Here is a 70,903-nt window from a genome sequence, read left to right as displayed (position 1 = left end):
AAACATCTTAATATGAAACCCCTTTTTCTGAGATAAAAAAAGAGACAAGCAACTAGTTTTGTCATATGCAAGCATAATTAAAAATGCACATGAAACTATGTAAATGCAAACATGAAATATTATATATGATAAGGATATGAAAATGTACTGCAAAGTAGGAACAATCAATCATCAGTTTTATTTAAGGGGATTGTTTACCCAAACATGGTTTGCTGAAAATTTACTCGCCTTCAGGCCATCTAAGATGTAGATGTGTTTGGAGAAATTTGCTCACCAATAGATCCTCTGCAGTGAATGGGTGCCGTCAGAATGAGAGTCCAAACAGCTGATAAAAACATCACAATAATCCACACCACTCCAGTCCATCAATTAGCATCTTGTGAATCGAAAAGCTGCATGTTTGTAAGAAACAAATCCGTCACTAAGATGCTTTTAACTTCAAACTGCCGCTTCCTGCTAAAATATCCATAATCCTGTGAAGAAGTCGTCTCGTCTGAATCAGGAGAGAAATCTGCACAGATCAAGCAGCGTTTACAAGCCAAACAGCTCTAAACAAATATATGGGTGGATTTAGATGTGAAACAGCAACAAAGGATGGACTTTTTCACTGTAGGAAGCGTTATTATCGATGATGGCCAGAAGCGGTGTGGGTTACTTGTGATGTTTTTATCAGCTGTTTGGACTCTCATTCTGACGGCACCCATTCACTGCATTTGTGAGCAAGTGATGGAATGCTACATTTCTCCAAATCTGATGAAGAAACAAACTCATCAACATTTTGAATGCTCTGAGGGTGAGCACATTTTCAGCAAATCTTCATTTTTAGGCGATCTGTTCCTTTAAAGGACTAAAGCAATGTGAAAGCTTTTTTTAAACCAACTGCATCCTGTAGATTAGTCAGACATCTGTGGCTTGACTATGTGACGTTCATAATACCCTGATGGCTATTCTTGTCTTTGGCTCTTAGGTGTGCTTCTGTTGTTTGTGAAGCAGGTGCCAGTTTATCTTGTGATCTTCCAGGCTTCTGTGTTCCCGTGGAGTGTGTGAGGATTAGGGCGTGTGTTGTGTCGTTCCTCTCTGTCGGATTCGGCTCCATCTCCGCAGGCCCTCCCTCCTCACGTCTTTCTGCCGGGAAAGGTTGGGATAATCAGACTCTGGATGGCTCCTGAGGAAACACCTGCTGCTCTCTCTTTAATTGAGTAGCCCTAATGAGCAGTGGGAATCGCCATGGCGACTACGGAAGACGTGGGTGGGGTTTAACACGATTGACAGACTCCCTGCCCTGGAGGTCACGGTGTTTGGTATCAGCCTCGGGGGATCATTTTGTGATGTCTGTTTAAATTAACATTTATGACATTGTTTTTTCACTTTATATTTACAATGCTGATCACATTAACTTGATTTTGAAATGTTCTAAGGAATATGTCAGTTGTGTTTGCCCATGCAAATGTTTTTGGTGCTTTGCTGATATTTTAAAGGATTTTGTGCCTATTATTAATTCAAGCAAAGCATTAGCACATCTCTCAGCAACAAACTGTACGATTTGAGCCATCATTCACATCTGCAGCACAAATTCTGTAAAATGAATTATGCATCAAAGTGTACACTGCAAAAATTGATTTTCTTCCTCAGTATTTTGTCTTGTTTTTCAGTAAACTATCTAAATATTCTTGAGTCGAGATACATTTACTTAAAGCAAAATTACATAAGATATTAAGTCTTGTTTTCTAAAAAAATTTATCAAATTTAAGTGAGTTTTTGCTTAAAATTTGAAAAATATCTGGCAATAGGGTAAGAAAAATAATCTTTGAATTAAGTTTATTTTTCTTACTCTGTCTGCAGATATTTTTCATGTGTAAATGCAATGCAAATTTCAAGAAACTATTCAACTTGAAACTATTGCACTGCAAGAATGATTTTCTTATTTTTGTCTTGTTTTCAAGTACAAATACCTAAATGTCCTTAACTTAAGATACATTTACTTTAGATTACATGCATTTTTGCTTGAAACAAGAAAAAGTATCTGCTAATAGGGTAAGAAAAAAAATTGTTTTCCCAATTAATAAAGTTTATTTTTCGTACCCGACTGGCAGATTGATTTATTGTTTTAAGCATAAACTCACTAATTCTGATACATTTTTCAGAAAACAAGACTCATTATCCTAAGTCATTTTGCATCTTAAGTGACTGTATCTTGAATGTTTAGATATTTGTACACTGTAAAATAAATAAATAAATTAAGTTGTAAATAAAACTGATTATCAGAGTACATTTAAGAAAATACAATTTCTGCCTTTCTCCTTTAAAATTTCACATTTGATTCAGTGTGTTATTTGCTGTTTCATTGTACTGAAGTTACTCCCAATTTTTGAACGATGATTATTTCATTTTTAAATTATTTGTAGAATATAGAAAACAAGACAAAAATACTAATTAGGACAATTACTTTTTGCAGTGTAATAATTTCTAGTTTAATAGTTTCTTGCGATTTGCATTGCATTTATGCATTAGGCAGACATTCTTATCCAAAGCCACATAAATTAGTTTGTGCATTTCTGAGAATCAAACCCATGACATCAGTGTTGCGAGCACAGTCTACTGTTTGAGCTGCAGAAATGCTCAACTTGATGCTCGCCTTGGCAAACAACACTAATGCACCCTGATTGCATTAAAGAGCAAAATTTCCATTTGAAATAATTTGATGGCTTTGAATCAGACACATATTCAGTGCATTTTTCACACCGTGCTGCTAATTGCATCAGGCAGTCTAGAGTAATCATTCACCGCAATTACCCACCACTGACTACGATGGGCAGCCACTCTCATTCTCCATCGCTGCTGCAACACTAAATGCACGTTGCTGTTGTAATGGCACAAAACCTTTCTCATACCCGCCATCCAGAGCTGTAGCAGCCAAAGTTTGTTTCATCTGAATCTGAAGAACATTAATTCAAGCTCACAGCACACTGGCTCAAATCCAGACCTGATGCTCGGCCTTAATTCGGTAATCTGTAATACAGCTAGAAGGCTTGCTTTACACACGCGGCCGTGCCACATTAAGCTCCCAAACAATGAGATATTGATTGCTTTTGATAGCAAGCGCTAGACGTGGGGAGTTTATGGCCATCATCTATTGGCTAAGGCTCATCGGTGTGGTTTTGTGAGTAACGCAAGTATCGTAATCCTCCTCTTCAAATGACATGGATGTTTGCCAATTTCTCAGCCCACTGCGGCAGAAAATACCTCCAGATATGGGAGCTGATGGAAAACTAATGGCATTGTCACGGCGGTCCCGAAGCCTTTGGGGCAGCAACGGACACGGGAGTCGCTATCAGTGACGAAGGCGACTCCTCATCGCCCTGAGCCTGAGAAAGAGGAATGCGATGTGAAAACGCATCTCATCCAGTGGAGTAAATGACAGAGGGCCACCTTGACAGCTTGTTGCTTCGCATCACTGTGTGGTTTTAAAGACAGTCTATTTAAAGTTCCCACTCCCTGCAGACGCATCCCACCAGCCTGGGTCGACAGCCGCAGTTTGTTCAACCCGCAGTCCACACACACACTGATGTTTGGGGAGTAACTAACTAAAATTAGCAAGGCTACTAAATGCATTTTTCAACTGCATGACAGTAGTGCAGCTGTTTTAAAAATAGTGTCCCTTTTCCAGTATCAAGCTAATTTCTCTAACAAATAGCAGTGGATATTGCTGTTTTTATTTATTATTTTAAGCCAATAATCAGTAGGACGGCAACATTGGTGCCGTGACCCGGATGGGAGTGAGGTTTAGGGGGGTGAGTGTAGCAGAGGCCAGGGTAAGTGCTTTGCAGGTAAACCTCGCTCCCCTGATCTCAAGAGGTGCTCTAGTGACTGATGCTAGAGGTCATGGCCTTTAGCCTCCTTGTTAGAGCGCCCACCTCCCACACCAGAGACTGTGGTTCGAATCCTGCTCGGAGCGGGGCAAGTAGGACCGCAACACTAATAATAAATCAGTTCATCCAGATGGTTAAAAAAATATAGATTTACCAGTTCATATTCAATAATGTCAATAATCATCAGTCAGTAATGTACACGAAAGATCCTGTGCATGAGTTTATGAGTTCTTTACCAGAAGCTGAATAAATATTAATGTCACAATGTTTTCAATAATTTTAATGTGTAAATTTAGGTGGTTAAGTTTTATAAATATTTAAAATGATGTAATCTGGTAATTATCTCAAATACACTGTCCTTTTACATAGCTTCAATGATGTGAATTACTTTTTGTTGATATTGTAGTTTAAGGACTGTAAATTATGTGTAGCTTGTAGTTTTTCTTTTGGGTGGAATCACACAAAATATATCCGAATGTACTTTAATATGTACATAATATGTATGCCCCTTTAATTACCTGCCCCCTTACAGTATGTGCCTCTAATCATTTCCTGTGTTGACTCCACCTCTTCCTTTTTTCAAGGTAGGTTTTAATCTAGCTGCATTGTCTTTGCTTTTAAAGTCATTTTTGCTTTTCTACCTTTTAATATATAATAAATGAATATTTATTTATTACACATTATTTTATTTCATTAATCATGCTATAATTCAGTTTGACATGGTTACCTTTACTTGTATTTTGAATAAGGGTGACCATACAAACATTTAAAGGGGTTTACTGATATTTTCATCAGGTATGCTGATTTTTAATTATTTTTATTTTTATTTTTTAGTAACTGTATTGCTTCATATTCTGCTGTTTTGGAGTTGATCCCAATAACAGGCGTATGTATTTTATTTGATATGTCTCAATTATTGGACAATTTTAATATTTCACTTAGTAAAAAACTATATATTTTATATCTCTGTCTCATTAATGATAATGACTTTGACATATTCACCATTATTTGGATTTTACAGATGTATCAAGGGCGACCCCATACAAACTTTTAAAGAGGTTTACTTCATCAGGTACGTTGATTTTTATTCTTCTTAGAGCAACTTTTCACTTCACAAGACATTAATTGATCGACTGGAGTGGTGTTGATTACTTGTGGATTAATTGTGGATTATTGTGATGATTATTGTGGACTGCAGAGCATCCACTGGTGAACAAGTGATATAATGCTACATTTCTCCAAATCTGATGAAGAAACAAACTCATCAACATCGTGGATGACCTGAGGGTGAGTACATTTTTATTTTGCGGGTAAAATTATTCCTTTAAGGACAGACTTTTTTTCATAAAAAATAATGATAAAATCATATAAAGACAAGAACATCATACATTCTTGAGGTGGGCTCTTGTGGCTCGGGCCAAAGCATCCACCCACAGCACCACATAGCAGTCTGTTACAATGACTCAGAGCACCATAGATACGGCTCTGCATCGCCATGGCAACCACCCACAACTCAATAGCATCATGACAGCGAGTTTTGCACAAGCAAAAGCCACTCGCAAAAAATTACCAACATGTGAACTGTGCCTGACATGACATTGGATGCTACTTCGTTTGCTCGAAGTCGTTAAGATAAGTGGTTTCTAATCCATTAATCCTTCAGGATCACGACCTGAGCCTGTGTTCATTACTTAGAGCCTGTGAAAGTTGGTCCTGAGTGTTTCCAGAGCAGGATATTTTCAACACTGTCTGACAGTGTATTTCTGAACAGAAATGTCACAGAATGTCTCAGATTCTGGCAAATGTCAGCACAATGAACCGCTTTGGCCTGGAGTACAGTACGCCTGACATTTCTTGCACCAAAGAAACTGCTGCGCGGCTAAAAGTGCTAAAATTACACCCAAATTTTTCTTTGGCGGCGAAGTTATCTGTCTTATTCATGCAGCAGTTTCCAAGACAACCTTTGAAAGCGGAGGACGATATGTATTACTGGTTTATCAAGGATTCTAAATATAGTTCCTATTGTGTTTCACATCTCTTTTAAAATCAAGACTCTTAGTTTCGCAATCTTTCATGTTCTTTGTGATATCTGGTGATATAATGAACCCGTTGTGAGTGTGCACTCATTGTCTTGCAACGAGAAGCTCTTGAATAAGTTTCAGCTCAGCACCTGTATGTTTGCAATCTCCTGGGTCTCTTATCTACAGAAAGCCGCCCTCATTTTCACCCTCTTTTTGTTTTCTCCCTTCTCGTGGGTTATTCTAATCGTTGAGATTTCAGCATACCTGAGATTGAGATCAATTTGGTACTGTTTCAGATTCTAGTGCCGAGCTGGAGAAAAATCCTGCTGATCCATTTTTAATGAGGATTCTCCTCGTAGACGCTCTGACCCAGTATCTGTTGAGCAGAGCAGGAGAGAGTCAGTCTAGAGGAAAGCAGGTGGTAATGGAGACTCCATTTAAAGCCCCCTGTGATGAATTAGCCTGCTGACACTAACTCACAACACACACGTTCGCGCAAACACACTCCGACATGCACACACAGTCACACACACTTCCTCTACCACCCTCTCTAGCCCTAAGCCGCTTCCAAGAAAACCGCCCCAGGGGTGACATTGGTTTGATGCTGTAAACACATCTGTGTGAGAGTGTGTGTGTGTTCAGGTTAGAGGTTGGCTGTGAAAGACCATTAAGAAAATTTTTATCCATTTAAAAACCTGCAACATTATGTTGAGCTTTCTTTGAGATTGTTATAACATGCTCTGGTGTTAAAATGGATGAGTATTTTTAAATGAAACATTCAAGCGAATGGTTCAGTGACTCACTCAGAAAGACAGGCAGAATACTACCATACTATTTTTACTGTTTCTGCCACATTTTAAATGACACAAATAGTAAGAGTAAGAGAAGTTGCTCTTCTATATTCAAACAAATCAGTTGGGTTAATGATTCAATGACTCATTCATAAAGACAAACGCTTGTTGCTTTCCTTAAAGGTGCAATAGGTGATTGTCTTCAGAAACATTTTTTGTTATTCTGGTTGAAAGTCTCTTCACATCTCTATAGCAATCAATAAGTTCAGTGGTCTAAATGTATTTATCTGTATTTTTATATTCTGTAGAAGGTTTAGGACCAAGAAATGTGCGTCCAATCAAAACACTTGGTCCAAGTGTTTTAATTGTCTTTCCTACCTGCCTGTCAACATATGTATTTGCATACCTCTGTTCACGCATGCTGTGCAGACAGAGTGAGAATGGCAGACAAACATCAACAACCCGATCTTCCTTCCTGGTATTGTAGTCCTTTTAATAGCTGTACTATAAAGTTTTCTCACCGGTGAATGACACATAGCCAAGCGCTTCCCAATTCCAGTCCTCGCGCCCTCCGCTCTGCATATTTTGCATGTCTCTCTTAGTTAACACACCCGATTCAGATAACCAGCTCGTTAGAAGAGAGCTACGTGCATGAACTGTGTTCCGATTCCGATTGACATGATCCCTACACAGTGTTCATTGCTCCCTACTGCCTGAGCAGGGAAATCCTTTGAAACTTATTTCACTTCGGGAACATTCATTCATGGATTTGCACTGCGCAGCGTCTGAAGCTTACTAGAGAAGTGTGAAGTGTGACATAATATACCTCTGTAAATAAATGCAATTTAAATTCACGTCTCGCACACTTTAATGCCCTCTGTATGGAACATATACACTCGCTTCGAACTAGAATCATGGTGGAATATCTGGTGATGTCCACTTGGCAGGGCACTTATGACTTATGACGTGATAAGATATACATATGAAATGTGCAGAGGGGGGTGAGCGAGGACTGTAATTGGAAACCGTTGATGTAGCCTATTGTAGTATTTTAATGTTGTCTATGGTATTCTGTTCTTTGAGCGTATGTGCGTTCAGGGGGCGTGGCTTTGGACAGCGATTGCAGTGAGGGTGGGATGTTTGCTTTCACTGCTATCAGGCTAAAGTTAGCATTTTCCAAGATCTCCTATGCACCTATAATGAATCGGTATTTTCGAATGAATTTTTTGTAAATGCGCAATGACTCACTCAGAAACTTGTTTTGTTGACGGATGGGTTGAATGAATGATTCAATGACTCACTCATGAACAAAGGCACTTATTTTGTTCTCTAATGAATCAGTGCGTTTGAATAAATCATAAAGACAGGCTGGATAAGGAGTATCATGCTCCCATACTATTTTTACTATTTCTGCTGTATCTTTATATGGCACAAGCAGTACGAGTAGCATGCTAGTTTTCTATTCCTAACTCAGCCAGTCAACTGTTTTTGTTTATAAATCTGTTTTTGAATGAATCAGTTGAATGAATTATTCAGTGACTTGCTCATGAAGAGAAGCATTTTGTTCCTTAATGAATCAGTGTTTTTCTCACTCATACAGGCAATTACTTCTTTTGTTGATGAATCAATCAGTATTTTTGAACGACTTGTTTAAGCGATTCAAGGACTTAATTGATTCACTCATACTGACAAGCAAATGTTTCATTTCATAATGAATCAGTGTTTCAAATAAATCAGTTGTGAATGACAAATGATTCCCTCATAAAGACAGTTGCTTGTATTGTTGATGAATGAGTCAATACTTTTGAATAAATGAGTTAGAGTAATTCAATGACTCACTCATAAACATCAGCACTTGTTTAATTGCTTAACAAATCAGTCAATCTGAATGAATCTGTTGTGATTAAATCAATAATTTCAATAATTGATTCATTAATTCTTAAAAGAATTAGAGACTTGCAAAAAGTCATATCAAGACTATATAGTCTAACTATAAGTAAACTGTATAAACTATAAGTTTAAAATCACGTTTTTTTTTTATTGTAGGATAGAATGGGTTGGTTCTTCATTAATCTCCTGAGGGAAATTGAGGCGGTAGAGCAACAAACATAAATCACAGAATAGGAAATAGCAATGAATGCAGTTCAATACTGTGCCATAACAACAGATACACTAAAGATGAGAAAGAATATATATATATATAAATAATACTCTGTATAGATTGGTTAAACTGTTTTGATGAGATAAAGTAATGGAAAAACATATATTGCTGTAGACTTATTGATCATATTTTTTACAGAGTATTTTTAAAATGTATATGTGTTACATTACATGTAAACACGCAGCCCCCTGTGGGATTTTGTTAGTTTTGTTTTGTTAGTTCAGATCTAAATTGTGATTATGTGAAGCCGTTTCATTGCACTATTTTTGAATTATGTTTCTGGATGAAGCAGCACTCATCTCCTGCAAGGTCGATGTTGAACCAGCTCATCAGATCAGTCAGCCTTACACTTCTCTCTCAAATAACCGCTCCTGCTGGGTATCAGAGGCGATCAGAGGCCGCTCGCTTGGGTGATATCCAAGCTGTTCAGTCAAACAGAATTGAGAAGTCACATGCTTATCAAGCCTCAGATCGGAGGCCCTGGAGATCATCTGAGAGCCGGACCTCCTCCTCCTCCCAGAAGAGTAAAGCCTGCTGAGACGGGGAAACACAAGAGAGAGATGGAACACAATGCACCGGCCGAGAGCCCTCCACAGAGCGCTCATTGTTCCCACTGTATAAGCATTTGTGCAACAGAGACCCTTCTGAAGCTCTGGCCATGCCACGCCACTGCTTTGCGGGGGCGGTGTGTTCGTTTCTCTCTTTCTCTGTTGCTTTGTGATTTCTCCATCTCAGCTTTCACTAGATTTGACAGAGAATCTGGGCTGCAGGGATGTCAGCTGGTGTTCTGTGCACATATATCTCATACTCTGCAAAAATAAATTGTTTTTTATTGCCAATGGTGGCTCTCTGAAAAGAACCTTAAAAATCCATGGAATATTTCAAAGTTCTTTATAGTGGAAAAAGGTTATTTAGATTTTTAAATGTTTATAAAGTGGTTCTTTTTAGAACTGTTCACTGAAATGTTCTTTGAGGGACCAAAATGTTTTTTTTTAATGGCATTGTTGCAAAAACCCTTTGGTGGCATTTTCAGAGGCAATCTGCTCAATGGGTGGACAAACAGAGGTGGCAAACATGCGTCATTGTCGAAATCACATGCCAGGCGTGAAACAATACCCGCTCTGTGGCTCTTCGCACGAGTGGGATGTGCAAGACCACATCACCTCTTTCTCAAGACACGTGCCACTGCGGGACGGCCAGCTGCTGCACGGAGGTCAGATAAGGAGGAAATGATGGATACGTTTGGCAGCTGTATGAGCAAATACACAACAGCAGAAGAATGAGGAAGACCAGCATACAAACAACCAACTGGTTCTCAGTTGGTTTTGCTTAAAGGGGTCCTATTATGCTCTTTTACAAAGTCTTGATTTTGTTTTGGGGGAGTACTAAAACATGCTCTCATTCTTGGTGGTTCGAAAATCGCATTATTTTTCACATAATTTACATTATTACAATACCTTTCTCCCCAGCCTGGCACAAACGGCTCGATTAGTTCTGGATTTGATGAAGGCCCGCCTTCTGAAAAACAAAATGTGTTGTGATTGGTTAGCTGTCCCAGTGCATTGTGATTGGCGAACAGTTTAGACGGTGTTTCAGTACTGCCCCGCGCCTTGCCAAAACAGCAAGTTCAATATTGCCATATGAATTTGAGCCGGTGTTGTGCCCAATTCTGACCCCCGCCGGATAATTACACCCCTAGTATTGGTAGGTTCAGGGTTAGGTGTGGGGGAGGGGTTAGGATTAGGCAATCAGGTGGCGATTTCAACGAGAGGGGGTAATAATTTGGCAGGGGTCGAAAATGGGCACATCACTGGATTCAGACCCCGAGAATATTGAACAAGAGGATCGCGCAGAACCTTTGCACGCATGGATATTGTAAGACATATTAAAGTGGTAACGTTATCGTTGTTTTTTGGGGCTAAATCACGTTTTAGATGGGATGTCAACAACATCTTAAAAATAACTGCATTTACTATGCACAGATAAGTGCAACTGTAATACGTATTATGTTTATTGTTCTTTAATTCTAACATTATAACATGAATTGCAGTGAAACTGTTATACAGTTGAATTTATTCATACCAGTCCCACAGATTTACACTATTTGTGGCGGCATATATATGCAAATTAATTCTCTGCCAGCAGGAGGCGCTGTTGGAGTAGAGAGCGAGGTTTCCCCAGTAACGCTGTACACAAAGCAGAGCTCCGCTTTATCAGACATTTCATGTAAGATGAAATGAAAATGACATCCAAAATTTCCTTCAGAAATACAGTGATATAAAAACACCCGCACCGGGTTTCGATTTTGAAAGGTGCAGTGCTCAACCAAGCGTTCTCCCGTCAACCGTTCGAATTTCCATAGGCTGGATTTATTTGAATGATATTCTAATGGGCAGCTTTGTGATGTCACAAATACCGGAAAACAACTTTGTAGTCCAAACGTTCTTGAAAAGGTATTTAAAAAAAAAAAACCGAAATATCTCCCTTTGGAGCGGACTTTGAGATTTGTAACTTTGTAGATCTTTTTATGCCCAAACATACACACTACACACTGACTAAAATTCAAAAAGTGAAAAAGCATAATAGGACCCCTTTAAGGATCCAGGTTTCACAATGTATAACTATATAACATCTATATAACATCCATAACTATAACTATATTTATCTATTAATTTATTTATTACAGTGCTGGGTGGGTAGTATTACATGTAATCCAAATTATGTAATTATATTCCAAAAGTACTTGTATTTAGGTTATATTAGATTTTAAACTGTGCATAATCAGGTCATTGTTACTTTTTTGTGGATTACATGATTACATGGCAGTAAATTATTCATAATTTATTGATTCTCCCTAATTCTTATTTTTTCTCTACCCCAATCTGGGAAACAATGTTCTGTGGTATTTAATGCACTTCATGCACTCAGCGATGCCATAGAAGAACCAATTTTGGTTCCACAAAGAACTATTCAGTCAAAGGTTCTATAAAGAACCATCTCTTTCTTAGCTTTTTATAATCTGAAGAACCTTCTTTCACCACAAAGAACCTTTTGTGAAACAGAAAGGTTCTTCAGATGTTAAAGGTCTTTTATGGAACCATTTAGACAAAAAGGTTCTTCTATGGCATCGTGAAGCACCTTTATTTTTAAGAATGTGTTGTTGATAACAAAGAATGGAATATATTTTCTTTCTCTCTTTTTATAAATCAATACGATAAACGGTAATCCTATTCAAATCTATAGGATGAACGAGTTACCTAAAAGTAATCAAAAGAATACATTACCTAAAATCTAATAGATTAAGTTACTTACTACAGTTTGTATGTAGTTTGTAATCAGTAACTTACTAAAAATGTGTAAGTAATCTACCCAGCACTGTTTATTTGATTTGATTTGATTGTTTATTTAACATAAAGGAAAGCTGTATTAGAGATTGAAAAATTGTTGGCTTTTTTTCATGTATGATATGGTTTTGTGTAGTTGGGGGTGTGATGTCTTGTTCATTTATAATCAAATGCAACAATAAAAAAAAGAAATCCTTATGTCATGAATCAGATTATCGTAAACACAAAATTGTGCACTTTTAACAGGTAGAAGCAGTAGGTCTGCACATCAGAAGAAAACAGACTGACATTGGGATGGTATTGAAGCGTGATCGCACGACCCCCCAAACCTCCCATCAGCGGTGATTTTCTGCTCAATTTGAAATGAGGAAGGAGGTTTCCGCGTATACGTTAACGTGTTAAAGTGCTTTCTCCTGGAGAGAGGTTACAGGCCTCTCCTGGGCGTGTTCCAGCCATTGCCGTAATTGCTCTCGAATGGAAATTTCCTGCTCGCTTCGCTGTTCTTCAGAAGGAGACAATCCATTCATTTCCTGCCATTGCCATAGTAACCGAAATATCTCCCCTTGACTTTGCCATCCCAGAGTTCCTTTCAGGTTGAAATTAAAGCCCTGTGTGCGCTCATCACATCTCTATAAAAGGCTACTTAGGTAAAGCTGGGGTGCCGTGATGCTGAAGTCGTCTTAGTGGATAATAAGCTGAGTCGGGGAGCAGAGAAGCTTGTTGCCGGGTGAACCAGAGGGAATATGCAGTTGTCGTGGCGTGACAATATGACCACTTCAGACAAGGACAGAGAAAATGAGACAAAAGAAAAAAAAAATGGGAAGTACAGCTAGAATGAAGATAAATAAACACAGAAAACAAGGGCTGCTGCTGAGGGAGGATGGGCTTCTGGTCACCCACTGTGATGATTCATCAGGGCTTACAGAGAGTTGCTACTGGAAACACTGTGCGTGTGTGTGTGTGTGTGTGTGTGTGTGTGTGTGTGTGTGAGAGAGAGGGAGAGAGTCATTGTTTTTTTTGCAAGGCCATCAGACCCCAGTTTTATTGACTGTAAAATATAGTCATATTTCACCCTAAAGTCAAAAGATAGACTGAAATTATGTTTTTATTTGGGTAAATGAAGCCTGTAAAGATTTGGTTTTGTATTGTGACATTTTTGTGACTATTAAGCACATTTTTCCTGCAAAATCTCATTACTGTATAATGCAAAAAACAAAACAAAAAAAAATCTCATTACTGTAATGAAATCATTTAAACTGCAAAGTATTTACATATCATATCAGTATTCGTTGTAATGTCTTTAGTTTATATATTACAGTATTTTTTAATCAGAATTAAATAATAAGATTAACCACTGAGTTACAAAGAAATTTGCTTACGTCAGTCAGTAAAATGTCCAGATGCATTATAGTAATTTAATTTTAATAGTACTTTAATTGTCATGAAAATGTTATACTATTAATTTTATATTGACCTTTGAGTTTTTGTTTTTGTTTTATATATACAGGTGCTGGTCATATAATTAGAATATCATCAAAAAGTTGATTTATTTCACTAATTCCATTCAAAAAGTGAAACTTGTATTGAATTATATTCATTCATAACACACAGACTGATATATTTCAAATGTTTATTTCTTTTAATTTTGATGATTAGAGCTTACAGCTCATGAAAGTCAAAAATCAGTATCTCAAAATATTAGAATATTTACATTTGAGTTTGAATAAATGACCATCCCTACAGTATAAATTCTGGGTATCTCTTGTTCTTTGAAACCACAATAATGGGGAAGACTGCTGACTTGGCAATGATCCAGAAGACGAACATTGACACCCTCCACAAAGAGGGTAAGTCACAGAAGGTCATTACTGAAAGGTGTGGCTGTTTACAGAGTGCTGTATCAAAGCATATTAAATGCAAAGTTGACTGGAAGGAAGAATTTGGGTAGGAAAAGGTGCACAAGCAACAGGGATGACCGCAAGCTTGAGAATACGGTCAAGCAAATCCGATTCAAACACTTCACAAGGAGAGAACTGAAGCTGGAGTCAGTGCATCAAGAGTCACCACGCTCAGACGTCTTCAGGAAAAGGGCTAACAAGCCACTTCTGAACCAGAGACAACGTCAGAAGCATCTTACCTGGGCTGTGGAGAAAAAGAACTGGACTGTTGCTCAGTGGTCCAAAGTCCTCTTTTCAGATGAAAGTAAATTTTACATTTCATTTGGAAATCAAGGTCCCAGAGTCTGAAGGAAGAGTGGAGAGGCACACAATCCATGTTGCTTGAAGTCCAGTGTGAAGTTTCCACAGTCAGTGATGATTTGGGCTGCCATGTCATCTGCTGGTGTTGGTCCACTGTGTTTTCTGATGTCCACAGTCAACGCAGCCATCTACCAGGAAATTTTAGAGCACTTCATGCTTCCTTCTGTTGACAAGCTTTATGGAGATGCTGATTTCATTTTCCAGCAGGACTTGGCACCTGCCCACACTGCCAAAGGTACCAAAAGCTGGTTCAATGACCATAGTGTTACTGTGCTTGATTGGCCAGCAAACTCGCCTGACCTGAACCCCATAGAGAATCTATGGGGTATTGTCAAGAGGAAGATGAGAGACACCAGACCCAACAATGCAGATGAGCTGAAGGCCACTATCAGAGCAACCTGGGCTCTCATAACACCTGAGCAGTGCCACAGACTGATCGACTCCATGCCACGCCGCATTGCTGCAGTAATTCAGGCAAAAGGAGCCCCAACTAAGTATTGAGTGCTGTACATGCTCATACTTTTCATTTTCATACTTTTCAGTTGGCCAAGATTTCTAAAAATCCTTTCTTTGTATTGGTCTTAAGTAATATTCTAATATTTTGAGATACTGATTTTTGACTTTCATGAGCTGTAAGCTCTAATCATCAAAATTAAAAGAAATAAACATTTGAAATATATCAGTCTGTGTGTAATGAATGAATATAATATACAAGTTTCACTTTTTGAATGGAATTAGTGAAATAAATCAACTTTTTGATGATATTCTAATTATATGACCAGCACCTGTATATTTGAATTATTGAAATTTGCATGTATTATAATACTTATTATTGTTATTATTATTATTATTATTAAGATTGTATTTCACTGTAACGCTTTGGGTTTAGAAAAGCACATTACAAATAAAATGCATTATTATTATTATTATATTCTTAAAAATGCAAAAACATTACTGTAATGCAAAGAAAATGATTAAATCATTTAAACTGTTTATTATTTACATATTTAATTATTCATTGTTCTGCCTTTAGTTTGTGTAGTACAGTATTTTTAATAAAATAGAATCACTATTGAATTGCAAAGAAATTCAGTTAAGACATGACAATGTCATATTACTTTCATGAATTAGTTGAAATTATATTAATAATGTTATGTTTTAACTTTTAATTATATTATTATATTATGTAACTCTTTTAACTTTATTATTGATGTATGCGTAGTATCTATTTTTTTTTTTTTTTTGATTTTGAGTTGAAATATGAACTGTGCATATTTTCACAAAATTCAGCCAAGATGAAATAACCCAGGAAGGTTTAGAGGGATGATCTCTCAAGTAAATACGGCTTTGAAAACCTTTTATTCTGTAGGAAATATCACTCATGTCACCTCAATTCAGCTTTAAAATCTATTTTCCTTTTCCATCGCTGTCGTTATGTGGAGAGAGAGGCCGTCTGAATTTGAAAGTCATGGAGAGCAGGAGAACATGAATCGAGTGAGTGTCTGCATGCGTATAAATCATCATACATCATCTGGCATAAAGCCTGTTACTTTTATTAGTCTGATCTGATATGATCATCTCCATGCTCATCTCTGACACCTGCTACTCAGAAAGCGACGCTCAGCCACATTACAGTCAAAGTGCTGGGTTTATTCAACTCCTGGAGATGTAATTTTGTGATATTATGAATCTGTGTCAGTGTCAGAGTCTGTCTGGAGAAGCGGGTCAGTGACTGATGGTGTTTTGGCAGCTGAATTTATGTCCGGCCGTGACTGTGACGTTAAACTCACATTGACCGACAGCACATTATCTCAGATTAGGGCTGCTCATTAATCAATTAGTTCCAATCAATTCTCTCCACAGCCACACATTTACATAATTTATGCATCGGTAGCTGCATATTCATAGTCTGTGATAATCTAAGATAATGAGAGCAGATTCGGTTGATAATGAGAGCAGATTTGGTTCATAATTAGCTTGAGTATTTCAGCAAGCATTGGCATAACTATAGGAATTTTGGGATGAAAATTAAAAGAAAATTAGGTTGTTTTACCAATGAAAATAGTGAGGAATCTGATAAATGAGTATTGATCAATGTTCGTGAGATATTATGCGTGCTTAAGAGATCCTTGCAGTGAATGGGTACCGTCAGAATGGGAGTTCAAAGGTCAGTAATCCACACCACTCCAGTCCATCAATTAATGTCTTATAAAGCAAAAAACTGTGTGTTTGTAAAAAACAAATCCATCGCCTTTGCTTTGTGGTAATACTTTGCTTTCTATCCATAATATTGCTTTTTCCAGTGAAAAAGTAATCTTGTCTGAATCAGGAGAGAAATATGCACAGATCAAGCTCTGTTTACAAGTAAAAAAAAAAAAAAAAAAGTCTAAAACAGCTCTAAAAAAATATGTGTGTGGATTTTGATTTGAGACACAACAGGAGATGGACATTATCAGTGGAGGAAGTGTTATTTGTGGATTATGGACTCGTATTTTGTCTAGAAGAGGCAGATTAAAGTTAAAACTGGATTTTATTCTTACAAACATTGATTTTTCACTTCACAAGATGTTAATTGATGGACTGGAGAGTTGTGGATTACTTGGGGATTATTGTGATGTTTTTATCAGCTGTTTGGACTCTCATTCTGACGGCACCCATTCACTGCAGAGGATCCATTGGTGAGCAAGTAATGTACTGTTACATTTCTCCAAATCTGATGATGAAACAAACTCATCTACATCTTGGATGGTCTCAGGGTGAAGTTTTCATTTTTGGGTGAACTAACGCTCTAAAACTTGCATCAAAACACATAATTTAGTGTTTGATTAACCACTGTCCACCTTCTGTCTGACCCTCCGGCTTTTTCACTACTGTACCTTTAAGACTTCTTTATGTAAATAATGAGTATCTCTGCATGATGCATCAAACTCAAAAAAGCAAAAAATCCTGTTTTTTATTGCATGACCCATTTAGAGATGTACACGTGCACATTGCAGTGGAGAGAACACTATAGTGAACTAGTCAGAACTAGTATGAGAGAGCAAGATGTTTTCATTTCCATCTGAATGTTACCAGCTCCTGCTATGTGACATTGGGGAACAGTGACAACATGGAAGCAGACAGTGTGTGTGTGAGGCTGAATAATTTATATAGACTGGCTAGGACAGAGAGAGTAAATATTAAGCTAGTTGAGCGATGCATCCTCATGCACAAACACACACACACACTTTCTCCCTCCTGTGATTTAGAGGAGCTGGCACTATGGCATTAGTGTCTCCAGCGGAGTCTCAAAAGCAGATGGATGTTCAGAGGGTGTAAGATGTGTGTCAGTGGGTCAGAGACTACCCAGCATCCTCTGGGGCCTCAGTGGCGAGGACCTCTGCTATGATTCCTTCCTCTTTGCACGGATCATTTCATTAGAGAACAAGTGAAAGGTCACTCTGCAAATTCATGCAAACTAATGCTTTTCATCAACTTAATGTGATTCTCACAAAAACATGTCCAGGTCATATTACACCCCAAAATTAAAAGTAAAAAAATAAATATATAGACTTTCTTTATTATATTATGTTATTATTTAATGCATTTATTTAATGAGTTGAATAATACAGAAATGATATTGAATTTATTAAATAATAAAATAATGTAATGTTGTATAATTATTATTATTATTTTGTTTTAAATAAATAGATATTATATGACTAAAATAAAACCTATATTATGTAACTTAAGTTGAATCTCACAAAAACATGCCAAGGCCACATTACACCCCAAAATAAAAAATAAAAATTATGTATATTTTTTCCTATAATATAATATAATATAATATAATATAATATAATATAATATAATATAATATAATATAATATAATATAATATAATATAATATATTTTCTTTATTTAAATAATAATGAAATAATAATATTGCATTTAAATATAATTATTAAATAATAATTAAAATAAATATAATTATATAATGTTTATATTGTAGTTTATATATATATATATATATATATATATATATATATATATATATATATTATAAACCAAATAACATTTTTTTTTCATGTAACGTATGGTGAATCACATTACACCCCAAAATAGAAATATAATATAATACTGTAATATAAAAAGTTTTGATATTATTTAATTCATTTATTTAAAAAAATAATAATAAAGTATTTTAGACATAATATTGATTTAAATTTAATTATTTAATATATATATATATATATATATATATATATATATATATATATATATATATATATATATATATTATATTTTGACATTTCATTCATTTATTTCATTCATCAATCAGAATCAATACAATCTGAAGACTGGCATGATCATCATCTTGTGAGGTTCATCTATTATTTCACTTTCAGACCCAAAGGCAGTAGTTTGAGCATTAGGATGATAATAATCCACATGGACTGATGTGAAGACTGAACATGAACACTTGTTCAGGATTTCGACTGCATGCATGTACGTTGTGTATTATGCTGCTAAAGGCTGTCACCTGTGGAGATAGGCCTCCGTTTGAGGCTGTTAATCTTTTATTATGCAAATCCTAATTGGACTGTTCAGATTCACTTCGGCCCAGTGACCTCGGAGCAGGGGAGCCGTCCCAAAGCTGTGACATTTCCCAGCATTCCCTGCTTACCGCATGCACACACTGACACGCTGTGGGAGCCACGCACAACCTGAGCGTCATGCTAATGCAGCTGTTAGAGCAGAACTTTTCATTGCCACTCATTTGATATCCAGCTAAGCTATCTATCGCTGAATACAATTTCAGATACGGTCACAATATCAGAAGAGCGCTTTTGATTCGCTGCATGAATGTTTTGCGTTTATATCAGCACAGGGCTTTAATAATTTAGCTTTTGAGGGGCTGACAGAATGATTCTGGCATTTTAATGGATTAACATGGAGCCAATTTTCATTCTGGATGGGTGACGAGTGATGTTTGTCCTTCCGCAGTCAATCAATCGGGACGGGAGGTCTGGGATTTGGAAATGGAAGAAGATGCCTCATGCCTCAACGATTCAACACATAAATCTCCAGCTCTGTCCCAGGAGATCATGAACAGAAACAGTTAAGAAACATCTCACAGATATCTTGCTTTGTCCTTCTTTTCTCTTTTTCTTCTAATATTAAGTTCTTTAGCTTAACTTAGAAACCCTATAGACTTGTGCTTTTAAGAGAGACTCAAGCCATATATGTGTATATACATCTATAGATAGATAGATAGATCAGACTGACCGCAATCACCTAGCAACCACTCAGAACACCCTAGCAACCATTTACCATTCTAAATACATCTATGAACAGTCCTGGGTAGTAAATACATGTAATCCGGATTACATAATCATATTCCAAAAATGTAGTACTACACTGTTAGAAATTTCAAAGGGTTTTTACAGTAACTTACTGGCAACACTGTTGACAGTAAGTTACTGTAATCACAATTTACAGTAGCAAACTGTATTTGATTTATCAGTATACTACTGTAATACATTCATTTTAATATAGATTTCATTGGATTTTATAATTTTTATATAGAATTCATTTTATTTTTATTCTACATAGGTACTACTGGCATTCAATTAAAACAGACACAATAATTACAAAATATCAAATTCTTTATTTAAAACATTGCATGTATAACACATAAAAATACAGTCTTCCAACTCTGGAACAGTGCATCTTCACCATTTCTCCTGTCTTAGGACGGTTTGCAGTGCATTTTGTTGTGATTTATCCTCACAAAGAATCTTTAGGCAACAGAAACATAAAGACAAGCAGCCAAAGAATACATAGCCATCTGCAAAACCCAGGTGCTGCTCCAAAACGTGGCCACCATCTTTGCTCACCATCCACTTTGACAGAAATGTCTTCTCTGAAAAACAAGTAGAAGAAATGGCACACTTTTAAAAGGCAAACCTCATATAGAATACACAAACCTCTCAAAAACATAGTTGTTCTCTTACCATGAATTATCAGTCTCAGGGTGGCTGGCATGTCCATGTCTTTCTTGATGCTTCATTGCAGTTGTCTTTAAAACACAAATACAAAAAAATGCAGTAAATCTTAAATTCCATTAAAAACTATAACAAACTAATTCTAAAACTAGAAAGGCAGCTAGCCATAAAACTAGTTTAATCTAGCTAACATACGATTTTATTTTCTCAGGCTACTGGCCAACATTAACTACTAACACCTGAACTAAATTTCACATTAGTTAACCTAATGTTAATATAAGATAAGCGTTGCTCGTTAAAAACAATTTTAATTCGGTAACTTAATTCAATAAGGTGACAAAAGTCGTTTGAAACGACAGCGCAGTTTACCATAGTAAAGTTCTGTAACCGCCATGTTGACTAGTAAATGTTACTAATGTTAGGTAAACTGGTGTGCAAAAATCTGACACAAACGTACATATATTTTTACCTTGCTTGCTGGTCTTTTTCTCTCGTAAGGTGCATCGACACACAGCGCAGATGTTCTCCGGAGCTCTCCCACTCTCGCGGGTTCATCCCCGGGAAAAACCCGCGACGCTGCCCGCTGTTTCCGTGTCTTCCTCGGCGCGACTCGATAAAAAACAATATAGAACCCATTATATATATTATCTACAGTGGATGCGGACAGTAATGCGATGCCCCGGTATATTTCTGATGTACAGATGTACTACAAGCGCTCGCGCTGTTTCTGACACGAAGTACAAACGGATTTTCCAATCATTACAAGCGATGTAAGGTTAACACATCCAGTAAAGTTAGTCAGTCCCAAGCTGCTGCGGCGTTGTAGACACGGTGTAGGGCAAATTATGTCAATCCAAATGTAAGAAATGAGGAAAATAAAACGACCTCAGTATAATGGCCCAAAGAGACCGTTAGTAGTATACAGCAATTTTAAAAAAAATACAGTAAGTCTCTGTATGTGGGGTCTGATGTCACAGAAAATTCCCATGATGCAAAGGGTATTACAGTTATTTACTGTAAAGGGAATTTGCAGTATTATACTGGGTGATATACAGTAAATAACTGTGGAAATTACAGAAATGTCTAACAGTGTACTATTGTATTTATTTGTATTTAATTCTATTACATTTTATAATGCTCATTACAGTTACTTTTTTTTATGGATTACATGGTTCAATTATTCACACAATGGCAGCAAATTATTAATTATTTATTAAATCTCTCTAATGTTTCCATTTTTTGTCTTTTAAATTTTGCTTTCTAAAAAAATCTGTTGTGTGTCATTTTGAATACAATTGAGTATTCACAATATAGAATGGCCATGTAAATTAATTTGCAGTCCATGCATCTCTCTGTCAATTACACCATCTATGAGATTAATAATTATTATTATATAATTGATTATGCAAGTTACTAAACATTTCCAATGTATAACTGACCAAATATTTCAAATCTAGAAGACTTTGACCATGTGATGCAGGGGTTCCCAAACTTCTTTGATTTAAAATATTTACCTGAAGTTCACATGAGATTTAAAATTAATTAAACACATTTGCATGTTCTCTGATGTTGGTTAATGGTCATGTATTTTATTTCTCCCTTTTGTATAACAATAAACCCATTTAAATCTATAAACAAGTTAGGTCATTTAAAAGTAATCCAAAAGTAGTCAGAATAGATTACCTAAAATAAGTAATCTAGATTGCATTACTGACAACAGTTTTTACTGTAATCAGTAACAGACTACAATTTGTAAGTAATCTACCCAGCACTGTCTATGTTCAAGCAACCACAAACTGTAAGAACATTCTAAAAACATCAATGAACATCGTAGCAACCACATAGCAATGTTCTAAAAACATCTATCCATATACAACCATATACAGTAACAACATTCTAAAAACCTCTATGAATTAGCAGCCACATCACAATGTTCTGGCACCTTCCTGATCTTAGCATCATGGCAATCATTTCTGTGAAAGCACCACTCGTATTTTGTTAAGAAAATAAAAAAAGTGTAGTTATAATTATATGAATCTCCAGTTTTAAGTCAATGTTGGAAGGCCAGTGATTAAAAAAGAGAACTGATTTGATTTGCTCTGTGCAGGTTTGTGTCCCTAGTGGAGCAGATATCTGTAATTAGATTTGAAGAGCTGATGAGCACTCCGTCCCTCTGTCACTGCTGCCTTATCTTCAAATGCTATGTTATGTCATTATCTCACTAGAACAATTAATAATAATTAATAAAGAGAAATGGTGGAGCAAAAAGCCTCTGAAAACAAATACTCTGCCTTTCCTGACTTTTTAACAAGGCTAATGGCTTCTCCAAAACAGTTTTCTCTCGTTAGATGGATGTGGTAGTTGATGCAAATTGTAACTTCACTCTAATTGCTGACATTAGTTTGACATTCTTCTGGCATTTTAACCAAACGTTTCTGAAAAGGGGATATGAAAAACCAGCCCTTCAGATTTTTGCATTTATTACGAGTAACGCTGTGAATAATAATCAAGTTCTCCAGGGTGAGCAAACGAACGCTCAATCCGGCAACAATGCATGACCTTCATTTAACCAAACCTCTGTCCTCTGCACATTCTGGTCAGTGCATTTGAACTCAGCATGGCCACTCCCTTCTGATTTGCATATTCATGCCTCTATTCTCTTTATTCAACAATTGCATGGATACTGAAATGTCAGCAGTTTGATACAATGTCCATCTCTGATGTAGCAGCTCTTTGTTCCTTCCCTCAGCAATATTTTGCATTTTAATGAACAGGATTTCTGCCATGTTTGGTGTTTTACACCAATTATGGCAGGAATATATCAAATAATATTTCCACATTTTTGGCAAGCCAATTTGTAAGACTGCAGACCTTGCACCACATAGTTATTTCTTAAAGATTCAACATCCCAATTTTAGAAACTGTTCAGTATGAAACACTGTTATAGTTTTATTAATATTTTGAGTTGAGTTTTTATTTAACTTTTTATAAAAATTTTATTAATTTTGTTGACTTTTTCTTTTACCTTTTTAATGTTTAAATAGTTTTCTTATTAATTTTTATTTTAGTTTTAGCTTTACTTATTGTCAAGTTAAACTAAATGACAATAAGAAATATTGCCTTGGCAAATAGCAGGAAAGAAGTTGACAATTTTTGAAGATATTTTTAAGAACTGTTTTGGTTACCATTGATTTCCATATGAAAAAAAAAAAAAAAAATATATATATATATATATATATATATATATATATCAAATGTTCTTCTTTTATGTTCCACAGAACGACATGAGGGTGTGTAAATAATTTCATTTTTGGGTGAACTATTCTTTTAATACCCATTTAAAATAATCATCAATCCCACGGCATTATTTAATTGCATGTAATTGCAGTGTAAATGCATTCATGCCACCTCTGAGCTGCAACAAACAATCTGTAAATATATAATACCCATTCAGATGTAGCTACTAAAAATAAATTAATAATGGCAGTTGTACCCTACAAATAAATTCTATGCTGAATCAAAATATTTCTTTCTAAAGCTGCTTTTTGTAATATCTATTTGATGTTTTCGTTGTTTAACACAATAGTCACTTTATTTGCAATTAATTAGATTAATAATCACCACATTGTGTTATTAATGAGACTTTAAAAATCACTTGATAGCCCTAGTTTTTAGTTTTATTAACTATAATAGCCATGCTTAAGGTTGTTGTCTGTGTGGACAGACAACAGTGAGCTCACTAGGTTTTGGAACACAACTAATACCCTCTCAGTTATCACTAAGTGGCCATATCCTGCAGATAATCTAGTTGCTGACGACATCATATCCTGCCCCCATGACCTCTCAATGTAAACCAACACTAACCATTGATAGTAATGCCCATCTTCAGCTAGTTAAAATGTCTCTATGCCCTTACTGTATTACATATTCCCCTGGGTTACCAATCGCTCAAGCGGAAACATCAGAAGTGCCAGACTGCTTGTAAGGTGTTTGCTAAGGAAAGCATCACTGTGGCTATTGCTCAAATCATGCTATTCCTTTTTAAGCAAGCAGACGTATGATTTTCTTTTGATGGACAATAAAATAAGCAAAATAATCCCACAGACTTGAAGGATTTGAGCTGTAGAGGCCAGTATATCAATAGAATTAATAGACTATCAATAAACTGGGGTCTTACGTTTACATTTAGTCATTTAGCAGATGCTTTTATCCAAAGCAACTTACAAATGAGGACAATAGAAGCAGTCAAACCAACCAAAGATCAATAATATGTAAGTGCTGTGTAATGTAAAGCAAGTAATCACTCAAAACACCTTATAACTTTGGGGTCCGTTTTTAATTGTTTTCAAAAGAAGCCTCTTCTAATCACCAAGACTGCATTTATTTGATCAGAAATACAGTAAAAACAGTAAAATTGTGAAATATTATTACAATTTAAAATAACTGTTTTCTATGTCAACATATTTTAAAATGTAATTTATTTCTGTGATCAAAGCTGTATTTTCAGCATCATTACTCCAGTCTTCAGTGTCACATGATCCTTCAGAAATCATTCTGATTTGCTGCTCAAGAAACATTTATGATTATTATCAAAATGTTGAAAACAGTTGAGCGGCTTCAGATTTTTGTGGAAACCATGATACATTTTTATTTATTTTTTTTTTTTTAGAATTCGTTTTAATGAACAGAAAGTTAAAAAGAATAGCATATTTGAAAGAGAACTGACATTATAAAAGTCTTTACTGTCACTTTTGTTCAATTTAATGCATCCTTCTTGAAAAGTATTCATTTCTGCCCCCAAACTTTTGAATGGCGACCCTATCATTATGGTGATGAATACATACAGTATGCAACCATCTTTCGCCACTCACTTCTCCTGCTCTGTTTCTAGTTCAATTCTACATCTTTTGTCAGTTCGTTCTGTATTCCTCCTCTATTAACAAGCGTCATCTTTTTATAAGTTTGGCAGCATGTTGTTCTCGGCAGCAGTCACATGAAAAACGTCCTGTAGCCTTTCAACCTGACATGCATTGTTACCTTCGGTTCAAACACGAGAACATTCAGCCTAGTTTCCAGCTCATACTCAGGCTGCCATGGGAGCTCATTAAAAAAGAACTACGGTTGTGTCTTTATTTATTTCTCACACAGGGCTATCTCACCGTTTAAGACAAGCAGATGTAAAATGCAAAGGTGTGTTTTGCCTGGTGATGACGCAGCTGGACGCCGAGACGCAAGGACGTGCTGAGGACGCACAGACCGCCAGCATCTGGCTGTCCTTCTGTCGAACGCTGAGAAAATACCGCTTTCCTACCTTTCACCTCCTCCCTCAGATGCTTATCCGGCCTCAGCTGTAAACATGCTAACTGACCGAATGTGAAAATGTGAGGGGAGAGACTGCAGCTGAAGTCATTGTCTCCATGGCGATGACCTTGCTCTGCTTTAACGGCCTTTGAATGTAACCTCAAAGATATGAATTACAGACGGGAGATAAAGATAATGTCAGGCAATTGCTCTGGTGTAGGTGTAATGGAGATATATTGGCGGTTTCCGTGCAGATTCAGTTCGAGCTTCAATCTGCTCTGAACTAGCTGTCTAGACTAGCACGGACGCTGTGGAAATCTCGACCGAGATCGTTTAAAACCTCATTACGGATGCGAGGCTCAGTACGGAGGACCCAGGGAGAGCAGGAAGTGAAGGGAATGCCTAATAAAGCCTAGAAGCAGTAAACAAGAGTGAAACCCCTCGTGGGACTTTGTTTTTTCCTCCCCCTCGTGACCCGGCCACGCCCCTCTGACACTAAACAGAGCCGCTCAAACCAATAAGAGACGCAAATTGGAGGAAATGGGATCTGAAATTACATTTTTAGATATCCATGTACTGAGTTCATCTTTTTCACAGGCCTGACGGCACAATATAGGTGACACCATCAATCATGAAGAGCTGTTGATCATATCTATAAATAATAAAAACTTATTTTTGTGGAGATGTGTGTATTAATGTATTGTCGTAATTATAAACACAGTGGTTTATAGTGCAAATAGTTTTTACAGTCTACTGCACTTTATTCTTATAGCTAGTTGTAGTTGTTTACCAATAGCGGCTAACGAATCGGGAGTCTCGCACATTCACAGAAAATAGCTTAATTCCGTATTGCAAAATGAGGTGAATACGTCTGAACAGAATGGTCGCGAACAGCTCTGGCTAAATGAAAATTACCTTCCGTTAAGCTCTGCCCCTCTTGGTTACTGCTTCTAACTCAGACCAGCTTTACAGTACATGCTATCCACTTTATTTTTAACGTAAAAACAGGCATTGAATGTGCGATGAGACTTGCGGTGTCATCTATTTCTAGTCATTTTTAGCTATGCTACACTGCTAACTGGTATTTATTGTCATACTATTTTAATGCATTGTCAGAATTATAAACACATTGGTTTACCACTTGTTAATCACAAATAGTTTACCATTTACTGCTGATCAATAGCGTATTCTGCATTGCAAAATAAGGTGATATATCTAATGATTGTCAAATGTATTTGGCCTTTCGCTAAACTCTGCACCACTTGGTTACTGTTACTAACTAAGACAAGCTTACGTCTCCTGTATGAATGAACTAGAGGTTTCTGTGAACAGTGTAGTAAAATGCATTCATACTGTCTTAAAACTGATGGGACATTATTTTTACATGGGCTGGAATGAAGTTCCAACCCTCGTGTTGTTCTAAACCTGTAAGACTTTGTTCATCTTCGGAACACAAATTAAGATATTTTTGATGCAATCTGAGAGCTTTCTGACACTCAATACCCTTACGAAAATTAAAATGGTTTTACTACAAATTGAACCAAGAACCATGGTTACTATAGTTAAACCATGGTAACCACAAATTAACCATGGTTTTGCTACACTAACCATACTTTAACCATGGTATTTGTAGAAAACTGTGGTTAAACAAATGGTAATCAATATGCCAAAAAAAACATGGTTACTACACTTTTACTACAATAAAACCATGGTTAATTTTCGTAAGAGTAGACAGCAAGGGTAGGTTACTAAGAAATTTTTGTTTTCATTGCACACAAAAAAAGCTTCATAACATTACGGTTGAACCACTGAACCACAGTATTTTAACAATGTCTTTACTACCTTTGTGGGCCTTGAACATGTCGGTTGCGTTGCTCTCTATGGAGGGTCAGAAAGCTCTCTGATTTAATCAAAAACATCTTAATTTGTGTTCCGAAGATGAACAAAGTCTTATGGGTTTGGAACAACATGAGGGTAATTAATGTAATTAAAGCGATAGTTCACTCAAAAATGAAAATTTGATGTTTATCTGCTTACCCCCAGGGCATCCAAGATGTAGGTGACTTTGTTTCTTCAGTAGAACACAAACAAAGATTTTTAACTCAAACCGTTGCAGTCTGTCAGTCCTATAATGCAAGTTAATCGGCACACAATCTTTGAGAGTAAAAAAAAACATGCACATGGAAAACATGGAGTTTTTGTTAAATTTTTTCTTTCGTAAAAACGTTTCATCAGCTGAACATCTGCTGCTTGAATGCATAGGCCTATACATCTATTCCTCACGGCCTCATTTTCATTCCTGTCAAAAAATAAATATGGCACTTCCCTGACTAACGCCTAACGTGATTTAAAACTGCGAATTTGAATCGAGACAAACGTACATAAGTTGATACAAATGGCCTATTTTAAAGTGATTATAGCGTAAGTGAACAAACTATCCAAACACCCGGGATGTCCATAAACACTAGGAAAAAACAAACGAGCATAAGAATGTCTTTAATAACATATTAACATGTTCAAGTCAGGCATTCCAAGGGGTGAATAGAGATTTCATAATGAAGATTATATGATGCTACTCTGAAATGCTGTGCCCATGCTGGGATAAATTAAAGCGATTTATTGCTTTCAGCATTGCTGTAATGCTCCGAAAGACCCTGTCATGTACCAGCTTGCTAATAATTTGACATTCACATAAAATTATGTTTTCTTTCCTAAGGGCAGGGGTGCAGCCCCATAGGCTCAAGTTAAAATCTCACTTTGCTTCTATCTAGTGGCCGCTGTGAAGAATTGCAGTGTTGCTGCAGCTATTGTAAAAATGTAAGAAAAAAAAAAGAAAAAAAGCATTACATTTTTTGCCATTAAACTCGTTCAAAATTGCTGCCATTTTCACAGTAATTTGTTCTTTTCTTCCATAATGTTTATGTAAACTTAACATAGTTGGTTCATTGACAGTGCTAGCAGAATGATGGCCTTTTAATTAGCAGTCACTTTATTCAAAGCAACTTACAAATGAAGAATATAACAAGTGATTCACTATAATATTATCATGGAGCCTCTGAGGACCTCTGACCACTTCCTGTTCTCTGTTATCCCGCAGCGCTCACAGATAACGGTTTTCCCGGCTGGATGCTTAGAGCTAATCTGTCACCTCCAAAAACACCAGAGGATCACTGGAGCTCTGAGATAACAGTGTGTGATATTTCAGTAGATGCAGAAGTGTCTCTGAGCTCAAACCTCACAGTGACTCATATTTACAAAAATACTGTAAATATGGAAGCTAAAACAGTTCTTAAGTAAGTATTTTGTATGTACAATTATGAATTACACTACAACTTTACAATACCAAGGTGATCAATGAATCAGAGAGCATGGTGGGCTTTTAAAAATGGATGAAAGACATTTTTAGCCCAGAGGAAAGTGTCCCTTGTGGAATGATGAAGGAACTGAGATTTAGGTTGACTAATGTCTAATCCCAGAGAGAGATATTACTCCAGTTCATAAAAAACCCAAGTGAGGATAGTGCTAAAATATGTTAAATAAATCAAATATGTATGTGTGTATATATATATATATATATATATATATTAGTGCTGTCAAATGATTAATCGTGATCCAAAATCATATATGTATGTGTGATGTGAATATTTATTATGTATATATAAATACACACACATGCATGTATACATTTCAGAAAAATATGTTATGTTTATATATTAAATATATTTATTTATAATATAAATTGTATGAATATAAATATAGACATGTAAATACATGTAAATATTTTCAAAATACATAATAAATATACACAGAACACACACATATAGTATGCAAACAAAAACCTTTATTTTGTATGCGATTAATCGCGATTAATAGTTTGACAGCACTAATCTATATACATACTAATATACATACATATTAAAGATAACGTATTTATAAAGTATAAATACATAAATATATGTATTTATGTAATATAGTATTTTTATAAAATAAAAAATACAATTAAATATATCTAAAATAGCTCATATAAATGCAGCAATAGTAAAAATATTTTTTAAATCATATATATATATATATATATAAATTTTGATATAATATATAATAGTATATACTTTATATATGATATAATAGTACACTATTTTATAAAATAACACAAAAATAATATAAATCAAATACTATATAACAATAAAATGAAATGATTTAAATTTTATTATATAAAAATTATTAATATAATCCAATATAGTGTTGATGTGCAGAACTGTGTATAATGCCGTTTTGTTATTATAGCACTTTTGAGACGTTTTACTTTGTATAGGTTTAGGTGAATAGGACAGCGCCATCTTGTGGTGGGTTTCATGATGTCTGTGTCTTTTCTTCTCTTCCCATTTCGCTCCTTCCAATGATCGTGCAAGAAGAAATGCGTTTAGTGAGGCTTTCATCACCGGCGATTCGTGGCGTAAAATGAGCGCCGGACAAAGACGCGTCGACATCTGAGTGCGTTTGGGGACAGATACGATGATGATGAAGACGACGAGACGAGCGGACAGCCGGCGAGCGCAGCCTGCTTTACCGCAGTGGATGCGCATGTATTTCTACGGGATGCACGGAGTCACGCTGGACATCCTGCTGTCCTCCGCGCGCCGGTTCCTGGATGACAACGACTTTAAACTGCTGGGGTTCTCCTCTCCGTATCTGTGCATCGTGCACTCTATTACGCATCTGGTTTTGGAGAAGATCTATCTGCAAAAAAGATGCTTCCAGGAGCGACCTGTCGTCTTCCACCTCGTCTTCTACCCTTCCTTGTACATCTGCCTGCAGATCTTAATAGGGAATGTGGTGACCTGCACTGAGAACATCAGAGTGGTTTCCGTCACGCAGCTCATTGTGCATTACATCCTGGCTTTGTACTTCACAAATGTCTTTCATAAAGGCTTCCTGCGTCTGCAGTATCAGGAAAAGCGGGTGTTATTGAGGTCATCCCGCCCGAATGGGTTACCCGGCGTCCTGCGCTTCTTGTTCTTCGGGATGCATGGCTTTCTGGACGAGGTGCTCTTCACCTCTGTGTTCAACTTGTTCGAGAAAGCGGACCGGACCTTGAGGGGCCACACGTCCCTGTGGTCCTTCTTCATGTATGGGAGCTGCAGCTTCGTGGTGGAGAAGCTCTACCTCCATCTGCACTTCAGGAGAGGATGGGGAACCTTGCAGCGGCTTCCCATCTACATCTGCTTCATCTACGCGTGGGAGTTCAGCTGGGGCTTCGCTCTGAGACAATATGACGCCTGTTCCTGGGACTATTCCCACTATCCTCTCAATTTCATGGGACTGGTGACGTTGCTGTATCTTCCAGGATGGGTCTGTCTGAGTCTGTATCAAGACGTCTTGTCGAATGTTCTGCTGAGGGTTGTGTGCAATGATAGGAATGACGAGGAGATGCCAAACGCTGGCGCCAATGGACGCCTGCTGCCAAAAGGGAAGCTGGAGAAGGACAAACAGCATGTGGGCTTTTCCTAATATACCCTCCTGGGACCAGCAGAAAGGCTTTTTAATGTTTGATGCTTGAGAAAGAATTAAGAAGCTTTTTCAAAAGGGGAGGTCAGGGCTATCTGTCACTCCAGGTTTCATTTTGAAGGTCAATTTCTGTATCGAGACGCACCGTAGAATTCAGAAAAAATATACTGTCCTGTAAACACTATAAGTGGGGCAAGTCGTCACACTGTATGGGGTAAGTTGTCACAACGAGAACCTGACTTCTGTTAGGATATCATAGGCTGTTAAATAGCTTTTTTTTCTATATTTAAATGCTAAAATAATTGTGAAGCACAAAAAAGCTTGAAACCATAACAATGTTGACATAGACAAATATCATTGTTTTAGCCAATAATAGTTATATTACAGAATATATAGTATTTATAAAAAAGTATATTAGTCATTAGTAGCTAAAAATGCTACAGTATTAGTGTTATAGAATTTGTAAGAATATTTGATATTATTTTAGAATTTAGAATTTTTATATTAATTTATTATTCTGTAAAATTACAATGTTTAATACACATGTGACGGCTTTCCCTGATAAAACTGTGACAACTTTATAAAAATAATAATATAATATTAACTTATTTTTGCTTGGAGAACAGAATTTTTAAAAACAACAATATTTTGCTAAACCCCCCCCCCTTCTTTGCACTTATTTGTGAAATTTACTAACAATTTCTGAGTGAAAATTGTTTCAAAGACGATATAGATAATATTATAAGATAGAAATTGTAGTTAATCAGCTCTGACTGTGTGACACGTTTCATGTGCGACAACTAGCCCTGTTCTCTCCGACTTTATTTGGATGTGTTTATTGTATGAGGTGGCTTAGTGATAATTCACCTTACTGGCCAAAACCTCCAAACATTTGGTATGACAGGAAAGCCCAGGATGTGGTCATACGGACAGACACACTTGTTCTCAGAGGTATAAACATAAGAAAACCCATAAACTGCTGGTTCTCAGGGGGAATTTTGTACCAGCGTTACACCCTCAGAGAAATGTTTCCTCGGAGAAACATGGGTAGCTGCATTAGCAGCCTTAATGTGCTTTTAAACCTAATGTGTTTGTGATAAACCTTATGAACTGCCATTGCACACACACAGCAGGATTTCACAAATTGCTAACACAAATAACACTGCTGGGCTTTGATGGTTATTGAATATTGGGCGTCTGGATGATAGTTTTACTGCATGATGGGATTTATGAGGACGATAACTGCATGCGTCAGGATTTTGCATGTCGAGACAGCAGCATTTGTCCTGATAATGAGCCGCTCTGCTCACACCGTAGCAAAACTGATTGTGAGATAAACTGTGACTCTGCAGAGCGATTCCTTTAGTTTTATACAGGACGAGAGCAACTGAGTGCCTTCAATAAGACTTCTAGGCAGCTGGACTTCTGTAATCGAAACTCTTTAGAAGTATTACATCTGTACAGAAACGAGTTCAGGCGCATCTCAGTTCATCTTCTATAAAAACGAGGCCTCAAGGTGCAGAGTTTGAGGAATAAAGAAAACAGATTTGTAATCGAGCTACTTACGGCAGCTAAAGCTGAGCATTTATGAACAACAACGCTGTCTCAGAATACTGAGACTTTCACTACGGTCCAACTTTATTAAACATATGAGCACCGTGCACTGTGAATAACTACTGTGATCCCTCAAAAGAGTGGTTGTTCTTGAACATATGACTGAATTTATCTATATTCCTTGTCTTTGTGAAAAATGTTTCCTTTTCCAAAAGATTTGTTGGAGAGAAACTGCCAAAGCTTAGAATAATGAATTTTTAAAGGAATAGTTCACCCAAAAATGAAAATCTGCTGAGATTTATTCCTCCTCAGGCCATCCGAGATGTAGATGAGTTTGTTTCTTCATCTGATTTGGAGAAAATTAGCATTATATCACTTGCTTACTTGCTCTGCAGTGAATGGTCAGAATGAGAGTCCAAACCGCTGATAAAATCATCACAATAATCCACAAGTAAACTGTCTATCAGTTAACATCTCCTGAAGTGAAAAGATGCATATATTTAAGAAACGGTTCATAATGCACAATAACACTTCCTCCAGTGAAAAAGTCCAACTCCTGCTGTCCTGCTGAGCTTGCAAACATTGCTTGATCTGTGCAGATTTCTCTCCTGATTCAGACAAGACCACTTTTATGGATATTATATTGTGGATAGAGGACTCGTATTTCAGCTGGAGACAACCAACTTTTCACTTCAGAAGATGTTAACTGATGGACTGGAGTGGTGTGGATTGTTGAGATGTTTTTATCAGCTGTTTGGACTCTCATTCTGACGGCACCCATTCACTGCAGAAGATCCATTGGTGAGCAAGTGATGAAATACATTTCTCCAAATCTGATGAAGAAACAAACTCATCTAGATCTTGAATGGCCTGAGTGTGAGCACATATTAAGCAAATGTTCATTTCTGTGTGAACTAGTCTATACATCAGCCTCAAAACTCTGTGATTTTAGCAACTTTTTAGAAAAATAAATAAATAAATAATTCACATTTTGTCCAGTGAGATGAATGGACAGCTTTCTATAATACATAAAAGTCACTGAAATCTCCTGATCTTTCATGCATGTGGTCATTTGTTGTTTTGTCCCTCTGACTTTGAGGAAGAACATTTTGTATAAGTGGAAGAATGGGTTGGTGATGATTTTTATCATTTTCCTGTCTGTTCATGTAATTAGATCATTTTATGGATGTTAGTCTGAGTCTAGAACGATAGACATCATTTGATGCACTTCTTTAATTTATTGCATTTTAAACTTGTAGCACATCTTTGTCTCAGTTCAGACTATATGCACTAATTACACTGATCAAATTAAAGAGCTCAAACGTGACGTATTGTGTATTTTTGGGGTGTATTTCAGTGTTGCCGTGGTGGCTGTGCTCTCCATACTCTGGTCAGGGCAGGAGAGATTTGGCTGTTACTGAAGGGACCTGCATATTTTCCATATGTGACGTCAAGAAACAAAACAGCCACGGTCTGGTTTACGCACACGTCCCGTGTGATTCTTGTCCCTTGAGACTCAACAGACTAGAAGAGGTGATCAGCTTAATGGCTCTGCACTGACAGAATGTCTTAAAGCATTCACACACAGCTATGAAAAATATGTTCTGAGAACATTTTGCCAAGTTCTCCATTAGGTTATGAAAAAACGTTATTTCTGAACATTCAAAATGTCCTTTTTTTTTTTTTTGAAATGGTTTGAAATGTTTTTTTTTTTGGTTATATGAACGCTCTATTCCATTTTATCATTTTGCAACATTATAAAAGCATTACATTTGAATGTTGAATGTGAAGTCGTAAGACCTTTTTAAATTGAGGCGTTTTTAAATGTATGTTAAGAAAATGTTATTTCGAAACCATCACAAAATCCATTTTTAAATGTTTTTTTTTCTAGGTTATAACCATTCGTGTGTCATTCGTATACCATATTGTATATAATTTTGCAAACATTACGAGAATGTTACCTTTGTTCTTTGAACATTCTGAAACAAGAAATATTCATTAATATTAAAAAATATTAAATGTTTTAAAATAGATGGGGGTTTTTTATTATGAAAACCTTATTCATGAAGTCCAATTTTTTACTTTTTTTTTTTTCTGGGTTATACAAATGTTAAAGGAACATTCCATTTAATAGTTTTCATTTAACCCCTTAACTGTCACTCACAGTTTTGAACATAGACATTATAGTGCACTATCCGAACTTCATTTTTTATAATTCATGAATGAAAACATTTTCCAATGTGATTTTGATGTACCATTTCCATGGTAATGCAATGTCTGATTTTAAAATGGGTTTCAAAGGATGAATTTTGAGATTTTAAGTTTTCAACTGATATATAATTTCTTATGATTTCTAAAGCGTGATAGAGAAAAAGGCAACTAAGAAGACTTTCTGTGACAAAGGTCAGAACTCCTGTTATGATATACATTTTTTAGGGCCACTCTTGTCATAAATTAATCTATTACTTTTCCTACATCATTTTTTAACAAAAAAAGTGGTAAAATACCTATTTAGGAGTCCTAGACCTTTCCAACGATATATAGTTTGTCATGATTAGATTAGGATTTAATTGTAAAATAGTGAAGTAAACGTAGGCGTCCCACAGGGTGGACGGTGACAGTTAAGAGGTTAATAAACAAGATGAGAATTAACTTTGAATGTTCTCTGAATGTTCTGAAACAACTAGCCTACATTAGACGAACGTCCAATGAATGATGTATAAAAAACATATTTGTGCGAACATTTTGAGAACGTTATTAAAGACCAGATAACTTTGAATGAACACTCTATTAACATTCCTGGAAGAATGTTTGTTCGTAACTTTGAGAGAACCTTCCCAGAACGTTCTGAGAACGTTCCCTGTTATTTGGGCAGTTTGTAGAGAAGATTGCTCATGTGCTACCTTTAAGGGTGCGTTGCAATGCATGTGACATTGTTCCTAAAACAAAGAATGCATGGCTGCTATTCAAGGTTGGTCTAAGGACATTTTCTTGCCATAAGTAAGTAAAGGATAAAGCATCAGCTCTAATCTGCTTTAGTGTTTACCAGGGCTTTACTGAATGCCCTAGTCGCCCTCTTTCAGCCCGAGCTTTAAGTACTCAGAAGAAAACATCTGCCGTTCATTAATGAGCAGTGCGCATGGATCTGTCTCTTCCCTTGTGAATCATTAGTAATCTGTTTAGAAACTATTTCAAGTTTGTAATCAGTGTGTACACAATGCAATCTTTCAGGAAGTGTTTCTCAAAGGTGCCAAATGCAGCAAATGAGCAGTTCTCAGTCTCAACACTGAACCATAATATTTACACTTTATATTTAAATAGTCAAATGATATTCAAAGTGTCATACGCAGGGCCGCAGACAGCTGCAGCCTTTTGCTCTCGTCTCACTCTGGATCAGAATGCGTTTCACCACAAATCTGATATGTCTAAGATGTTACTGATTTATCAATGGTTTGATCAAAAACTAAAATAGAAATTCAGAAATAGTTTTGTGAAGCTCGCATAACTTGACTAATGGATAGGTCATATTTCAAAAATGAAAGAAGAAATTAGATTTTGATTTAAAGCTATGTTTGGCAACATTCATTGTTTTTATTTATTTGTTTTATTTTTTGCATTGTGCAATTAAGCAATTTTCTCCCAATTCTCATTTCTGTAATTTCAATAAACAAATACAATAAAAAAAAAATCTAATCCAAAAATAATCCCGCAATTTTTCAATTGTACATCATGATAACGTTGATAATTACTGTAATTAAATATTTTTATTTTTTTTAATTTAAATCAACATAAAGGCAGTACAACAAACTGCATTTGTCACCAGTGTTTTTTATTGTGAACTAAAGACAACACTATAAAAAGGTAAATTGAAAAAAGCTGATATAAATAAAATATTAAATTAAAAACTTTTTAAAAAGCTGAAGAGAAATGTTTTAAAAGTCAAAAAGCCTTTTAAAATATAGAAAATATAGAAATAAAACCTAATTCAAGACATGAATTATTATTGTTATTATTATTATTATTATTATTATACAATTAGAGGCCCCACTTTATATATGGTGGCCTTACCTTGTACTTACATTTAAATAATTTGATACAATGTGCTTATTGTTTACATACATGTTTTTACGTTGTACTTATTCTTAAAAACTTTCCTGCATGTAATAACATCTGTCATTTCTGTAATTACATACAAAAGGACACTGTTGACACCTTACACCTTAACCCACCCTTAACCAAACCTGTTCCCAACCCGTATCTCAATAAGCAGCAAAAGTGTTTTGCAATAAAATCACTAACTACATTGTACATATTTTGTGAAATGTGCCTAATTTTTATGAACATAGTGCTCCAAAGTAAAAACCTTGATGATCCTTAAATAGTCTTTATTTTATAATAGGCAAAATCAAATTTGATGTGTTAACCCTAATATTGTGCCATGATACTGATAAAATATCAGGTAATAATCATGGCCATAGTAATTCTCGTGTTGTATATCAGGCCATATTAAGCCTTCGTAATTGTCATATTGTAAATTAGGGAAGAGATGCCCTGCATACTCATGTGATTGTGAGAGTTTGTGGTTCATAGGCCTGGAAAAGCTCAGGTCATTATTTCCAGGTCAGCGCGGTCGGACGTCCCGTCAGGCTCCTGTCAGCGCTGAGATGGAGGTATAGCTGTCAGAGCTGTCGTCGTTTCCCACACAGTGCACAGGAAGATGTGGTGGTGGTGGTGGCAGAGACGATGGAGAATTTGATAGTGCTGTCGAGATGCAGAGACGGACAGAATTCTGGCTGAGAAAAAGAAAGACAAAGTAGATCAGATCAGATAAAGCATGCAAGTGGTTGTTAGCATGTTGCCATGCAGTTGCTAGGGCAGTTCTGATCTCTAAAGGCTGCAAAAGAGTACATGACCAATCGGAACATATGTTAGGAAAATAGGCATGTTATGGCCTGGTTTCATAGAGAGGGTTTAGGTTAAGCCAGGATTAGGCAATAGGTCAATTAGGACATTTAAGTAGTTTTTATAAACGTGCCATAGAAAAAAAAAAACATTACTGGTGTGCATCTTGAGACAAAACACTGACATATTTTAAGATCAGTCAGTGCAAGTTTCTTTCAGCTGAAACAACTCAGATTTACATTTTAGTCTGGGATTAGACTTTTGAAACCAGGGGTATATTTACCAATGTAAACAACAAACATCAAACACACATTATAAATGTTGAAACAAACTGAAATAAAATACGTTGAAGTAAAAGGACTAAAATATCTAAAACCAAACTGAATGTAAATAAAAAATTCAAAATATTAATAAATACTATCACGGTATAGAAATGTAAATTAAAAATGTGTGTTCTAGAATCCGCTCAAATTATGAAACTAAATATCATGTATTCTCCGTCTGAATGGAATCAGTCTGAACCTGAAAAAAAATATCATCATACGCAATTTTGTGGGAAATCTGTCAGCTCAAATCTGCAGACTGGCTCTGACAGTGTACTGTATATTACAATATAGGTAAAGAAAAAAAAAAAAACCTATTCACTATTTATAAAAAGAGAGAGAGAGACAGAGTTTTGGTCATAATGAAAAGATAAATTCTACTGAAACAATGATAGGTAGTAAAGCGGAAAGTTGCACGGGAAACCTGAATTAAAAAGTGAGAAGATACATGTGAAAGCTTACGAGAGCTATGGATACATGCAACACTTGTGTGATTTCTGATAAGGAGTTCTTATCATCCTCTGTGTGGCAAATGTCAATGTCTTAGGTGTGTTTACAGTAAATGGTTATAGCAAGCAGTTTGATGATTCCCTCGCTTTCAATGAAAACATGACTCTCTGGCTGTGTATTAGATTACTTTGGAGTTGCTTTGGTTCTTTAAACTGTAAATTGGCACATTTATTTATACCACATTAAATAAACAATAGTAAATTCAAGTGATTCAAGGCTGAGTAGATTTGTTTGGTCACAGAATATGAGGTTATGAGTAGATGTATCATTTTGACCAGTAGGTGGTGCTGTCATCAATTAGACCTGCTGGTGTCACTGTCATAATTTTACCATATGGTTCTAGGGACTGATACAGACTCAGAAAAACGAATAATAATAATAGTTAATGATAGCTAAATGACTATTTAGATAGATAGATAGATAGATAGATAGATAGATAGATAGATAGATAGATAGATAGATAGATAGATAGATAGATAGATAGATAGATAGATAGATTGATTGATTGATACATTCCAACCTTTTGTCTTAGCAAGCACCACTAATTATCTAAATGCACTTTTGGAGAGCAGTATAATTGTTGACTGATGAAGTTTCATTGCCTTGTCTCTGCAATCAGCACTGGCCCCCCACAGCACGGCTCCTGCGGCCCCCAGCGCCGCGCTCTCACCGACAGTGCCCTGCAGCTACTGAAGACCAGCACAGAGGTGAGGACAAACGATAGTGTGATTTTACATCCTGAAACCAAATCTCTGTCATGCTCACAATAATGGGGCTGTAACCTCAGCTCTTGACCCATATGCTCTTCTCAAACACCTACAGCGACGTCACACTGATCTGATACATCAGCTGCGCCCTCGAAGGCTTGTTTTCAGCGTTAGCACCCCTGACATACATTATATAGTATGCAAATGATCTAATACATTTAGAAAATAAATAGATGCAGTAAACAGCATAACAAAACTTATGTATGAAATAACCATAAGGCTACCTATGATAATGCAGTGAATTAAAAGATATACTTAATATACATTATTTTCTCTTTTTATTTAGAACTTGATGGACATAAACTTGAGAATGATGTCTTATCGCCAAGTCATATGTGACCCTGGACCACAAAACCAGTCTTAAGTCGCTGGGGTATATTTGTAGCAATAGCCAAAAATACATTGTATGGGTCAAAATTATCCATTTTTCTTTTATGCCAAAAATCATTAGGATATTAAGTAAAGATCATGTTCCATGAAGATATTTAGTGAATTTCCTACTGTAAATATATCAAAACGTAATTTTTGATATGTAATATGCATTGCTAAGAACTTCATTTGGACAACTTTAAAGGCGATTTTCTCAATATTTTTATTTTTTTGCACCCTCAGATTCCAGATTTACAAATAGTTGCATCTCGGCCAAATATTGTCATATGCTAACAAACCATACATCAATGGAAACCTTATTTATTCAGCTTGCAGATGATGTAGACACTTATGACTGGTTTTGTGGTCCAGGGTCACATATTTATATATTGTATGTATGTCAAATCATTATTTTTTAATAATATTTAAATATTTCAGCTAGTTGCCAAGGCTACATTTATTTTTAATTTAGTTTAATAAATAAAAATAATAAAAACTAAATAAACTCAAAATAAAAACTAAAACTTAAAAACTATATATACATATTTTAAATAATAATAATAAATAGAAAATTACTAAAACTTAGAAAAATTCAAAGGAACATAAAATGTTTCAAATATTTTATAATATTATTTGATAATATTTTTAATTATATAACATTATAAGAAATAAATGAAAGTCTAAAAACTCTGACTAACACATGTCTACTATAAACCATCATACTACCCAGTCTACCTAGTTGCAATTGTGCAGAAAAATAGGTAACGAAACCTCACTGAGCAGGCATCTCTTCTACTTACTTGTTTTTCTTTTGTTTTTGTCTGGGCAGAAACACTTCTATTTGAAAAATTTGACCAAAAAAAAAGAAAAAAAGTATCATGAAAACAAGCCTGCTCTTGCAGAGGTCGTGATGAGGTGTGCTAACTTACATTACGCAATGTGTCTAACAATTCATATTTACCATAAGAGGGCGCCACACCTTATATATATATGGGTGTATTTGTGTAGTATGCCAAACAGAGCAAATGTCACTTTCTAGACATGTTTTCTATTGCTCATTTCAAAACACCAACCCTAAACATTAAAATTCAGTACAGTTGTTGTTCCATAAAATACCTCAACATCACACATTTTTCGTAAACATTTTTACGAACTTGCTGGTGTTGAATATTATGGTGTTGTCACTGTTCCCATTTGACAAATAATAAGGTGTCTACTGCCACCCAGAGGACAAGAAGAACATTACAGCCTGGTGTGTTTTTGCTGCTAAAGCGAGAAACAAGGTCAAACAAATACTGAGGAAATACATTTGCTTGCTGTGCAGTGCTGACATCTTTAGGTCAATATTTAGTTAGTGCTGATTCTGTCAGCTGTGCAGGATACGGTTCAGCTGCCAAATATTCCTGTCACACTATGCTGGTTTTTAGGATGCGACATCAGTGTTTACATTGGCGGTGTTAAAGTCATGTGCACCGCACCCTGCTTTGCTTCAGCTTCTGAAATAGGATGCTAGACATCCTTACTGAGAGGACAGTCTGCTTTAGTGCTGATGTTTGGCCAGGTCTGAATGACAGAATCACATTTCGTTGTTCAGATGCTGCTCTTCTATAATGGAGTTCTTAAGTCTCGTGTAAGATGTTTCTCCCAAAAGGTTTCCCTCCGTCACATCTCATGTTTTCATACGGAAACCCATTTCTGCCACATAAGTAAACAATGCTTATAATTAAAAGTCAATTATGAGATAAAGTCATAATTATAACATAAGTAGAAATTGACACAAAATATTGATTATGATATAGCTATGTCAAATTATGAGATAAAGTCATTATTATGACCTACAATGTTCAACTAGTCACAAATTGGACTTTTTTTACTTTTTATTTTCAATTTCAACTTTTTATGTCATAATTATGGCTTTTTATCGCATTTTAATTTTGTCAATTATTTTGACAAGAAAATTATAATTATGACAGTAACATTTTTGAATTTTTATATGATAATTTAGATTTTTTTTATGCCAATTAACAAAAAGGTCATAATTATAGCATTCAAAATGTTGATTTATCTCATAATTTTGACTTTTATGTCAATTATTTGACAAAGATATAATTATAATGTTAAACATGTCGACTTCAAAATTTTGACTTTTATGTCATAATTATGATTTCTATGTCATAGTTATGACTTACGTTATAATTATGATTTACCAAAGGTTTTTTTTCTTTCTTCTTTTTTTCTTGTGACAGAAATGGGCTTATGTATTTCTCACTAGTTTCTTTCCATGTCACTGGTCTCTATCTTTCTCGCTATTACCGGTATATTTTTTCTTTGTTATATAATCAATTGGTTTTGTTGTGTGGGCATGCTGGGATTTCTCTTGATGCGTTACTTCCTCCTGGCCTGTATTCATGCTTATAAAACAGCTGTCTGTCTCTCTGTGTGTGTGTCTGTCTGTGTGTGTGTGTGTGTGTGTGTCCTGAGGCCAGTGTTTTCAGGCGAACACACAGCTGCTCTCTGACTCACATGCATGTTCTCCTCTTGTTAAACAGTCTAGTAACACAGCCTTACATCATCTGGGTCTTCACCTTCCCAAAAAAGTCTCTTGTTTTTATTACTTTGTCTTTTTTTCTTTCTTTTTTTTTTTTTTTACGAATTACAGTAAAAGATCCAACCAGAGCAACACAACACACATTACATAACTCAAGCAGATTCCCTCAGAGCTCTGCTGCTGCACTGCTTCCAGGAGCCGTGCAGGGGAAAAACAAGCTACTCCTCTATTGACCTTTTTAACACTACAGGACCAGCTGAATCTGAGAAGGCATGATTGATGCTGTCTTGGTACTCATTTCAGGACTTATGTGTGATTTTGAGCTCAATATACTCCCATTTTATAGTTATAGTTAATTAGTCTGGTGGGTTTGGCTAAACAGTATTGCACTACTGTACATTTCTTCTGCCGTGATTCATGCTAAATAATACAACACTGCATGTGCAATGCATATTTTGACATCAGTGTAAATTCCCAGTGCTGTTTCAAGCATATTTTGCAACCACGTCCTAATAGTAAATCTGTTAATGTTTAAACTAATAATAATAGTGGCAAAGACATCCACATCCGTAGTAAAAACAGTGACTGAAGTCTCATAAGTCAATTATGAGATAAAAAGTTTGAAATTATGACAATAAATCCAAATTATGAGATAAAAAGTCATAATGACAGGGAAAAAAATAATTGAAAAAATGTCAAAATTATAAGATAAAAAGCTAGAATTATGATCTAAAAAGTTGAAATTGCCCATTTTTTATCTCATAATTATGACCTACATGTCTCTTTCTTTGCAGGTATAAATGTCAGGTTATAGTAGCAATCATTGCTGGCCACAAAATAAAATTGCCACTTAAAAGCGGCATGAACACTATCCATCTGTGTGCTTGATGTGCATGCGCTGAACAGTAGCTAACAGCTGGTCTTCATAAGCATAATCTAATACTGCAGTAATTCAGATGAGCGCATTCAGCTTTCCATGGCCAAGTCCGTAACATTATAGACCAAATATTATGCTCGCCCACAATCGGTCCTCAGATAGGACGAGGAAACAAGCAAAGGTGAGAACTCAAAGAGACAAAAATAGTAAAGCGGAAAGTTGCACGGGAAACCTGAATTAAAAAGTGAGAAGATACGTGTGAAAGGTTAAGAGAGCTATGGATACATGCAACACTTGTGTGATTTCTGATAAGGAGTTCTTATCATCCTCTGTGTGACAAATGTCAATGTCTTAGGTGTGTTTACAGTAAATGGTTATAGCAAGCAGTTTGGTTCCCTCGCTTTCAATGAAAACATGACTCTCTGGCTGTGTATTAGATTACTTTGGAGTTTCTTTGGTTCTTTAAACTGTAAATTGGCACATTTATTTATACCACATTAAATAAACAATAGTAAATTCAAGTGATTCAAGGCTGAGTAGATTTGTTTGGTCACAGAATAGGAGGTTATGAGTAGATGTATTATTTTGACCAGTAGGTGGTGCTGTCATCAATTAGACCTGCTGGTATCTGTCACACCCCTGGAATGTTTTGTTGTGTTTTTGCTCCCCATGTGTTCTGTGTGACCCAGTTTCTGTCTCCCTTTGATTGTTGATTTGATTCCAGGTGTGTCTCCTTTCGTCCCTCGTTATCCTGTCTTTAAAAGCCCCAGTCCTTTCAGTTAGTGTCGGTCGGTCCTAAACGTCATTCTGAATGTCTTCCCTGCCTGTGCTTTGTGTTACCCTGTTGGCTATTAAAGACTCTTTTTTTTTTGTGAATTCTTTGTTTCCTTGCTCTGTGACCCCTTGAATTGTGACAGAAGGACCGACCGAAACAGTTACCTCTGTTTCTACCCTCCGTTTTTGTTTTCCGTGTTTTCCTCAGTGTTTTGTTTCTGTTGTGTTGTTCCCTATGGACCCCCTCCTTCGCCCGGAATACCTCCTCCTCCTGCTGGAGCAGGGGGAGAAATCGCTCGAGGGCCACACCAGACTGTTTTTGGTCCTCGCAAGCCTCCCCACCTACCCGGACGATGCTCTCTGTGCGTTCTACAGAGCCAGTTTGAACATCGCGTGCAGAGCACTGTCGTCCGAGGATGGCCCTCGAGCGAATTTCACCGCCTTTGTGGAGTGGACTCTGGCAAGAAACAGATCTCTGTTCCCCGGAGGATCTCGCCAGGTCCACTCCTGACCCAGTGCCCAGCCCACCATCTCCCCGCTGCGTGGAGCGCATGCCTGAGCCCACTGCTGACGGAGAGCCAGAGCCCGCCGCGACCAACGAGCCATCACCGCATGGAGCGACAGTGCTGAGGATTGCGCCAGAGCCGCTGATGATGTCAGTCAAGGTGTGAATACCGCGGACAGTGTGAGCACGGAGAGAAGCTCCGCCCCCTGCACCGCGGCTGAGGGTGAACTGAGTATGGCGCGTGGACTGTGCCACAGCAAGGCCCAGGGAGGGCCACAGATATCAAGTCCAGCCCTTCTTCATCTCCTTCGTCTCCGCTGGTGCCATCCAGCTCTGCTCCTCCAGAGCACCCTCCAGTGCCCGCTCCCCGAAAGCATCCTCCAGAGCGCCCTCCAGTGCCTGCTCCCGTTCCTGAGTTCAGCCCTGGATGCCCGGAGGCTCACAAATGCCCGCCTTCCCACCCGCTACTGCCTCCTCCACGGCTGTCATCTGGCAGCCCCTCTGCTAGCCCTCAGCCCCCTATCTGTACGGTGTGAGCCCCACGGGACTGCCATCCTCCAGCGTTGCCACGGTTGGAGTATCCCTCACCTCTGCCTCCAGCCTCTGAGGCCCGGACTCCGCCTCGCCCCGTCGACCCGTCGGCTCCACCATGGCTCCTAGCTCCCTCTCCGCCGTGGCCCATCTGTCCACTGGCTCCACCGGGATCCCTTGTCCCTCCGGCTCCGCCTCGGTCTGGCGTCGACCATCCTGCGCCTCGGGACTCCACTCCTCCGGCTGCGCCTCGTCCATTGGTCCCTCCGGCTCCATCAGGCTCCTTCAGGCTCCTTCATCCCTTCGGCTCCTCCTCAGTCCTCTGTTGCTCCGGCTCCATCGCGGCCATCTGAATCCTCGCCTCTGCCTCGGTCGCCGGTGCCATCTGCTCCACCTTGGGCCACCGGATCCTCCCCATCGCCCTTGCTCTTCGGCTCTCCGTCTCGGGCTCCTTCACCACCTGCTCTGCTGCCATCGGTCGGCGCCCTGGAGTTGGCGGCCATTCCTCCTCCATAGCTCCTCCCTCCGTCGGCTCCACCGTGGGCCGCTGTTATGGTTGCAGCCTGGGTCCAACTTGGCTCCTCCTGTTCCGGCTCCCTCCTCCCTCCTCCCTCCTTCGTCGCCTCCCTGGACTCTGTCTGCCCTCTCCCCCCTTTCCAGTGGAAGAGTTACGGCACGGGACGTGCCTTCCGGAAGGGGGGAGTAATGTCACGCCCCTGGACTGTTTTGTTGTGTTTTTGCTCCCCATGTGTTCTGTGTGACCCAGTTTCTGTCTCCCTTTGATTGTTGATTTGATTCCAGGTGTGTCTCCTTTCATCCCTCGTTATCCTGTCTTTAAAAGCCCCAGTTCTTTCAGTTAGTGTCGGTCGGTCCTAAACGTCATTCTGAATGTCTTCCCTGCCTGTGCTTTGTGTTACCCTGTTGGCTATTAAAGACTCTCGTTTTGTGAATTCAGCTTTTGTCTCCTCGCTCCGTGACTCCTTGAATTGTGACAGTACCACTGTAGGGTTATTTGTTTTATTTTATTTATTTTTTTGTAGGCCAAATGTCATAATTTTACCATATGGCTATAGGGGCTGCTACAGACTCAGAAAAACTAATAATAATAATAGTTAATGATAGCTAAATGACTAGATAGATAGATAGATAGATAGATATAAACTTCAAAATGGAATAGGTGCTTATGCCCCTTTGTTGCTTAGTCAAGTTTTAAAGATGACAATATTAATTAACAAAAATTTTAAAAAAGTGAATAAGTAGAAGTTCAAAATTGAAGCTGATTTAGAAGCAGCTAAATTCTTCTGAAATTTTATTTATTTATTTTTTTTTTAATGAATATGTGTTTTCATTCCTTTCTTTTGGCATGTTCAGTTTTGTCTAATACTGACCCACTGACCCTCTCTGTCTCTCTGTCGCTCTCTCTCATCTAACTGGTTTTTCAGGTTTCTGTCTATTTACCTCACAGCTCAACCATGTTTGGGAGTGACTCACTTCAAGCCGGGACTGGAAATACTCATCATTAGTGTTGTCAGCAGCAAATATTTCACCACATCAACCCTTACACACAAACATTCACAATCCACATAGCTGAGGTGTTTCTGTAAATTATTGAATTCACTCATACAGCCTACTGACGTCAACATATTACCTAAACTGAAAGCACAGACTCATTGCACATTGCACATTACCATGTCCATTTGCATACGGCTTCATTATTGTTTTAAATGTTTAATATGGTACAAATCAGAAGAGACATCCACCTTTTGTTGTATTTTGACATACTTAAACAATGCACTGCTGATTACACCAATAAACAAGCCGACAGTGTTAAAGAGTCCAAGGGTCAAAATAAGTTCAAGTGCTATTTTTTAATTAGAAACAATTGTTATTTTGATTGTTCATTTTGTTGGCTTGGACTTCATGTGCAAACCGACCTTATAAGTCACATTCCTCCTCTGATTAAGCTTGGCTTTATTGTTATGGGTTAGGCTATTTCCTCTTCTTTTATTTTATTTTTTTCCTCCTTTTCTTTTGTACTGTTGTTGTTTGTATAGGAAGGCTTGCTTCAAAGCTGATTATTGTATTGCTAAAAATATTTGCAAAATTACTTACAATTAAAAAATCACCCACTTGACTCCACGTCACGACTCCGCCCACACTGCATTCCTTTGTGAAACTGTTTTGTTTTGTTTTTTTTAACATAGTCAGATATTCCTTGACTGCGATTTATAAGGCTACAGCTGTCTAATAACCCATTTTAAAAACATTTAAAAGACTCTTTTACGTAATAAGTAGAATAATCGCGACCTGTATCCTACTATAGCGAAGGCTTAGCTCATATAGTTATTTCTTAGCTCATGCTAACGTTGCCTGGTAACCTTCCTGGAGCGTCTAGTCACGTAACTCATTCAATATCCCGCGACTCTCTGATTCGCCAAATGACTAACGCTCGCTACCAAAGCCCGCACTGAGCCAATCAGCTACGGCTACTTATCGTACGCCACGGAGCGTCATTAATATTCATAAGCTACGCTCTCGCCGTAGTAGGGTTTGTAAATTCGCCGCGTCTTACTGTCATGCGCAACGGTGGCACTGCCATGTTGGATCGAAAGCTCGGTGGTGCACAGGAGTTCAGATGAAAGTTTCGAGTCTCAAGACGACATCGGATAAGCAAACGAGGATCGCGTTTTATTTCTAGGACATAAGACCTCTCTCAATCCACCCCCGGCCGAAACACACAGGTCTGATTATGAGAGCCTCCGGATCCGAGCTGCGGTGATCAGAGATCAATGAACACATATTTTCTGTTTAACACTTCCTGATCACAAGTTCACACCATCGGATTGTCAAAAATGAGTGGTCCGCCTTTAAACAGGAGGCCTGCGAGCAATGCTAGCTCCATTCTTCTCAACCAGCATGAAAACGAAGTGCTCTTCAACCATCTGGGCAGGAAATGCACCGTAAGTTCTCAAGCATTTGCTTGATTTCTTTGCCAGGTAGTGTTCAGTCATGCTGTGTGATGTTATCGACTCGATACAGTGTTACTAATGATTCCACTGGAATGTAACACTTGGATGATCCATTAACAGAATACAGACATACACTGGATCCAGCTGACAAATCATCAAAGTTTAACACGCGCATCAGTCTTGACAATGTTGTTGGTGTTTCTTTATCAAGAACGCGGTCAAAGTTTCAGGTGAGCTTGCGTGAGAGATGCGTTTTCACACTTCTCGAAGCAAATATGATGACCTCGTTCCTAAAATATAATGACAGCTATAGATTTTTACGTTCCAGACCAGATAAACGAGTCGCGCGCCTTTGCATCAATAGTTCATCTTATTTAATTAAAGATGATCATGGTGGTAGGTGAACTTGATTAGGAGTTTTCATCGTATTTACACATGCCTTTATGTTCCTCTCACAGCTTGATTTATTAACCTGCGTTTATGACATGAATCCCGTCACCTGACAGCACCTCATAAAACTCTTACTCCGGATTCACATAAAATAGCCCTGGTTTCCAATACGAGACACTGACCTTTACATTTCCAAGTCTATGCTATGTGTGCAGTGACCATAAACCAGGTTTTCATAACTAAGATTCATATGAGGAAACTGTTGTCATTGGTGTGTCTGGTTAAACAGTCAGGAATGGAACCAAATATTCAAGATTGGGAGGAGCAAATGGAAAAGACATTGAACATTGGCGGATAATATAGTACAATTTTATGCACATTTCTCTAATTTTACACAATAGTTACTGTAGAATATTAGTACGTAACTGACAGACAATCACAAAATAACTATACAGTCTGCAAAATAATCAGCTCTGTTGATTTGTGTGTTTATGGGTCAAAGATGAGACGTCCCAGTTTGGTGTCTTCATCAATAAAATTTACAAAAGTGATTTTATATACATAAAAGCATATTAAATGCAAGTAAAGTGATTGCTTACTTGCATAAAATAACTTTTGTGAAAATAAAATGTGTGAAATAATGTTCCGCTGTCATTCAGCTTAAGAAATTTGTGTAAAAATAAAACGAATAAATAAATGGGAAAAAATATAAAAATGGAACCTACAGATTCTGACAAGTATACTTATTAAATATATGAAAGTAAAATTGCAACATAATACATTTTATTATGTTTTAAATTAATAATAATAATAATGAAAATAAAATAAAAAAAACAGGACACACAATGTATATAAAAGTATGCTATATTAAACTTAATTTTTTTTGGGGTGCTTGAAAACCGCCTTTTATGTTTGACCTTTATTCATCATAAGTTGCACTTTATTATAGGTAATCGTTACCTTTTGATCTCAAGTTTTTTTCAGTGCACTACGGACACGTTCCCTTATTGTTTTGTTTGGTCATCAGTGTAATCAGATTTCCCTCGGGCTGTTGTTGCGTAACACGCTGATACCCAAATTAGACTGGGGTTTTATGTGGGTAATGTTCAGTCCAGGTGTAGTCCAACGTCTCGTGCTGCTTTCGCTCACCTGTTCGTTTGGCTTTCTGTTTCCTCATTCCACCGCATTACCTGTTCTGTTCCTACATGAATGTTGTGTTCTTCAGGTAGCTTCCCTTTTCACATGAGGGCACGCGGGTTTCCAAAGAGCCTCGTTTCTCTGTGCGGAACAGGAACTGGGTTTGAGTCGCTGGACTTATCGCTCAAAATTCATTGTTTCTCTTGCATGACACGAGTCCTTGAATGCCTCACATTCCTGGCACCATTGGATGATGACGCTGCTTATCGTATGTTTGCATCCCAATGCATCCCAAAGGCTTAGTCACCTTTTGACATTTATTTTGTACGTCTTTTTATATTCAAACGGCATGTTGTGGCATGATTGAAGTGGGTGTGTTGTCCACTTCTCTGAGGATTCAGTTTAACTGCTCTGAATCACAGAACCATGAGTTTGTGACTTCGAACTTGTCCTTTTCTTGTTAGTATCCTGCCAGCGGGTTTGCTAGTTAGGGAGCTTTTGGAGTTCACACACTGACTGGAAACGCAGCGTTAGTTTTAAACGGGATCGCTCGGTCAGCCCACTGTGAGGATGTGGTCCGGTGGGCCTCTGTAATTTTTCTGCTGTTGCTGGCAGTATGTGGTTCAGAATGTGGGGGGTTGGAGAACCAGTCCATCCTCTCAGGTAGTTCCTGCTGGCCGAGTTTCTGTCATTTGTGGTTGTTTGAACTGTGAGGAAAGCTACAAATCTCCAGAAAGCCCTGATAATAGCAAGGTCATAGATTTTTCAGCTTTGACCCTTAATATTATCCTTGCCGTGGTCAGCTGTGTGAGTTTTCAGATGTCCAGTGCTGATACATAAGAGTGAGTGGCTGATGGATAAATTTGTAGAATTGTACAATTCTCCCCATGAAGTTGAGTTATAGTGCTAGTTACAAAGCAATCATTTGTTTTTTGCTGTTTACTTCATTTTTTTTAGCACTTATTTATTTATTTATTTGGCTTAATGTTGAGTTTGAGTAATTTTAGATCAGGGTATCTCTCTCCAACTTTGCTTCCTGTCAGCTCTGATCTGTCCTGTCATAATAAAAAATTTAGATCAGGGTTTTTTTGATGCAAAATTAATTAAACTCTTCCTAAAGTATAATGACAGCCACACTGAAAAAAATAATACTACATTTTTTTTATTTATTTTTTTAAGGTAAAAGCGGTTGCAATCAATTTATTTTAGCTACATTTAAATAAACAAATTTAGTTGACTGACTCTCAGCAAAATTTGTTTATTTAAATGTAGCTAAAGTAAATTGATTGCGACAACTTACCTTAAAAAAAATTTGTTTAGACTGAATTTATCTGTTTAGTCAGTTACAATTTATTATTTATTAATTATTGTAGTAATAATCAAAGGTTTTTTTGCATTTCAGAGTTAACGTAAAGCAATACAAATTTATATGTGGGATTTATGTAGTGATGTATGGAGTTGATGTAGTATTTATGTAGTTATCATTTTATTTTAAAATGTTATTTAAAATTAAAATCTTATTTCTTAATAATTTTTCATTTATTTGATATTATTTTCAATTTGATGTGTGTTTGAAACTCTTCTGCTTACCAAGGTTGCATTTATTTGATCAAAAATACTATTAAAAACAGTAATATTATGAAAAAGCATTACAAATTAAATGAGCTTTTTTCTGTTTTAATATATTCTAAAATGAAATTTATTCCTGTGACGCAAAGCTGAATTTTCAGCATCATTACTTCATCATTTCCTTCAGAAACCATTTGCTGCTCAAGATACATTCCTTTTTATTATTTTTAATGTTCCTTAATATTTGTGTGGAAACTGATACATTTTTTTTTTTCAAGATTCTTTAATGAAAAGAAAGTTCAAAAGAACAGCATTTATTGGAAATAGAAATATTTTGTAACATTTTAAATGTCTTCAATGTCACTTTTGATCAATTTAACACCTCCTTGCTGAATAAAAGTAGTTTAAAAATAGCAGCATTGGCAGCAAACAATGCCTCTTTTATTTGATGTCATCAGAGTGCATGCATGAGTACATGTACATTACGTCACCAGATTTCGTCCAGGGGGTGAATTTCCGCTAGCTGCAGTTACTAATAATGAGCGATAAGCTGCAAGATAACGTTGCACGCACTTGGGTTCTGATGGATGCGCCTGACTTTGAGTAATTACTGAAATGAGCTGATAATAGACAGCAGCTTCATTCAGCCAATGAGAGCGCAGAAGCCCCTCTCGCTGTGTGTGTGATCCTGCTCCTCTGGCTATTATCCTGTTGTTAATGGAAGCTTTGAGTGTGTCTGTAACGGCTTCAGCGGGTTGTTCAGATGTGTGGCGTGGCTGCATTCCTGACCGGGATCCTGGCAGGCCATCTGGCTTTGCTGGTCCACTCTCTGCTTATGTAAATCATCTGGCCCGTCCTGAGAATGGATGCTGATCGTTAATTCCCGAAAGTGGCTGTTTGGCCAGGATGTCTCATCTTCATGCATATTGCAGCTATTCACTTAAAAGTGCTGCTCGGAAGTTTGCGATTACATCACATGTCACAAACGCAGTTTTTAGGAGTAGCTTGACGGTCCTTTGTGGCTTTTCGCTGAATATTGACTGGCTCTTTTGTTCTGATTCCTCACAGATGGTTCATCTCAGGTCAGATGGTTCATCTCAGGTCAGATGGTTGATTTGTAAACTCAGCCGTTTAATTAGATGCATGCGTTGTTTCAAACTCGGGTGTATCCTTGAAGGCGATATATTGTGGAAAGTAGGATTTTGACTGTCTGTCCAGTCCTTTTATTAAAACTAAACTGCAAAAACGAAAAAAAAAAAAATTAAAAGATCAATGCGACTTTTCTCACAATTTTGATTTTGTTTTTCATAATTCTAAGTTTTTGTTTCACAGTTCTCACGATTCTGAGAAGAATTGTGAGAGAAAGCAATTACCTTTATTTTATTATATTTTTTTTATTCCATAAAAAAACTAAATGTAACCCTTTCTCACAATTTTTCGCACATTTCTGACTTTATATCTCCCAATTGTGACTTTTCTCAGAATTGTGAGACTCAAAATTGCAAAATAAATGAGCAATTCTGAAGTCAGAATAGTGAAAGTCGCAGCTACTTTTAAAGTTTTTTACTCATTTATTCCATAAACAAAAATGAAAAAAGGTAGTTACGACTTTCTCTTTTTTTTCCCTTATAAATGTAAGTTGTTATATTGGAATTGTGAAAGGTAAACTCACAATTCTGAGAAGAAAAGCTTGAAATGTGACAGTCGCAATTATCTTCTAGAAATATTCCTTTCTTTCATAAAAAAAAAAAAAAAAAACATTTCTTGCAATGCTGAGGAAAAAAAGTGAAAATGTTTGCGAGATATAAACAATTAGAACAATATAAAAAGTCGCCATTACCTTTTTGTTTTATATCCTATTTTATTCCTTTTATTACATTAAAAAATTAAAAATTGCAACTTTTTATTTAACAACTCTGACTTATTTCTTGCAATTCTGAGTCTATATATAATATAATTTATTTTGTTTCAGAAATAACCTGCATGTCATTCAGAAATTGTAAAGTTTTTGATGTCACAATCAAGAACTCATTAACATATAAAATATCTTGTAGACTTTTTAGGTTGTTTTTGTTAAATAGACATGCTGGATTTAATTCTCTCATTCTGTGTAATGCAAAAATGATCTATGATTATAGGCTTTGCTTTTCGCCAAGAGGTTCGACTGTGGTCTTAATGTGCATAATGCGGCGTGTTCCTCTTGATTAGTCTGAGAGAGCGTCTCATTCACTGGCGTTGTGACCGGCAGCTTCGTGAGGGGACTGTCAAAGGTCCTGGGCCGCTTTCAATGAGCGCTGTCGTCCTCGCTCACATCCGTCATGAGGTGTTTGCTCTGTGAATGACACTGCGCTATCTATGATAATGTCCTCTACAGAGTGACCGCCGTATGTCCAGAGCTGTTAAACACTACAGTTTATGGCATTCTTATGGCATTAAAGCTTTCTTTAAAATTGACCACTTTATGGCACATGCACTAATAAACCAAAAATTACCAGTGTTTATTTTTGGAAGTGCATCATGACTTTTTAAATGTTATTTTATTGAAAATCTTCCTGAAAATCATACCTGGTTGTCTGTTTTCACAGTAAGTTAACGTGACCTACATAAGCAGGTGCAGAATGGAGTTTCATTTACAGATTTGTTTTAATTCTGCCGTTTCTTTTCTGTGTCTGCAGAGTTTGTCTTCAGCAGTGGTGCAGGTCTATGGAGCCGACAGAAACTCGTGCTGGGTGAAGAAGTGCTGTGGGGTGGCCTGTCTGGTGAAAGATAACCCTCAGAGATCTTACTTTATCAGGGTGTTTGATATGAAAGTAAGTCAATAGACGCTCCATGTGGGTCAGATGCTTTTTTGATACATCTGTGCACTTTTCATTGAGCTTGGTTGTTTTCATTTGGAGCCAAACATATTGTTTAGCACAATAACACAAACTTCTCTTAAAAATATATCCGTTATATTCATGTATATTTTATTTATATTCAAAAATATTTTGTTAAAAATATATAAATAAAATATATCCTTTAATATTAAAATGTTTATTATTGATTTATTTATATTCCAATGTATTTTATTTATTATCTTATTTTATGAATAAATTTAATATAAGTAAAATATATACTTTAATTAATTTATATGTTATTCATATTTGTTCATAAAATTAATAAATAATATAAATAAACTATATTTGGTTGTAGGTAAAATAATTAATTTTATTTATTTTATAAATAACTTATATATATATATATATATATATATATATATAGGGCTGTAATCAACCAAAGAAAATCTTGGTCGACTGAAGTCCTGAAACTTTCGACGAAAAACGACGTTACATTAATTAGATGCGCACTGTGCTCAGTACTTGGTAGCCTTGTTGTCTGCCTAAATTAATTATAAATAAACATAAAAACTAATAGGCTATTTGCAGTATATTAAATCGTTTTTGACCTAATTATTTTGCACTGAAATGAGTCTGACACACGAGTCTGTCGTCTCTGACAGCGGTGCATCACGTGCACCTGCGCAATATCATAGCCTGTGATTTCTGAAAACAGTACTATGTTGTCAACTAGTGATATCACAAGAACTTTTGAGGAATGTGCAACATAATTTAGAAAATTATTTTTGTCATATGTTATAAGTATAACTGTCAGACACTATCATTTCAGCCGCTCTGCGCAGCTCGCACAGATCGAGGCTGAACATAAGAGCTCAGCTTCGCGGCTGAGACACGAATAGACTTAAAGCTTTTACTCTTAATAAACACAAAAGGCGCGTCCACTTTAATAAAAAAAGAATATTTATTAAACAAACAAGAGCAGAAACCAAATAAAGTGCATAACTGAAAAATAAAGCATCTTAGGCTCAAAACTAACACAAACAGTGGGCACAGCGCAATTGCGCATTCCAAATAAAAAATACAAAAAATAAAAAAAAGTGCCCAAATCCAATAAATAATACTAGAAATAAATTTGCAGTTTGCACAATAATAAAAGGGAACCATAAAAGTAAAGTAGGCTACTACAACATGTTAATCATCCAAATTTTAAACGAAACCAAATAAAGTGAATACAACAACAAGGTAGCTGCACTCAGAACAAATACAAAAATGAATAAATCAAATGCCCAAATCCACAAGTATTTAAAATTAATAAATGTGCAAAATTATATTATGTTATTAATGTCCAAAACGAAATAAAGTGCCAAACTGATGAAATGAGCGCGGCAAAAAATCGACCAATCAGAATTTTGGTCGAACCAGACCGTATCGACCAATTAATCGACTAATCGTCTGGGACGTTACAGCCCTAAAAAGTGTGTGTGTGTGTGTGTATATATACACACTTACTTTTTCTTTTTTTATGAATAAATTAAATAATATATAAATTAAATATATTCTTTAATATTAAAACTTATGATTTATTTTTATACTATTTTATTAATTCTATGAGTAAATTAAATACTATATAAAAACAATCTATATTCATATAAATAAAATAACATTTCACACAAGGAAGTCATGTTTTTCTTGGTGTTAAGTAAACAGTTTCTTTTTCTGCTTTGACAGGACGGAAGACAATTGTTTGATCAAGAGCTCTACAACAACTTTTCAATAAACTGCTCCAGGCCATACTTTATCACATTTGCTGGAGATGTAAGTACTCAGATCTTGTGCCTACATGCCCTTTGTGTTTTTCAAGCAATCGTGCTGTATGCTTGTACTTCCCCTCAGCAGACCGTAAGGCAGGGCTATTCAATTAACTTCATTTGAGGGCCGGATTATCGAATTGAACATTTGAAGGGGGCCAAGGATATGGGGGGCTGTCCCGATCTTTTTTTGGGGGGCCTATAAAATTGGATATTAAATTTAAATGCATAGTCAGCTGCAAAATTAACTAATGTGACATCCAATTTTCTCCCAACTCTTTACGGTCATTTAGGATTTTATAACTGATTTAGACTGTTTATGAGGTAACTCGTCAAATCCACGTATTTTTACATCATTGTGTGTGGTTTTGTGCGCTTGTCTTAGCGGCTCAGTTTATGAGTACAGCCAAACGTGCAGATTTTCAAACTATACTTCCTGCTTTGATAAAAATCTTCGTCCAGTGTCGGCGCTATTTCTCCCCAGACGTTATGACCGATAACACTGCCTTTAAATTTGTTTAAACTAACATTATAATTGTGGATATCTCATAACTCCCTCACATAAGCGCTTGTCAACGCTGCCATCTCGCCATCTACGGTATCCGGTAGATTGTTGTTATTACGTCTTTCTTTTTGGCTGGCCCGGGCCAGTGTTGCCACCTTGTGGACAAACTAATTAGTGCAAGAACAATTCAAGGCGAATGTGCAACCTGCGTACTCTTCCTCGGGCCGGATGAAGATGATTGGCGGGCCGGATTGGGCCCGCGGGCCGCCAATTGAATAGCCCTGCCGTAAGGTATGTGCCATCATGGACACAGACTGATAAAGCCGGAGTTAAAATCAACGTAAACATGAAACTGAATCCATTTGCTTTGGTCTTATAATGCATGCTTCATCCATGCACTTTATCCTCAAAAAAGTTTGTCTTTATGATACTTCATTAAAATGTAAATGTAAACTTTTTTTTTTTTTCATGTAATATTGTTTTACTCTAATATGTGCTACATTTAAAAAAAAAAAAAGGGAAAAAAATGAGTTGCAAATGCCATTTTGTGTGTATTTTTTAAGATTTAAATTTATAAGTGCAAGGTTTTTACCTGTTTGAAGAACTCTTCTGAATCATCTATGTTTTGATTTATGGTTATTGTCTGTCTGGAGCGTATATAAAGCATCTTTAATGTGTGTTTATCCTCAGACATGCCAGATTGGTCTCAATTTTGCCAATGAGGAGGAAGCCAGGCGATTCAAGACTGCAGCCAATGAAGTTGTGAATAAAAAAGGGAGGAAAACCGGTAAATACAGCAAATCAGCCTGTTTCTGTCCTTCACTTCACGACAGAGCTGTGTCTTTATGTATTCTGCTGGAAAAACATCATCTGGTTTTCTTCTGACATGATTCAGTCATTCCCTCTTTATCTACCTCTGTCACTCTTTCTTTAACATCCCAATCTTCCAGTATTTTCTTCCTAACTAAGGCTCCTCAAACAGTTTCTTCGGTCTGTTTGTGCCACGTCTTACTCTTTGATGTCTCTGGGTCTGATTGTGTAGGTCTGCTTCTGATTAGCTCTGCTCTTTAACCACTTCCTCTCTTTGTGTCGACTGACTCAGCAACTTTTCCCGGGACAAGGAGAGGATTGTACATTTGAGTCTTTTCCCGTACATTTCCGACTAATAATAAACAAACAACCCCCGATCTTTCCTACACCACTAGATCTCACCTTCTTACTCTTTCACTGATAAACCTCACAATTTATATTGTGCTGTGGTGAATTTAGTAGTAATGGTTATCTTAATTTTGTCTTGCAGAAAAAAGACGTGATCCACCTAATGGTAGGTTGTTTACTAATGGAATTATATAAACATTAATTTTGTCTAAACTTCAACAAACTTTAAGTTAATCGGTTAAAATGTATTTATGTCCGTACATGATTTGATATGTGTTTCTTAATACAGAACAAATGTTCAATAATCAGGTCGCAAAGAAATGTCCGGGTTACATTGTTAGATTTCACAAAAAAAAAAAAAAATTATATAAACACAAACACACACACACACACACACAAAATTCTTTACAATGAGGTTCATTAGTTCACATTAGTTAACTACATTAGTTAACATGACCTAAGAATGAACAATACTTCTACAGCATTTATTAATCTTAGTTAATGTTCATTTCAGCATTTACTAATACATTATTAAAATCACGAGTTGTGCTTGTTAACATTAATGTATTAACTTATATGAACAAACAATGAACAACTCTATTTTTATTAAAGATTAATAAATAGTGTAATAAATGTTGTTCATTGTTTGTTCATATTAGTTAATACATTAACTAATGTTAACAAATGACACCTTATTGTAAAGTGTTACCAAAATTATTTTTATTAATTTTTTTTATTACTCTTTTATTACTTTTATTACTCTGCTATTAGTTAAAAAACTTGATCTTCACAGTGGTAATGGTCTTTTTACCATAAGTCCCCCAGGGGCCGTCAACTATCCTAACCATAACTCCCACCCAACAAACATATGCTAACAGTACATTTTTACCACCCCAGAGGTAGAAATCCAGCTATACTGGAAAATCTGGCACCCGTGTCACTTCCATCCTATAGACGAGCAATGCTGAAGCTCTGAAGTAACATGAGGTTTCACCGTATCATCCAGATAAAGGCAGACTATTTTTGGTGTGTGAAGGTGCTGTTAACACCCAAAAGTGGATCATCGAGCGACTGTGTAGGTGATTCATGTATACGTGACCTCGTGACCTGACATCCATTTGATGTCTGTGGATGAGCAACACAACAAATATTAGACATGTAGTTAATCTGTTTGAGAGAATGTTCTCTGCTGGTTATATGAATTTACTAGTTTGTCAGCATTTTTCCTTCTCATAATTTTGTGCCGCTTGGAGTCGCCTAGTACTGACATCAATCTCAGGTGATTAGCGCCCCCTGTCTGTGTGGAGGGTTTCTCATTGGTGTTGAACTATAGCGTGTCCTTATCACACCGTGCTTAGAAGAACCCAGGAGATTTGCAGCAGCTTATTGCTGGCTTTAACGGTTATGTAAAATCCAGCGGTGGTGTATAATTTGCTGGGATTAAAAAGAGGCGGGACTTTACGGCTGGCTGCAGCCTTCAAATGCTGGCAGAGAAAAGCAAGAGCAGCCTGACCAGTCCTGCACCGTAGACATTCACATGTGTTCAGAGATGATGTTCTGCACCACCTTTTTGTCCGCGCCGACTGATGAGATACTAGATGGGGCTTCGGATTTGGGAGGTTGCCTGGCTCCCCTGCAGTGCCTGGTACTCCCGCAGGACGAGCTGTACGGTTCGTTCTCAGACCCCGCAGCTAACTTGCGGCACAGCGAGCGCACCTGTGTGGTGATGGGTAAAATCCTCCTGAACGTGGGTTTAGGGGGTGGAGACATTAGCAGACGCTGTAGCCCGTCGTTTTTACTCTCGCCCGCTTACAGTGTCGAGCGCGAGGACACAGGTAGGTTGTGACCTGAGATGTTTCGTGAAGTTTCTCTGAAGACTTCTTTTTGGTTGGATGAGGTGCTTTATTGGCTGGTTTAGTCTTAAAGCAGTCTCTTGTGTTCAGTGCATTTAAGAAAAGTGAGTGCTTGATTATAGTAGCCAGTTTTTGCCATGGAATAAAAACAATTTTAAAAAATGTGATTGCAAAATTTTCAGCTCATAATTTGAGATATAAACTCAGAATTCTGACGTGTTTTTCACAATTCTGATTTTATTTAAAATTTTTAGTTTGTCTTGTAATGACTTTTTTTCTCAATTACGAGTTTACGTCTCACAATTCTGACTTTTTTCTGCAAATTCTGAGTTTACATCTCGCAATTTTGACCTTTTTGTTTCCGCCATGCTATAAAAATGTTTTTCTTGCAAATGAGTTGATATCTCAATTCACTTTTCTTCTCAGAATTGCAAGAATTATGAAATATAAAATCAGAATTCAGAGAAAAAAAATCATAATTGCAAGATATAAACACAATTATGAGAATAAAAGTCAGAATCGTGAGAAAGTCAGAATTGTGATATTAAAAAGTCGTAATTTACCTTTTTTTTTTTTTCATACGTGTCAGAAACAAGCTTCCAAATGTTTATCACATTAATTAATGCATAATTTAAAAATGTTTCAGGACCATCAGGACCTTCAGTACCAACACTTCCAATGGCAACGGTGGATATAAAGAACCCCGAAATCAACAATCAGCGTTATCAAAATAACTCTCAAATGAACAACATCAACCTCCACAGCAACTTCAACAGAAAAGACAAAGACAAAGGCAAAGGCAAGAACAAGAAGAAGAAAATATCCAAAGCTGAAATCGGCACCCCAAGCAATTTCCGGTGAGTTCACTTTTGTTCAGACCAACTTGGTTTCACATTTGCCTTTCTAGCATTGTTGGCTTTGACCAGGTACTGCATACACTTCCGTGTGCACTAAACACTAAAGCTGCTTTATCAAATCAGAGTTCCTGTTTGATTTCTGGACGATCGCTTAGTACGTTGTAATGGAAAGTGTAATCGGATGGACACTTGTTTTTAATCTCCTGTAATGTATCCCAGACGTGGATAATCTGGCCATTGTATTCCAGGAGTCATGTTAAAGTCAGATGAGACGTCCTTAAAAAATGAACAGGTTTATTGATGTACTTGAATCTCCGTATTATCTTTATTTGCTTAATGCATTTACAGTTTCTGAGCTGTTTGTTCATGTTCCTTTAATAAAATGTCTTTTTGTTTTTCCAGGCACGTTGGGCATGTCGGCTGGGATCCCAACACAGGCTTTGATGTGAGTTTATTTTTTTTTTTTTTTTTGCCACTACGTGTTTACATTTAATGCATGTCCTCTTAAAGCACATTTATTTACATGTTTTCATCATTTTCTGGGTCAGAGGTCACGTAAGGATATGAGTCACAATTGCAAGTCATCTCTTACACAATGTAATTGGAGGGGCTGTATCTTTATAATCCAAAACAATCATTCTCCCAAAAATCAAGGATCATATTTCAGGCGTTGCGCTGAGAGTGTGTATTAGATCTGTGTGGCTCCAGTTTTTAATTTGAACTCCCCTGAATGAGAGATTACATAAAGGGGATTTATTGGAGGTTACCGTGTGATTGCGCTGGTGGACTGTCTGCAGGAGCAATTTCTCATTATCAGAGGAAAGAATTATTAAGCCCTATGCGACACATTCATCTGTTTCTGCCGTTTAAGAATATACTGAAATATTGTGGCCCCCAAAAGTCTTAAGATATCTTTAAATGTTATGTTTAAAAGATGTCTGAATCTCACTGTGTTGCATAATAAATGAGCAAACTGAGAGACATTTATTTATCATAAGAAAGTTTTGTTTCATGCAAAACATTTCACAAGAAGAAATTTATTAGGTTTTCAGTGATTAAAAAAAATAAATAAATAGATATACTGTTCAAAATGAAGACAAAGTATTTGATTATTTCTTGTTACTCTAATACACTATTGTTCAAAAGGGTTACACTTTATATTAGGTGGCCTTAACTACTATGTACTTACATCAAAATATAAGTACAATGTACTTATTGTGGTCATATTGTATTGCAAAACACTTTTGCTGCTATTGAGGTGAGATATGGGTAAGGTTAGGGACAGGTTTGGTGGTTTGGGTAGGTTTAAAGGTGGGTTAAGGTGTAAGGGATGGGTCAACAGTGTAATTATAAATGTAATTACAGAAATTAATTACAGATGTAAATACATATAGGTATTTTTAAAAATATAAGTACAATGTAAAAACATTTGCTGCCTAAGAAACATTTTATAAAGTTTTTTTTATTTTTTTGTAAACCTTTAGAAAGTTCAAAAGAACAGCATTAATTTGAAATATTATTTTTTGTAATAATATAAATGTCTTCACTGTCACTTTTGATCAATTTAATGCATCCTTGCTGAATAGAAGTATTCAATTATTTTGAAAAATTTTACTGACCCCAAACTTTTCTATGTCCATAGTTAATATAGTGATCTACAAAAGCGTGACTTACAAAAGGGGAATACTGCGCCACAAGAAGCAGAAGTTAATTCTAATTTTAATTTGATTTGTATTCAGATGATTTTCTCTCGTTTGTTGACTTGTGTGTGTCTTTTCTCAGGTGAATAATCTGGACCCAGACCTAAAGCACCTGTTTGACATGTGTGGCATCTCTGAGGCCCAGCTCAAAGACAAAGAGACGTCTAAAGACATCTACGAATTCATTGAGAAGATAGGAGGAGTAGAGGCTGTCAAAAATGAACTACGACGACAAGGTGAGTCCAGGAGTTTGAAAAATCTGATATTAGAATGAATCTAAGCAAACCTTATTTTATGTTGTACTATAATAAAGTAATGTTTAAATAATTTGTCCTTCAGGACCTTCGAGGTTTTGTGGTAGGTTACTTCCCCCTTTTGCATGAGTCTGCAGTGATAAAAAGAATAGTCAATCAGTTTTGTGCCTCGAAAACAGGCACTGCAGTGGCCCAATCAAAAGGCTTGCATCTGAACTGCAGTTACTAAAAGACGGCTGAAGGCCGAAGTTGTGTGTGTGTGTGTGTGTGTGTCTTTTATAGAAGGTACTTGTAGTGCTTCAAGTCAGAACCAGAGTTGGAGGCAAGCCCTTAAAACGCACCAAAACTATTAAGCCACTGTAATATAATCTTGATGCCTCAACCACAAGATCAACACTCCAGCTCTGATCAGATGTTTGAAGAACATCTTTTCTGTCTTACTCACTGCTCACATCTGCGATTTTCCCCAGTTTAACGTATTCTTCAGAGTCAGCATTTGTCTTAGCTCTGGTTTGCTGGAATAAGTTCAGCTGTGAGCATCAGCTAGAAGGAAGCTTCTACAGCTGCTTTCTCTGTCCTGTGATGAATTCAAGAACCCTGGAGTGAAAGTTGGTTTTGACTTTGACGTGATCGCCTGCATTAGCGAGTTGTTGGACAAGGATATCGGATGTTAATAATTTAACACATTGTTTGGGTGGGTAGTATGACCAAAATATAATATCACTGTAATGCATTGTACTGGACATATAGAAGTAAACAGAAAAAAAGTTTTTTTCTTAAGAAATTAACATTTTTGTGCAAGAATGCGTTAAATTGATCAAATAATGTTTTTTTCTGTTCAATAGCCATGTATTAATTTTTGTAAGGTGATTTATTTTGTAATCTAATATTTATTTGGAGCTAAAGGACCTAAACCATATAATAAAATTATTCATTAATTATACATTTCTCACATTCTTTAACATTTTAATTTAAAAACCTTCAAAATAGTGAAACTTAAATCGGATCTGGTTCTGATTCTGAATTCTGGGATTCTAAATTGCTGTTGCATAGCAGCTGTGAACAACATAAACATCAGCTCTTAACAGCAGAATGCATGTCTTAAAGCAACACTATGATATATACGATAAATAATGTCTCTAAAATTATTTCAGCGGTAGAACAACTCTTAACCAGACGAATTCTACTGCCGCTGCTACCTGAGCAGCCTCCTATCGGCTAAAACCACACTCTGTAAGTTTGGTGTTCGGATCGGTACACACAGCCCCGCCCATCCCCTGCCAGCGGAAGAGTGCAACCTGCTTTACAGCATACATCACATATTTTACTCGTAGCAAATAGCTAACTATACGACGAAACAATCTGATATGCAAGTCTTAAAACCAACGCCATGGCAGAGCCAGCAATGAAACCTAAGAGGGTTTTGTCGGAGGAAGCGAAGAAAAGAAAGAGAGAGTGTGATCGGACATGAGCCCGAACACAAATCAATATCGATCAATATTATTCAAATAAAGAGGCCCTGTTATTTTACAGGCTTATAAACTAACGACAATGTCCAATGTATAGGCTATTATGGACATTATGGCTACATGATTGCGCGGACAACCTTTTATGTTATACTATACACATTACACCCTTTGCAAACAATGCTACATATGAACTATGGTTTTCAATTTTGGAGTAACAATAAATAAAACTATGTAATGATATTTGTAGAACATAGTGTAATATGGGCTACTTTACCTGGTCGGTGGACATGATTTCCAAACGAGGTTTCTGCAATCACCTGTTCCAAAAGCTTACCATGAGCAAATCTTCCAAGGTGTTGCTTTAAAGGGGTCATATGATGTTGCTGAAAACAGGGTTCCTACGGGTCCTTGAAATCCTTGAAAGTTTGTGAATCTGATTAAAAATTTTCAAGGCCCTGGAAAGTTTTTGAAAATAAACAAACATAGATACAGGTCCTTGAAAATTCCATATTATTCCCTCCGGTCCGCTAATGTGTTATTTCGCCAACACTTTGTGGCCTATGCATACTAGTTTGCTTGATTTACGTTAGTTATGCACATTTATGCATTACGTTAAGTGTTTCCCATGTGAGGTACTTTGTGGTGTTCATTGCCGTAACGTTCACACACACACACAAAACTACTAAGATGGTACCTCAACGTTTCACAGACACACCGTGAAACATAGCAAAAATAGGCTGAAACTGCTGAAACGTGATGCCTGGAAAATGCAAGTTTCAAGATATTTGGCTCACCAAAGAAGATTACAAAGATCCAAAGGATGTAATGTTGTATTGCTTTGCTTGTTAAAATAATGAAAAGCCATGAGGCAAGCATATTCATATATTATTAAAACTTCTGGTTACATGAGCCTAAGCTCTTTTCAATAAAATCCATGCAAAAGTTAATATAAAATCATTTTAGAATACAGTTGTATAGTATGTACAAAATATTATTCAGTTTTATGCAAAACAGAAATACGACAAATAGAATATCAGATTTCTGTCATATGGCCAAAAATAAATGCAAAAAAAAAAAAAAAGCTTTTTTGCATAGTTGTGTTTGACACATGAAAACTGTAACAATGTATCTTACAAGGTGACGCGACGTAACCTTTGCTCTCACTTGAATTTGAGGGTATTGGACCTGGAAAGTCCTTGAAAGGTCCTTGAATTTGAAGTTAACCAAGGTGTGGGAACCCTGTGAAAATAACATTATTTGGTGTAATGCAATGTGTTTACACGTTTCGAGGTTAAAAAACACATTATTTTCTACATACTATACATTATTGTTGCTCCTCTATGCCCGCCTTTCTGGAAAGGTACGTTGTGATTGGCCGAATACCTCAAGCGTGTGACGGAAATGTAACGCCCCTTACCATGTTGTGATGCCATGTCCCGGCCTTTTTACAGTCTATCGTCCCGGCGCGACGAGACTAAAACAATAAAAACCCATTATAAACGAGGCATTTGTTGCATTCAGTGAGGACATAATTACTGATTATAATGACTCATACGGTCTTTTTACTTGTTGTGTCACGCCGTGTAAACCTAACACCATGTCTGCATTTGTGATCGGAGAAATGCCAAACAAGCGCTACTCTACACAGCTCAAAACTCGCGTTTGAATAGTCAGTAGCAAATTCTTTAAATATCGAAACGTACTTGCAGGCTGTGAGTCAGAAGCACCAGACTGTCTTTGCGACGTTGGAATTGCCCCACTTTATAGTGTTCACAGCCATTCATAGTGTTCACATTTTAGGCTACTCTCTCCCAGATTTAGGAAATTGTCCTCCGTAAAATGCGCTGCACACACTCGAATATTTGCGTTGTACTGTTCTGGAACAGTGTTGTAAATATAACTTAACCACTGATTTCTAGTTGTGTGCTTCATTTGGAAGGCCAAACGAAGTGCTTTCACAATAAAACACAGCGTCTCCACGACATGTCGGTGGCAGCAACAATACTACAGCTTGAATAAAGGTTACGCCGCCTTTCATTGCGTATACATTTGGGCGGTGTTATGCAAATCTTCCCACACCGTGACGTAGACATGTGGGGGCGTGTTTGAATGAGCCGTTTTAGGAAGGTGTGTCTTCCTAAAGAGTCTTAACTTTTATAAAGAATATATCTTTGGGTTTGAGACTTTAGTCTTTGCCAATTTAGGCATCTTATCTATGCACGAACAGCTTGTAACACTCCAAAGAGAAAGGAAAACTTGAAATCGTATCATATGACCCCTTTAATAGCAACTTTATCCTCCTCTCGATGTTTTAAAACATGTCCCGCTCTGGATTTTAACATTAATCTATTTTGAAGGTATGTTTACTGTAACGCAGCATTCTGTTGTCTTTCTGCAGCACCTCCACCTCCACCATCCAGAGGAGGACCACCACCTCCTCCACCTCCCCACAACTCCGGTCCTCCTCCACCTCCTCCCTCCAGAGGCCGAGGAGCGCCGCCGCCACCGCCGCCGTCAAGAGTGCCCACCTCTGCTCCTCCTCCTCCACCTCCTCCATCCCGACAAGGTATAGCTGCACCTCCACCTCCTCCCCCCAGCAGAGGGCCCGGGTCGGCTCCCCCGCCACCTCCTCCACCCCAACCTGCCTCCTTGTCTCCTCCAGCCCCTCCACCTCCTCCTCCTCCATCTTCAATGAGCGTGGCGGCACCACCGCCTCCTCCAGGACCCCCTCCTCCAGGACCCCCTCCTCCCGCACCTCCTCCACTACCGGAAGGGGATTCAGGGGAGCTGCTGGGGGGTAAATCTGCACTCCTGGACCAAATTCGAGAAGGGGCGCAGCTGAAGAAAGTGGACCAAAACAACAAGCCGCCTGTGTCCGGTGGCGGCCGTAACGCACTCTTAGACCAAATACGACAGGGCATTCAGCTTAAAAACGTGAGTAGAGTGCTTTTATGAGAAATGTCGGAAACAAATGTTTGCAAAATATTTGGGAGGGGGAAATCTTTGTAGTGCATAATCATCATTTATAGAATTATTTGTAGTGATGATCCAATCAAGATTTTTAGTCATTTATTCAGGGCCTGAATTTAATATTTGAAAATGAATTCCCCTCTTAGGTAACTTGTGAGAGAGGATTTTTTAATTCGAGGGGTGGAGGGCATTTTTTAGACCTTTTTCAAAAATATATTTTTCTCACCTAAACGTTTATCATGCACTGCATTTTCGTTTTGACAATCTTGCATTTGTTGCACGATAGCTTACACACAGCACAAGCCTGATTTCATGAGCTGTATGTGAGATAGGCCTTCTACACCAGGTTCACACATACTTCGTTTGCAGTGCGTATGCAGTCCATGTGCGGTACGTAAGAGGTGCAGAAGCACTGACTGCACTGTAAAAAATCCAACTTTCAAAAAGTTCTACTAACCAATGTAAAAAAAAAGTAGCCTGAACAAAGAATTTTTAGTAGAAGTCTGTTTAATTTTTTGTGTGAACTGAACAAAAATACTCTAAACATGTCGCTAGCAAAAGTTTTGTTTACCTTACTTAAATACAATTTTACATTGAACAATATTGCACAAGTTCCCAGCATGCATTGCAGCTTGAAAACATTTTATGTTATTTATTATTAAAATATTATCATTGTTTTAAATTTCACTGGCTTAATTTATGCTGCTGCTGTTGTGTGGATCAGAGTTCATATTTTTACTGATTTAAAATTTGTTGATTCTCACCATGGCTGAGAATCGTGTGCTGAGGTACTGTATATGTGCATCTCATTGCAACTTGTTTAATACATTTATCTATCAGCATTGCCTTTAGATTTAAGAGGCAAATATACCCATATTATGTTGAAGGCTTTGAAAATAAACAAATCCAAAAGAAAGAGGATATTAAAAAAGATTGGCATTGTTAAATGCTAAAAAATCTTTGGTTGCTGTAGACTGACTTTTATACATTAGATGAACAAGTTTTTAACTTGTCGGTTGCTACTTGAGTTAACTTAAGTTGATTGTGATGGGTATCTTTATTTTATTTTTAGTTAGGTCAACTTTTTTTTATTGTGTTTTTTTTAACAGTGTGTGCTTTCACATGGGAGTCTGCTCCTGATCCATGGCTATTTACTACAAACACATTTGACTACAAAGACAAATTTATCCATTATTCTGATTTCAAATCCAAACATTTACTTAAAATGCTTTTTCTGCATTGTAATTCTTTTTTACACAGTAAAGCAATACAATATTTCACAGATGTTTAAATGCAATAAATATAAGAAACACATTATTCAATGCTTTTTACTTTTGCATTTACTTCTAGATTACTTCTAGAAAAAAAAAAATTCTACTGACCCTAAGTTTTTGAAGACTAGTCTATTACAGTATTTCCATTACTTCTTCAATTTAATTTATTTTTGTGTAGTGATTTTAAGTACATCATCTCTCACTACTTCAGTTCCATACTAAAACTAAATCTTGATTCACTTTTTTTTTTTTGGCCCCAGGCCATCATGAGAACTGCGTTGCATGCAGGTGAATAAAACCATTCTGATCATGTGACATTTTCAGGTACCGGACTCTCCAGACTCGGCTCCGCCCACTCCTGCCCCTTCCTCTGGGATTGTGGGGGCACTGATGGAGGTCATGCAGAAGAGAAGCAGAGCGATCCACTCTTCAGGTGTGTGCTGACCTGAGCTTTATGACAATTACAGTCAAACTCATTTAGTATTGTGTTAGAGTTCTTTCTTGTTAAAGTGCCCCTATTATGGGTAATGAAAGGTTCATATTTTGGTTTTGGGAGTCCCCAACAACAGGTTGACATGCATGCAAGGTGAAAAAACACTTTCATTGTCTTATATGCATTTATTTTTACCGTACTTGCTCAACGACTCCCAAACGATTCGCTCAACGATTCATTTTTCCAAACCCCTCCTTTGCGTGACTTTAATCTGCGGTGATTGGTCCGCTTGGTTGATTTCATTTCCTTTTCCTAAAGCAGCATTTGTGAGCGCAGTGCTGCTTTGTGTACAGCCGTTACCGGGGTAAACAGCTATTTTTACCACTCCAAAAGGGCACCTAGTGGCAAAGAATTTTCCGGGTCTACACGCGCAACAATATGCTAATATTTCACGTTGATGTCAACATGAAATGGCTTGGGATTTAAAAATTTGCGTTTTAAAAATGATTCAGAGTGGACTCTTTCTTTTGAGAGACAATAACTTTATTCACGGTGCACTTTCAGATTTAAACTTTGCAGGATGTTTTCATTCACTTAGAGCTGTTACACACAAAAATCCATAATAGGGGCACTTTAAAAAAGTAACGTTCAATCTGTTGTTTTGTAGGTGAAGATGAGGATGATGATGACGTGGAAGACTTTGAGGATGAAGATGAGTGGGATGACTGATGACCAAGGCTGCCCAAAAGAATTAAGACACTACATTTGCTCGTCTTATCAAATTGTAATGTAAATGGATGACCAATTTGTTGTACATTTTTGTTGCCTTCATGCTTTTTTTTTTTTTTTTTTGTATTAATCTGTGCAATACCTCATTTAATCTGTAAAGGTTTGTCATGCATCTCCTGTAAAGGTTTTATTTCCCTCTCCTGGATTCTCGTGCAATTTTACATCAAGTTTTCTTGATTTGTAGAGTTGAATGTTTTGGGGTCTTTTGTTTAGTTTTTTCTTTGTCATTCTTTAAACGAACGTCGACTCTAAGGAACAAGATCAGCGAGTCTTTAATATTAATATGGTGACTCAAAGCAAGAACACTATTTTCATACTTTTCTCTTACCTTTTCTTATTCAGAACATAGTTTAGCGCTGTTATTTTCTTAACCATATTTAGCCCCATTGCTAATTTGTAAATTTGCTCAGAGTTTGAGTCGGTTTCTATTTTTGCACGAATCAAAAAGAAAAAAGTGGGGAAATGGCACATTGCAGCGGTTATGTTTACACATCGTGTGCTATAGCTACTATGTCTGGACTGTCCTTAACATTAGATGTGAGAAACACTACAGCTATTAGAAATAAACCTGTTTGCATATGCTAGTTTGCGTTTTACTGGCATTACTACAAATTTCACGGGCACTTTTTTTTGTTTGTTTGTTTTTTTTCTGTTGGTCAGATACGGTTCATGTCAAAATTTAATGTTCATGTGTGCCATTGAAAAATATCGTTCTCAATGTTTTACTAATAATGCACTGTGATGCTGTACTAATTCAAAAAGCCTGACGGTCCGCAGTGGGTGGGTTCATATACTTTCACTGTTTTCAACTGCAATTCAAATATATTTTCCAGTTTTCATCCTTCGTTCAAACAGGGTTGCTTTGCATTGAGACTTGAAACCTTTGAAATGAGGTTGAAAAATAATTATTAAAATTGTACACTCAAATAAATGTTAATATTTACAGAACCTTTATGTATTTGGTTGTTTTATTTGATTTAATTGGTGAAACCATACAATAAATGTGACTAAAACCTTGGAATTCCAAGCAAGTGATTCATAACATTTCCTTGAGTGAATAAATCAAAGTCGGGGTTTCAATCAAAGTCTTAACTAGTCCTATACCACAAATTAAGGCCTTAAAATGGTCTTAAAACAGAGCATAAAATCTTAATTTCCTTGGCATAAAATGTTGCATACACTGCCAAAAAAAAAAAAAAAAGTATTTTTGTCGTTTTTCAGTACAAATATCTAAAAACGTTTAAATCAAGATAAAATTGCTTGAAATACAAATGAAGTCTTGCTTTCTGGTTATGCTTAAGACGAGAACAAACTTGTTTGAAAAAGTAATTTCTGGCTCCATTGGCAGATACCTAATTATGATTAATTTTATTCCTTGGATTTTCTTCATTTTTATTACATTTATTTCTTGAATTTTCTTTACTGGTGTAAAAAGTCTTAAATTTACTTTCACAAAACCTGCAGAAACTCCGCAAGGTAAACTTAACCATTGTTACTAATCGTGAAATTATGCTGGACACAAAGTTAATACTGGATGATTATTTTTAAAGCCTGCAGTCTGATATGGTATTACTTTGGTTTAGCTGGGCAGCTGATTGCATCTGACATTTTGTTGTGTTCTTTTTTTAGAGCTCTAAAGTTATTTGGCCGACATTAAGCATGCAAATCGACTGAATGATTTCTCTGTCATATGTAATGATATTGTTTCAGAATGGACTGGATCATTGTCCATCGTGTCTTTTTTTTTTTTTTTTTTTTTTAAGTGTGTGCAAATGTCAGTTCAAGTACAATGCATAATGCTGAATTGGAATAAAATGGTTTAAGGAAGTTTTTTAGTTCCATTTCTGTGCTTCCTTCATAACCTGTTTAAAAACTTACACCTAGTGTCATCAGAAGTTTCATCCATGCTTTAAACATCTGTTAGAAGTTGTTAATGTTCATATATGACCCTCTTCTTTGGAAAAGTATTTGCCTTTCAGATACACTCTTTGCCTGAACACACTTCACTGCTGTTCCTGCTGCTGCTGCTGCTAA

The 70,903-nt window shown here is 36.8% G+C and overlaps 2 protein-coding genes and 1 long non-coding RNA gene across 5 annotated transcripts; 2 read left to right on the top strand and 1 right to left on the bottom strand.

Moving 5' to 3' along the window:
* Window positions 1-20,173: 20,173 nt before the first annotated feature.
* On the bottom strand, window positions 20,174-21,307 carry LOC131539639 (uncharacterized). Its single transcript, XR_009270933.1, has 3 exons — window positions 20,901-21,307; window positions 20,441-20,505; window positions 20,174-20,349 (listed from the first exon to the last, which is right to left on the bottom strand). It is a non-coding gene; the product is annotated as an uncharacterized LOC131539639 (long non-coding RNA).
* An 8,718-nt stretch (window positions 21,308-30,025) lies between these two features.
* On the top strand, window positions 30,026-31,803 carry tmem229a (transmembrane protein 229A). Its single transcript, XM_058773816.1, has one exon. It carries the CDS (start codon window positions 30,245-30,247, stop codon window positions 31,238-31,240), a length of 996 nt encoding a protein of 331 aa, XP_058629799.1. The 5' UTR covers window positions 30,026-30,244; the 3' UTR covers window positions 31,241-31,803.
* Window positions 31,804-47,365: 15,562 nt separating this feature from the next.
* On the top strand, window positions 47,366-69,817 carry waslb (WASP like actin nucleation promoting factor b). Of its 3 annotated transcripts, XM_058772423.1 has the most exons (12): window positions 47,367-47,857; window positions 53,638-53,772; window positions 55,528-55,614; window positions 56,803-56,899; window positions 57,413-57,436; window positions 59,770-59,980; window positions 60,383-60,425; window positions 61,763-61,916; window positions 65,802-65,969; window positions 66,066-66,337; window positions 67,972-68,080; window positions 68,748-69,817. In XM_058772423.1, exons 1-12 carry the CDS (start codon window positions 47,750-47,752, stop codon window positions 68,807-68,809), a joined length of 1,470 nt encoding a protein of 489 aa, XP_058628406.1. In that variant the 5' UTR covers window positions 47,367-47,749; the 3' UTR covers window positions 68,810-69,817. The 3 variants fall into 3 exon arrangements, with proteins under 3 accessions (XP_058628405.1, XP_058628406.1, XP_058628404.1); XM_058772421.1 differs by having other exon boundaries at window positions 47,378-47,857; window positions 65,802-66,337; XM_058772422.1 differs by lacking the exon at window positions 57,413-57,436 and having other exon boundaries at window positions 47,366-47,857; window positions 65,802-66,337.
* Window positions 69,818-70,903: the final 1,086 nt, after the last annotated feature.

Source organism: Onychostoma macrolepis, chromosome 04 (assembly GCF_012432095.1).
Source record: "Onychostoma macrolepis isolate SWU-2019 chromosome 04, ASM1243209v1, whole genome shotgun sequence".
NCBI classification, from domain to species: domain Eukaryota; kingdom Metazoa; phylum Chordata; class Actinopteri; order Cypriniformes; family Cyprinidae; genus Onychostoma; species Onychostoma macrolepis.
This window is presented reverse-complemented; position numbering and strand designations above follow the sequence as displayed.

Coding starts and splice junctions, on each gene's coding strand:
- tmem229a (XM_058773816.1), top strand. CDS start 30,245: ATGATGATGAAGACGACGAGACGAGCGGACAGCCGGCGAGCGCAGCCT.
- waslb (XM_058772421.1), top strand. CDS start 47,750: ATGAGTGGTCCGCCTTTAAACAGGAGGCCTGCGAGCAATGCTAGCTCC. Junction 55,615..56,802: donor TTATCACATTTGCTGGAGAT/GTAAGTACTCAG, acceptor GTTTATCCTCAG/ACATGCCAGATTGGTCTCAA. Junction 56,900..57,412: donor TAAAAAAGGGAGGAAAACCG/GTAAATACAGCA, acceptor TTTGTCTTGCAG/AAAAAAGACGTGATCCACCT.